Source organism: Daucus carota, chromosome 6 (genome assembly GCF_001625215.2).
Source record: "Daucus carota subsp. sativus chromosome 6, DH1 v3.0, whole genome shotgun sequence".
Classification (NCBI taxonomy): Eukaryota; Viridiplantae; Streptophyta; class Magnoliopsida; order Apiales; family Apiaceae; genus Daucus; species Daucus carota.
Window position 1 is genome coordinate 16026792 of NC_030386.2, and position 62857 is coordinate 16089648.

Below are 62857 nucleotides of genomic sequence, written 5' to 3' on the forward strand. Positions count from 1 at the left end.
GATATCAATTAGACTATAACTAAACACTTAAAGATCATTCTCAGAGGTTTCAGAATTGGTAAAGATCACAATTTTATGGCAAATAACGAGGGAGATATGAATTTGTAAACACGGAACAACTCAGCAGAAAAGTATAAACAGCCCTGAATCTTTGTAAGTCAGTTTAGACAATTAAATCAATTTAAACAACAAATGGGTATGACTGATAACGAAAGATTATATCTCAAGATTTTCAGATTGGTATCATGAGTAAATTTTTGACATACGATCAATTTATAGCGAATTTTCGAACATGGGAAAAAGTTTCGCGACTAAGAACTGAAGGGTAACAAAGAATGTGATTTTTATCATATATACATTGCGAATTTCGACATACTGCCTGAGACAAAAGTTGTAGGTAACGAAGAGAGCTTTTCAGAATGTCCAGAATCAACAAAATCCGATCAATTTTTAATTTACTAGTACGATTTTTACAACCCAACTGATTCACAGAAAATATTATATATGAATTTCAGCATAAACAAATAGGCAAACAAGATATATTCACATCAAATACACATGACAAAAAATAAGAAATCAATATAACAAATCAACATATACTTGCAAAGATCGAAGAGAAAAGAAAACATACCCGTCCACGTAAATTGTTGTACGACTTATTCAGATTCCAGAGAAATTCTTATATAGCATGTAAATTGTTATTTAAGTGTTTGAAAATTTTGTACAGAATATTTGATCATTTAAAGAAATAGATTATTATTAGAAAAATGAATTGAAAAAAATAGTTGTAAAAAAGCACCTAATTTTCTGTCTTCCTACTTCTCATCCGCGAACTTCTTAAAAGTATTTTTGCTTTTTTGTACATATGTCAACAAATAGATATTTCAAGAAATCGGAAGTCCATTTTTTATGAGAAACTTCTTGAAAATATTTTACTTTTTTGTACATGTACGTCGCAGATAGATATGTCAAGAAATCGGATATCCACTTTTAATTGAAAGAAGTTGTGCTTCTGCGCACGCAAACATGCACCATTATTTTGCAGAAACAGGGTTCTTGATCACTATGTTTGATCTTATAATACCGTGAATCGTGATTATACCTATTTGGTGTGATGCAGTAAATGAGTGTTTAGAAATTATTATTTATGCTGTTTGTGTTTTTAACATTTACAGATTTTCATACGTTAATTATGCACCACTTCGTCATGGCATTTTAATGGCCCATTGAGAGGAGCATTACTTTTCTGGGTTCTTTTGACTGAAAATCCATGTAAACTTCTATAAATTTTTGTTTATATTTTACTTTATACACATTAATAATCGTTGCAAATAGTCATACAAGTTTAATTTTTTATAGCCTGTGCATACACAGCTTTATACGTCATTCCCATTAATACTTTTATAGAACTGAGTACTTCACCGGTGCTCAGCAGTTCCACCACCCCTCGTCAAAACAAGAAAATCATAAATTTTCTACAAAACATCTAAATATTGAGAACCAGAAACCCTGAATGACTGAAATTCACATAACATACTAATCTCAAGTCATGATATATGATATATAAAACAAAACTTAAGCAAATTGGTTCCGAACATAAAGTAGTAGGCATCATCTTACTACAGAACTTCCGCAAAAAAACAGATTCAAACTAAGAAACAAGGAATGACAAAGAAGACAGATCACAGACTTCTTATTTATCAGCTTTAGAAGCTGTAGCAGCAGCTTGTCCACGGAGCCGACCAGTCCTCCTTGCTGCAATGAGACCAACTTTTTTACCAGGGGGAGCATCACGACGGACAGTACTGGCATGACCAATATGTTGGTGATTACCACCACCATGAGGATGCTCCACAGGATTCATAGCAACACCACGAACCTTGGGCCAGCAGTTACGCTTCACGCGATACTTGTGATAGGCATTACCAGCCTTTAGCATGGGCTTCTCTGTTCTTCCTCCTCCAGCTACCTGCCCAACCATGGCTCGACAACCACTTGGAACAATTTTCTTGGAACCAGATGGAAGTTTGATCCTACCAGAAGCAAGAACATGAAAACTTGGTCAAATATGCTAAATCAACAGAAAACAATTAAAACACAACAGTGGCATAAATGGGAATCATTAGGCACTAGGTCCAAGTGAAAAAAAAAACCAGAATGTTCCTCTTTACTAGATAAGAACTGATGTAAATTCTTATTTTATAAAATACAAAACAGAACACAAATGAAATAAATCAGATCTTCTCATTTTAAAACAATCATGTGCATAGCATTTAGTTAGAAGATGACAAACATGTTTAAACAATGATCACAGATCCAATATTGCAATTGGGAATGAATGACTAACACGAAATGTTACCGGATACCAACTATTGTCTATCAGAAAGCATATGCATAATCATAACATGAAAATGAATGTTAATTATTTCTCCATATATCAGTTCCAAGGCAATCAATTTACACATGTCTATCATGGAGCTGCACCCCTTCGAACCTTCATGTTTTTTACAATAGCATTCTTTCGAAACACCCAAACATAATAACATAACTAAACTAAACATAAATCCCTAATTACTCCACAAACCAATTAACAAAAATAGCCAATAGATAACATCCGAAAACCATAAACATTTCAACCTATTCACAATATGAAACGACAAAACAATAGCCTCGAGTCTTCAACAAACTGAACTTCAATACATTAAGAAGCACAAAACATATAACAAATAAACAACATAATAAAATAATACTGACACCCATGCTGACAGTTCCATCAGCTTATTCAGATAAAAACTACACTACTCCTACAGTTTACTTGATTGAATACCGTTATCAAGATTTTACTGTAAAAAGGTTTATCGGAATCACCAAAAGCAAACCATTGTTGGGTCATCAGAATACATATGGAAACTCATCACAGCTAGTTATTTCTCCAGTTCATAAAACTGTATTTTAAACTACAACTCCCAAACATAATCCCGCAAGTACACAACACAAATACCTAAATGCTCCAAACCAATCCACAAAAACATAACCTTTATTTATTCGAGTATAATTTTACCAAAATTATTAGTATAAATACAATTAATACTCATCATTTCTTAAATTTACCGAGGTTAAACAAGCACTAATTCCACAAAAATACTATATCAACAATCAATATATCAATATTTGACTATTAAAAGGCAGAGTAATATACCGAGAGGTTCCGTTATCGGGATTATGACTAATGACAATAGCATAATCTCCCGAAGCTCTGGCCAACGTGCCGCGATCACCGACATGGTGTTCGACGTTACAAACCACAGCCCCTTCGGGAATCGACCTGAGAGGCAAGACATTTCCGACCATCAAGTTGGCCTTTTTGCCGCAAAAGATGAACTGGCCGGTGTACATGCCCTCGGCGGCGACGAAGAGTTCCTTCTGGTGCTTGTAGCGGAAGGGGTGGCGGAAGGTGACTCTGGCGAGCGGCGCGCCGCGGCCAGGGTCGTGGATGATGTCGGTGACGACGCCTTTGAGGTAGCCGTTGCGCTCGCCGAAGTCGAGGCTGCGGAAGCGGGCGGGGCCCTTGCGGTGGTGGGTGTGGGACTTGAAGACGCTGCCGGCTCCTTTACGTTGTGCGCGGATGACCCGACCCATTTCTCTGCTGCGCGGTGGATCTGAGGATTAGGGTTTGTGAAGAATGAAAGTGGAGACTGAGATGTTGTGTGGTTTTATATGGTGGGGTTCATGGGCTGTGTGCTGTTTTTGGGCTGGAATTGGATGTTATATGGGTCTTATTATTGGAAGGAGTCAGGCCCATTTGGTGTGTTTTTTGATTTTCGGTTTTGTTGATTTCCAAGCGACTACGATTAAAGTTTCGATAAAAATAAATAAATTCGGAATTGAAGATTTTATTTATTTATCGCGATCGAAAATATTACCGTCATCTTATTAAAATTGTTACCGAAAACCCTTGAGAGTCTTATGCTCGTCCCCGGACCCCGAATCATATGTGCATAACATGAAGCGAGCAGCTTCAGGCTCCTATGGACAGCTTAAAGCGCCCAAATTTTATCATCAAGGTAAGGTTTCTTCCGTGAAACCCATTTCTCTTCACTATTACTATGCTAAATAACATGATGATATTCAAAATTAAATTTTCTTGTACTTGCAGTTTTTTCAGTTCTTTTAGAATGTTTTATGCTGCTTTTTAGTGATCAGTGTTTGTGTAATTGTGTTACTTATGTTGCTATGAATCCTGTATTTAGATAGCAGTATCCGTATCTGACACTTAACACACTTATTTCGGGATAGAATTTTTAATCAATGTATTGACATTTTGATCAATTTCAAGATCTCATGTAAGTTTAATATACAATGCAAATCATAAAAAATGAGCAAAAGGAAAGAAATAGAAATAAAAATGGAAAGAAGAAAAGAAGATTCCTTGATATACAAAATTATAATGAAATTGTGCTTAATTTAAAATATATTAAATAATACTATTTGTTCATATATCTGCCGCTTATTTATAAATGTATTATGTCGTGTCGCAATCCTCTTGTCAAAATCACGACGGTATCCCAGTTATTTATAAATGTATTACTCCGTATATCGTTTCGCCGTACCGTGCCCAAAATCTGGACAATATCCTGGTTTTCAGATTTTACGAGTTTGTCACTCGGACACATGTCCGATATTTCACAGTTCACACCCAAAGTCTAGGTTGTTACTCATTCATTGTCATGAAAAAATTTGGTAAAGTTTTGATCTTTGATAATTTATTATCGGTTTTTCTATGGTGTGCCCATGGGCACACACTAAGCACCAAAATTTATGAAATTGGAGGGTTTCTATTGGCTTACCTTCTTTAATAATGGTGGACTCCTCTGCAGTTACAACAACCACACCAATCAAAACCCTCCATTTTTATTAATGTTAGTGCTTAGCATGTGCCATGGGCACACACTAGCCAAACCGATTTATTATTGCACAGGTGACTTGGAATTTAAAGAAGATGGTGAGAGTACTAAAGAAGAGGCTAGTAGAGTGGCTGACCATTATAGTGCAAGAAGAAATCACACTTTGGAAGAAAGAGAAGCCAGTCCTATCATCCATTTGAAGAAACTCAATAACTGGGCATGTCTAATAAACTTTTACGACAAATCTTTCGAGTGTAATCTTGGATGTCTGATGTTATATTGATTAATCCTGCTTTTTATGATCAAACAGATTAAAAGTGTCCTGATTCAGCTTTATGCGCGTAAAGGGGATGCTGTGCTTGATCTTGCCTGTGGCAAGGTACTTGCTTTAGACAATTGGAACTTAGCATGTAACGTATTAGAAGTGTTCTCTGACAGTAATTTTTTATGCCTTGATCAGGGCGGTGATCTGATTAAATGGGACAAGGCAGAAGTTGGATATTATGTGGGCATTGATATAGCTGAGGGCTCTGTATGTTTCTTCGTGCTATTTCATAATTTCAAGTGTTTTGTAAATGTTTTCTACTCAACTGAGATGGAAACTGATTTCAATCAGTTAAGATAGCTCTATTTGTCATAGTGGTAAATATGCATTTTCTGTGCTTGACCATTGTTTCTCATGCAATATAATTATGTAGCCAATTGAACGTAATAGTAAAGGCTGTTAAGATATCAAGGAAATATTGTAAACCCTGTATAGTATGCAAGGCCTAAACTAAAATGCAATGCCTTCATCCGATGCTTGTAGATGATTCAAATAATTTTGTGGGTTTTTTCAGCCCCCAATTAGACCCACACCCACATACATAAGGAGTAATTTTTGTCTTGTCCCGCTCTTTTAGGTAATGGATTGAAGCCTACTGTTGATATAGTATATGTAGGAGTTTTTCCATGCAGACACATTCCTTGGAGTAGGTATTGATTACCATTCTTCATAACCTGTGTAGGTGTTTTAGGAAATAATATTAAGCCTCTTATATTTCTTTCTGAACTGGAAAAGTTTTTAGATTTTGTTTTAGTCTAATGAACCACAAATTTTGATAAGATGATGATATATGAATAATTGTTCTTACACTCATCGATTTTTCCTGCAAAACCTCTAAAGTAAGCTCAATTCTGGAGAAGTAGTTAACGTTGGCCATAAAACTTAACTGAATAGAGCTAATAATCATTACAAGTACAATAGGTATGCGGGTCAATTTAAGACATCAAAATTATCTTACTTATAATAGAGCCATTAACACTCATTCAAGTCTTGGAAGACTGGAAAGCTTTAAGTCTTTTAGTGTTGAACTTCCTTCTCGCATATAATAAAACTTTAAGAGACTAGCTTTGGCTTCATGAGTTTCAGTTGGAGGTATTTGCTTATAAATATTGAATGATGCGTAGAGGTATTTTTTGCGATATTGGTTGAGTGTTTTGTGTCTTCTTTCAGTATTATAATTGCTGTGTGGATGCTAGTTCAAAATTACATTGTCCCTCTTTATCTTGCCTGATACTGTTCTAAAAGTCTGCTGTTGCATGGATGTTAAACTTTATATCATCATGATATACAGATAGAAGATTGCCGTACACGGTACAATGGTGATGGCCATCTCAGTTGGAAAAAGTTCACTTCTCGCCTTCTTTGTGCAGACTGTTTTGAGGTTCCCGCGAGCATCTTCTTAATTAAATCAAATTGTTCAAGTATCATTTAGTTGGCTGATATGCATTGCGTATTTGCATTAATGGCTTTCAGGTTCAACTAGATAAAGCGTTAGCAGATGATGCACCTTTTGATATATGTAGTTGCCAGGTAATTAGGTAAATATGATCTTCCCTCAATTTCCATTAAGCTAAACACCTACTTTTACCTTTATAAAATGACACCTATTTGCAACTTGCAGTTTGCGTTGCATTATTCATGGTCTACTGAGGCACGGGCGCGACGGGCCCTGGCAAATGTTTCGGCGTTACTTCGGCCAGGAGGCATCTTCATCGGAACAATGCCAGATGCCAATGTTATCATCAAAAAGCTCAGAGAAGGCATGGCCATTTGTTATAATTTTCTAGCAGTGTTGCTTGTGTAGGGAATTGTTCTTGAGTTTAGTATGTTTATAAGGTTTAGTAAGGTCAGATCTCTGTTAATCTTTATTTGGGTCCCCCGGAACGCTGGATGGAACCAGCTGCCACAATGTTTCGTTGCGGGTGCTTAACTATGTAGTATTACGGCAGCTGCAATGAAAAATTGCAGGGAACCAATCCCTATTTTTTTAATTAAAGCAAATTACAGATATCGATGAGTCATCTTTTAAACGTTTGTATTCAACCTTATAGCTAAACTCAGTCTTTTAACCTTGCTATTTCTTTATTTTTTTTTGTCATAAGTCTTTTAACCTTGCTATTAAATAAATATTTTTGATGAGAAGCAGTTATTCTTATATCTTCATTTTGACTATGTAGCTGAAGGGCTGGCCTTCGGCAATAGTGTGTACTGGATACGTTTTGGTGAAGAATACTCAGAAAAGGTGAGTGGATGAATTCTTTTCTCATTTCGAATAGAAAAAAATCCAAAGAATTTGGCAATATTGAATCAATCTCACCTGATGATATTTTATACAGAATTGAAAATCATTTCGGTTAGTTTTGTAGATGTTGTTGTATACTTGTATGTTTATGTAAAGGTTTGTCTGGTGTGTGCCCATGGGCACATGCTAAGCGCGGAAATTTTTGCATTTAGATCATTTTGATTGGTGTGGTTGGTGTATTTGCAGTGAGGTCCACCATTATTAAGAAGTAGGAGCCAATCAATATGATCTAAACACAAAAATTTTCGCGCTTAGCATGTGTCCATGGGCACACCATAGAAAAACCGTTATGTAAATTTGAACTAAATGGTGAAATACTTTGGTTCTTCTTTGCAGAAATTCAAATCAACAAGTCCCTTCGGTATAAAGTACAAATTCCATCTAGAGGTAATTTCACCTTGACTTCAGTGGTAAAGACCGATGTCATATTGGACGTGTGAGTGTTTAATCTAAGTGATATGGGATCGCTTGTGATATTTTGCAGGATGCTGTTGATTGTCCAGAATGGATTGTTCCCTTTCATGTTTTTAAGTCGCTGGCAGAGGAGGTACAGTATACTGGCTTGACCATTGCATTTACAAAACAATGATGCGCACCTGGGATTAATATTTATCTGTTAAAGTGAAGACAGAAAGAAAAACATAAACAAGATATATAACTTCCCTTGTCCCAAGACTTTATTAAGAAATTTCTTAATGTCCTTAGGGCTATTACAGCTCCTACTTAAATAGAACAGGATACCAGACTACTTATGACAAATACGAATCATCTTCCCTGACATATGGGATTTGATTCTATCTTTGTACTTAATTAGTATCTCCACATTTATTTATTAATATCTACGTACTTAATAAAAGATCATATAGCAAGCTCTTATTTATTCTTCCGCAATCTTCACATATCTTTCTTGGGACGTCTCCAATAAACAAGAACTTGCTTTCCTGTAGTTCCACCATTAGTTGTAACATTATCATATCTTTACATCTACATATAAGCATGTACTTTCTGCGTAAGACAGTTCACACTTTTTTTGAATGAGCAGTATGATCTGGAACTGGTTTTTGTAAAAAATAACCATGTCTTCGTTGAGGAGTATCTAAAGGTGCCAGATTACTTAGCACTTATGAGGAAACTTAAAGCCCTGGGTGCTGGGAATGAGGACCAAGGTACACTCTCACCAGACGAATGGGAAGTGGCGTACTTATATCTGGCTTTTGTCCTGAGGAAGGTAAACTTTTTTGCTTTTAATACGTTATATGCTCTATATATGTACTGCATGAGTTCGTTTTATTATTTATGTTACACAAGTACAGTCACCGCACCTAACTTAAAATGTTCCATGTCGTAAATGCAAGTCCATTGTGAACTTGCATCCTACAGCATGCACTCTTAATCTTGTTTCAGTTATTTGTTTGTTATATTGTTGGTGACTCCCTGTCCACCGTTCTGCAGCGAGGCCAACCAGAACAAACGCAAACAAGCAGTAAAAAAGACAGAGGCAAACTGCACATAAAGAAAGAAGACATTACATACTTGAAGGCGAGAGCAAATGGAACAGGACAAGAAGAGGGAATCGATACGACAGAAGCCAATTGCACCTAATGAACAAAGATATTACATTCTTGAATAGATGAACTCTATTCACTTGATTGGTTTTCTGTTTTTGTATCAGCTCCTTTAATCGTAGTGAAAAAGTGCCAGAGGCATAAAAATACAAAGCCGAAGAGATGTGGGAAAAGCCCCACAGATAGCGTACTTCATCTATGAATCACAAGTTAATACTTTGGGAGCGCTGATAATGATAGCAAAACTACCAATGAAATAGGCGAATGTTGTGAACCGAATTTAAATTTTGAAGCCGTGGTCTGGATTTTGGAAAATATTTGATAGATATTATGGTAGCTCATAATAAGTGATCTTTTATTTGAATAGGAGGCTATTTGTGTATGAAAGTAATTTTGACTTATAAACTAGGATTATTTTGGACAATTTACGATAATTCATAACCTACCAAATATAAAATTAATTATGTAATTATACAATATTAGTATATTACTAATTCTCCTTCAAAATGATTATATACAAATTTACAAAATCAAATTAATTTACCGAAAAAATTTAAAATTTTCAATTCAAGTTGTAGACTTGTAGTTATTGGTCTCGAAAGCCGACTTATACACAAATACAAGTATAAAATATTTTTAACTTATAAGTTGATTTTACACATAAAATTGAACTTATAACCCATGAAAGTGAAAGCGAGACTTTAATTATGTGCGGTATCGATCATTTAAAACAGAACAGTTGGAGCAAGTCCACTGCAATGCTATAAGAGGTGTTGTTTCTATAATATAGCATCATTTATAGAACTTAGCAGTCCAGTGCAATGTTACAAGAGATGTTAAAATAGAAAAATGCTATACTTGATTTTAGATATAGTTACAAGTATAGATGTAGCTATAATTGTCATATGGGCAATGCAAGGGAGAAATTGGAGGGAAATGAAAACAATTTTGATTTAATTTTTTATATTTGTGCTCATATTTAACATATCTTTGGTTTTATTTTAAAACTATGCCTCGGAGCATTTTAACATCAAAATGTACTTTTTGATTTCATATTATAGCCATAGATATCTATTTTAGCTTTAGCATTGGACTTGCTCTAGCAGATATTGTAGTCCCATTTCACCACATTTGATAAGCTAGTCCCCCGAAGTAAATGTACCTAGCAACAGTCCATCAAATATTAAGAGGCCGTTTGGCTGAACTTAAAAGAAGTGATTTATTACTTAAAGTAAAGAAGTGGATTATATTAATTATTAGAATTGTTTGGACACCGTGATTTATAGATTAAGTATTTCTATTAGAAAAAGCTGTAATCTAAATTAAGCAGAAGCTAACTTCTATGTAGAAAAAGCCCAGAAGTTAGCTAACCAAACACCCACCAAGTCTAACTAGTCGACGTGCATAAATACAACCAAACAAACACGACCCAGGTGAACTGTCATTTGCCTAATGCAGATAAACGGACTGAACAATTTCTGGTTAAACAGCAAAGATGAGATACTTAAATCTTGCCTTCTTACCATGCAACCTGAGATGGATTCCCAGTCCAGCAGAGACCGGTGATAAACAGGATTAAAAAAGACTAACAAAATCCAATCTCCAGTAGACTAGACAAATTTAAGCACGACTCAAATAAACTGTTAGAATATGCTCAAGGAGCGAAACAATTTCTAGTTAAACATCAAATAAGTAATTATTTAAAACCTAAATGGTTTATCATGCAACCAAGAAAGGTTCATCCGACAATACAGCATTAAAGAGGTTTGAAAATCCAAAGTCCAGTAGCTTCGACAAATTAGTAACAACATTTAAACACGCTTAAGCACAACCACCATAATAACCATGACAGCCAGTCCCATTATTGAAGCACCCATAGTCTTGTCAACTTTAGCACTTCCATCAGAAGCTGCTGGACCAGCAAAAAGATTCTGAAAGAAACTAGATAAGCTGTTCATCATATCCTCTACTTTTTCTTTGATGTCCTTCAAAAAACTATTGAAACCATTCTTCTGCTCTTTCTCATTAAACGTCTCATTGTCAGAGTGCTTGGGAGACTGGTAGCCTGGAGACTCAGTATCAGCAGTTGATCCCTCAAAACTACCATTCACACCTAAGATGGAAACACCAAACAATTGCATTTCATTTTGTAGAAGCTAAAATCAAGTTGCATAAAGCTTCACATCTCTTACCAGTGTTTTGGGACTGAAAGAATTCCAAAAGCGCCTCATTTTTCATAAAAGCAGTCCAGACATTTGGATCACTTGCAATTGAGGCTACGACAGTCTAGAACCAATAAGTTGCAAATATTATTCTCCTAACGAGGAACAGTTATCGTCGATAATATTAACTAAAAAATACATTAATGAAAACTAAAACTCCATTTTCGGCAAATATACATATGCATTTCTAACATACAAAAGGTACGGAGGAATCAAATAAACTTTCATTCACAGTTCAGCCAATTCTTTCTGACAAACAAAAAAAAAACTCTGCCAGTTAACTTTCACTATTTTAGGTTACTGATTAGTACTATTCATTTGTACATGTCAAATAACACTTCTGACAATATGCGCCCACAAAAAAATGTTAAATTCAATCTCAGAACCTGAGCAGCAGCACTTTCTTTGAGCAAGCGAAAAGCCTGAATAGCCTGATTCGGTGCCGAGGCTTTGGTAACACAAGTTTTGGACTCAAAATGGCCCGAGTCTGAAAGAGACGACTTGTCATCTCCTATATGCGATTCACATGAACCTTCACTGGATTCATTAGACAGGTAAGCCCTGAGGACATCATAAGAAGAGGAATTCCAATGCTCAATTAGATTTTTTTACTTACAATTTGTTCATTATTCATTTCACTCCAATACTCCATACAAACAAGTAACCCAGAGAGCGGGAACGAGAAACACTATATGCATATACACTTCTGTAGTATATATCTATACTGTTGTGAAATTTCAATTGACATACAATTAAAAAACGACATTCAGACATTTACAATATTATGGGAAAAACAAATGATATCTCAAGAAAAGTATACTTGACATTATAGCTTGTAAGAGCAAGTCCAATGGTGATGTTAAAATAGATGTAGCTATTTTTATAATTTGAAACCAAAAAGTGATTTTTGGTGCTAAAATAGAACTTATGGTCCAATGGTAAATGTAAAATAGAACCAAACATATCCCAATAAAGCTATATTCTCATCACACAATCTTAAAGTACATAACTATATTTGTCACTATTACTTTAATAATGTATTTTGTCACTTGCATGCTTATGTGGCAATTATAGCACCATCTATACTTGGTTCTATATTTAGAACCAAGTATAGCATTTTGCTATTTTACATTCAAGTTTAGCATCCCATTGGAGTTGAATTTTGTGCTTGGGTGGTATATTATAGCAATAGCACCTATTTTAGCACCTCCATTGGACTTGCTCTAAGTAGACCATCCAACTAAAAAGAACCTACATTTAAATCATCACTGACAAAAACTTTCAATTAAGTTTTTGATGTTTAAAAAGCTAAAAAGGGGTACGTTTTCGACCTATATATGCTTATGTGGCTAACTTCTTTTGTGGTGGCATGCCATGTTGTATACCTGTCTTAATAAAATGCAAACCCAACCTTGCTAAACACCCCTTATTACTATCCATTCAACTCCAACCCAACAACTCTACCACTCCCAATCCACAAAAATTACAACCAAAAACTTCTCAATAACCGATTTCCCTCAACTCCATTTCAGTTTTAAAAAAAAACAGACCCTTCTGCTAATTCCCAACTGAATCTTGACACATTTTACAATATAAGCCCTTTATATCTATTTCCTTCCCTGAAAACCTGATTGTTTAATAAAAACAGGGTTTACATTTGATGAATATGTTAAGAATCATCAAATCCATTATCATCTTTTGTTTTTTAAGATCAATTATGGTTTTTGAAACTTTTTCAACGCTTTTATAGTTTTGATCGAAAGTAAAAAGCTAATGGAAGTCCAGGAAAGATCAAGTTAACAAGGCCAGTTGATTTTTTACCATCAATTCATTGTCACGAGAAATCTAAGATTTTTGGAGAAGATGGAGGAAATGATCCGGGACATAAACAATGAATCTCACTTCACTTCAGTCTCACTCGGAAACATTGTGTGTTTTGTACCCCCTAACATAAACAACCCTCACTCTCACTTCCATTGCATTTTCTACCTGTCGAAACACAATGATTACATATCCCCATTCAATCCGATTAAAATTAATGTTTATCTACAACTCTGAATCAAACACATACTTTTACACATAATCTTGATCACAAACACATAATAGCATCATAAAAAATGGTCGGTTTTTTTTAAGAAAAATCATGTAAAATAACATACTGATCAAGAGCAGTACGAAGTTGCAAGGTAGCATCTTGAGCTTCCTCCATAGTGGGGGCCCCACCAAACACAACCCTCGGCAAGCCCTGGCCCACACCAGCACGACTCCCACTCCCCACCTCTTCCCAGTCTTCAAACTCAATCAAAGGCTTATTCACCGTCGAACACGCACCTTCAAACTGCGCATCAGATACGACACCCGTGATGGGCCGGGCCGTATTGGCCTTAAACGCAGCGGACGTTATGTTTTCAGGGAACGCCGGCAACCCGCCGCGAAAGTTGCCGTTGACGACGCCGGCGATCTTTCCGGCCACTCTCATCGCCACTCCGCCTCCCATTGTTATAATTTTTGGTAATCAAATTTGGTGTAGAGATTGTGAGTAGATGATATTTTTTATTTTGTGGGTTTGGTTGTGTTGCGTGTGTTTATCTATGCTCGCTAAAATTGTGGATGACGAAGTGGAGTTTAGCACGGAGACAGAACGTCGGGTTGACCTTGACCTCTTGATTCCTATACTTAAGCGTTAAGTTACATCCGAAGGGATATAGCAACGAAACGAAAATGAGTATTTGGCTATTTGGATAATATGTTTGAGAATAATGAATCATTTTATCGATACAAATTTATATTTATATACTTCCACTGTTTTTTTTATATGAGACTTTTGACTTGGGCACGTACTTTTAAGTGGGTTGTTAGGAATCAATAATTTTTGATGATAACATAAACATTTTGTAACATGTCTTACTTAGAATCTTTATCAAATTTCAGTTGTAATTGTTACATTTCTTGTCTTTGGGAATTATCAACGGATGGGTAGAATAGGATGGCTAATTGTAAATATCCAATGCCATGTAATTTTATCTAAGTGAAGGATATTCAACTGATGAGGTGTAACTATTCAACTGATGAAGACTGGATGATGTTTCAACTGATGAAAATCAAGCATTCAACTGAAGACAAAGTGTTCAACGGATGATGCTGAGGAATTCAACTGATGAGACTGGAACAGCATTCAACTGATGGAGTTTGTAATTCATTCAACTGATGAGCCGGGCATCCAACTGATAAAGTCAAGAGCAGTTGAAAGCAACCAGAACTTTCAACTGATGAAGCAAAGATCAGTTGAAAGTGACTAGAGCTTAAGTCTGACAAATCACATGGATCGAATTACACTAAAATAGACATGGAAGCCTAATTAGGAAAATAAAGAAGAAGCAGAAACATACTTATCTCATGCAGTGCAATCTGGATCAAATCAAGGTGATGGTCAAAGATGAAGACATCTCAGAAAGCATGCATAAGACAAAGTTGTGCAGCATTGTTTTTAGATTAGAGTGCATTTTGTAATCTAGCTAAAAGCTTTGTAAAACTTGGAGTATATAACCAAGTTAGTAGCATCAGTTGAACTTGTTCAAATTACTTGAGAGAAAAATCTGAAGAGTTAGAACTTGTTTGAGTGATGAACCAGCAGCTGTGCGAATTGTAAACAATCAACAGATTCTTCGATATAAAATCTCACGGGTGGATCATTCAATCCACCCGTATTTTTAATACTTGGTGTTTTTCTGTTTACTGTGTTCTTAGTATATTATTCTTGAATCTTTTAAATTTGTAAAAAATTGTATTCAACCCCCCCTTCTACAATCTTTCTCTTAGTTGGTGTAAAATAACAATTGGTATCAGAGCCAGGTTCCCAACAAACAGGGAAAAAGATCAACACTGCTAGAGAAAGATGGGAAAGAAGGATGCTGGAGTGAAGATTCCTGTTCTTGACAAAGACAACTATTTTCACTGGAAAGTGAGAATGCATCTGCATCTGTTGTCCATTGATGAAAGCTATGTGAACTGCATTGAAAAAGGACCTCATGTCCCCATGAAGGTCTGCACAAGTATGGGAGCTGATGGTGAAGACATGGTAGGTAAGATGATTCCAAAACCTATCCATGAATATTCTCAAGAAGATACTGAAGAAGTGCACAAGGACAAGAAAACCATGAACCTTCTGTTCAATGGTTTGGATCAAGAAATGATAGATAGTGTTATTAGCTGCACAAGTGCCAAAGAAGTTTGGGACACCATCAGGACCATCTGTGAAGGGAATGAGCAAGTGAGAGAGAACTAAATGCAGCTTCTGATTCAACAATATGAGTCATTTCATTTCAAGGCTGGTGAAAGTTTGAGTGATACATTTAACAGATTTCAAAAACTGTTAAATGGTCTAAAGCTCTTTGGAAGAGTATATCAAGTTAAGGATTCAAACTTGAAATTCTTAAGAGCTCTTCCCAAAGAATGGAAACCCATGACAGTCTCTCTCAGAAATACACAAGAATTTAAAGACTACACTCTAGAGAGACTGTATGGAACCTTAAAAACTTATGAGCTTGAAATGGAACAAGATGAAGAGATTGAGAAAAGCCAAAAGAAAGGGCATTCATCTGTGGCTCTAGTTGCATCTCTAGAGGATACTGTCAAGGACAAGGGAAAGTCTCAAGTTGAAGAAACTGAGAAGTTGGTCAAAGAGGAGAGCTCAGAGTCAAGCAAAGGAAGAAGAAAAGAGAAAGAAGTAGCTGATTCTGGTGAAGAAAGTGATGGAATTGATGAGCATCTAGCCTTCCTGTCAAGAAGATTCTCCAAACTGAAATTCAAAAAGAATTTTAATTCTGCAAAATCTTTTAAAGGCAATCCCAAGTCTGATAGAAGCATGGTAGACAGATCAAAATTCAAGTGCTTCAACTGTGGGAATGCAGGTCACTTTGCAAATGAGTGCAGAAAGCCTAAAGTTGAGAAGAAGTCAAGTGAAAACATTGACTACAAAAAGAAATATTATGAACTTCTCAAACAAAAGGAAAGTGCATTCATCACAAAGGATGATTGGGCAGCTGGAGATGATTCTGATGAAGAGGAGGAGTTTGTCAATCTAGCTCTAATGGCCAACTCCACAGATCAAGAAGAAAACACTGGAAGCAGTAGTCAGGTATTCACTACAAATCTAGTTGAGTTAACTAAAGATGAATGCAATGCTACCATTAATGAAATGTCTACAGAATTGTATCATTTGCATGTTTCTTTAAAATCTCTTACTAAGGAAAATAGTAGAATTAAGGAAGCTAACACCTTTCTTAGTGATAGAAACAGTATCTTAGAAGCTCAATTTATTGAGTTTGAGAAGCTGAAAATTGAGTGTCAGACAGCCAAGGATGATCTCTTGGTTGTTCTGAAAAGAGAAGAGATCATAAGAAAGCAGCTTGATAAGGAACAAGAGATTATTGCTAAATGGAAATCTGGTAGGGATGTTTCCACCAATATCATTAACATGCAAGGTAGAGAGACCTTTGTAGAGAATGAATGGAAGAGGAATAAGAAAGTGCTTGAGATATCTGAGAACAGTTCAGGTGATGAGAATACTGATGATGATCATCAGTTGAAAAACAAAGTCTCAACTGATGAGAGTCATCAGTTGAACAAAAACTCATCAGTTGACAAGAGTGTTCTCAAGAAGCTTAACAAGAAATATGGTCCTGTTAAAAAGAATTTTGTTAAAGGTGAGAATAGTTCTTCTGAGACCAGTGATAGTGTTCATAACACTCTTAATTCCAGTAACAAGAACAAGAAGAAGTTGGATACCAGTGAGCATAAATCTGAGGAGACTAAAAAGAAGAAAGGAAATAGAAATGGCAAAATAGGAGTTAACAAGCACACCAATTACACTCCCAATGCTAGTGCTCTTAGGAAAACCTGCAGTAAGTGTGGTAGTGTAAATCATTTATCTGCTAACTGTAAAACTGTGATTGCTCCTAATTTATCTTTGCCTATTCCTATGACATCTGTTCCTCACATGAATTTATCTGCTATGAATATGATGCCTGGTTTATTGCCTCACAATCCTTATTCTCAGCCTAACATGCCATATATGTTCAATCCCTATTTTAATGCCTTTAACATGCCTCAATTTCATTCAAATTTGCATGGAATGAACAATGTATGCATGCCTCAAAGGCCTGTGTTTGAAAACAGAGTTGATATTCCAATTTCTCAACCAAAACCAAAGATTGAATCAATTCAATCCAAGGTAAAGGTTGAGAAAGTGGAAAAGATTGCTAAGACTAACAAATCTGGACCCAAAGCAATTTGGGTACCAAAATCAACTTGATCTGTTTGTAAAATGTGTGCAGGGAAACCACAAGAAGAATTTGTGGTACTTGGATAGTGGATGCTCCAGGCACATGACTGGTGATTCCTCCCTGCTCACAAAGTTTGTGGAGAAAGCTGGCCCTAGCATTACCTTTGGAGATGACAGCAAAGGATATACTATGGGATATGGCTTGATTGCAAAAGAGAATGTCATCATTGATGAAGTTGCATTGGTGTCTGGTCTTAAGCACAACTTGCTTAGCATCAGTCAGCTCTGTGACAAAGGTTACAAAGTTAATTTCACTCCTGCAGCCTGTGTTGTCACCAAAGGAGATGACAACAATGTGGTTCTGATTGGACAAAGGAAAGGAAATGTATATGTAGCTGACTTTAATTCTGTAAAGTCTGAATCTATCACTTGCCTTCTCAGCAAAGCAAGCTCAGATGACAGTTGGCTATGGCATAAGAGATTGTCTCATCTAAATTTCAAAACCTTGAATGAGTTAGTAAAGAAGGACTTGGTAAGAGGTTTGCCCAAGCTGGAATTCTCCAAAGATGGATTATGTGGAGCCTGTCAGCTAGGAAAGCAAAAGAGAAGCTCCTTCAAAAGCAAATCTCTTTCATCAATTGTGAAGCCCCTTCAGCTTTTGCATATGGATTTATTTGGACCAGTCAACATAATGTCCATTTCAAAGAAGAAATATTGCTTAGTGATTGTTGATGATTTTTCAAAATTTACTTGGACTTTCTTCCTGCATTCTAAGGATGAAGCTGGGAAAAACATCATCAATCATATCAAGGCATTAAACAACAGTCCAGATGTCAAAGTTGGAAGGATAAGAAGTGACAATGGAACAGAATTCAAGAACTCTGTGATGAAAGAATTTTGTGAAGAAGAGGGAATTATTCATGAGTTCTCTGCACCAAGAACTCCACAACAAAATGGTGTTGTTGAAAGGAAGAATAGAACTCTTATTGAAGCTGCAAGAACCATGATTAATGAAGCTCAACTTCCAACCTATTTTTGGGCTGAAGCTGTGAACACTGCTTGCTTCACTCAAAACATTTCACTAATTACCAAACCTCATAATCTAACTCCCTTCCAACTCTTCAAAGGAAAGAAGCCAACAATTAGCTTTCTTCATGTATTTGGATGCAAGTGTTATGTTCTAAGAAATCAAGGTGAAAATCTTGGAAAATTTGAGGCCAAGGCAGATGAAGCTATTTTTGTTGGATACTCTGATGGAAAATCATTTAGAGTATATAATTTGAGAACCAACATTGTTATGGAATCAATCCATGTAGTTTTTGATGATAAGAAGATTCAAGGATTCTCAGATGAAGGATTTCATGATAATCTCAGATTTGAAAATGAAGGTGAAGGTGATCTGTATGATAGTGATGATGATGATGATGTTATTCAAAATGTTGGACTTAATCCTGGAATTAATATTCCAACTGATGACTCTCTGGTGCAAGAAACAACTGCAATTGGAAATTCAACTAAAGCATCAGTTGAAACTACATTGGAGGGATCAGTTGAAACACCTCAAGGATCATCAGTTGAAAGAATGTCTCAAAGTTTCAATCAGTCTAGAAATAATGAGATGTCAAATTTAGGGGGAGCTTTCCAACATGGAAACCTGAACTTCAATAATGAAGCCACATCATCAAGACAATCACTTCCACCACAAAGAAAGTGGACAAGGGATCACCCTTTTGAGCTAATTATTGGAGATGCAAATGCATCTGTACAAACAAGAAGAGCAACTCAAGATGAGTGCTTATACAGTGCATTCCTTTCACAGGATGAACCTAAAGTCATAGAAGATGCTCTCAAAGATGCTGATTGGGTTCTTGCTATGCAAGAAAAATTAAATCAATTTGAGAGAAACAATGTATGGAAGCTGGTACCCAAACCTAAAAACAGAACAATTGTAGGAACAAGATGGGTATTCAGAAACAAGGTGGATGAAAATCGAGTTGTCACCAGAAACAAGGCAAGGCTTGTTGCTAAAGGATACTCTCAATCTGAAGGAATTGATTTTGATGAGACCTTTGCACCAGTTGCAAGACTGGAAGCAATAAGAATCTTCCTGGCCTATGCTGCTCATGCAAACTTTAAAGTTTATCAGATGGATGTCAAGAGTGCTTTTCTAAATGGTGAACTGGAAGAGGAGGTATATGTCAGTCAGCCTCCTGGTTTTGAAGATCCAGAATTTCCAGAGTATGTTTACTTTTTATTAAAAGCACTCTATGGACTAAAGCAAGCACCAAGGGCATGGTATGACACTCTGTCTCAATTCTTGTTAGATAATCATTTTTCCAGAGGAACTGTGGATAAAACACTATTTTATAGAAATGTAAATGGTGCCTTTATTCTGGTTCAAATTTATGTAGATGATATAATTTTTGGTTCTACAGATGAGAAACTTTGCAAGAAGTTTGCTAATCTTATGAAAAGTCAGTATGAAATGAGCATGATGGGAGAGCTCACCTACTTTCTTGGTTTACAAGTTAAACAAGTAAAGGAAGGTATATTCATAAATCAAACTAAGTACATTTATGATCTACTTAAAAAGTTTGATTTATTGGATTGCAAAGAAGCTAAGACTCCCATGCCAACAGCCACCAAATTAGAGTTAAGTCCTAATGAGAAATCTGTGGACATCTCTAATTATAGAGGCATGGTTGGTTCTCTTTTATATTTGACAGCTAGTAGACCAGATATTATGTTTTCTACATGCCTCTGTGCTAGATTTCAATCTGATCCTAAAGAATCACATCTTATTGCTATAAAAAGAATATTCAGATATCTTAAGGGAACACCAAATCTTGGTATTTGGTACCCTAAAGACTCTGGATTTGATCTAATTGGATATTCAGATGCTGATTTTGCAGGATGCAAAATTGATAGAAAAAGTACAACAAGCACCTGTCAATTTCTTGGTGACAGATTGATTTCTTGGTTTAGCAAAAAGCAAAATTCTGTATCAACCTCTACAGCTGAGGCTGAGTACATTGCAGCTGGAAGCTGTTGTGCACAATTATTGTGGATGAGAAATCAATTACTTGATTATGGATTAAATCTTTCAAAAATCCCAATATTTTGTGACAACACCAGTGCTATTGCTATAACTGAAAATCCAGTACAACACTCAAGAACCAAGCACATTGACATCAAATACCACTTCATAAGAGAACATGTGATGGCTGGTACTGTTGAAATGCATTTTGTTCCAAGTGAAGAACAGATTGCAGATATTTTCACAAAGCCTCTTGATGAATCCACATTCACAAGGTTGGTAAGTAAATTAGGTATGTTAAATTTCTCCTAATTTAGAGTGAATTTTTCTGTAATTTGGCAGCCAGAATTTGATTAATGTTGATTTATCAAAATTGAATTAGTTATAATTCTGGATAAAGTCTATAATATTTCAACTGATGAACTAGTGAAATTGTTTCAACTGATGTTTGAAACAATATCCTCTTGCTTTGTTTTTCATTCAACTGATGACACCAGTTGAAGACGCTTTCAACTGATCTTCATCAGTTGAATAGGAAGTTTAAAGAGGCGCTTATTTCATCCGTTGAAAGTATTATCAGATCTGAGCCGTTGAAATTTCTTTTGTCTCTCTCCTACTTTATACACACGATCGTGTGTGTAATTTTTGTAGAGTTCAATAAGAGTAATTTCTTCTCAACGGTAATTTCTCAGCCAATCACAGCAATTTCCTGAGAAAGTATTTAAGTGTTTTAATTTATTTTCATTTCTTTTCATCTCACTCTTTCGAATTCTCAAAGCTCTCTTCTCTTTCTGTGCAAAAGCAAGTTCTAATTTCTCTTCAAGCTTTCTCTGTAACTGCAATGGCACCAATGAAGAAGTATACTGCACCAAGTGGGTTCATTTATGAGAAGAACAACTTCGCATCATTTGTGGATACCAAGGCAGTAGAGGAGAAGGAGTATCACAGGATGATGGAGTTCATCAACTCAAGCCAGCTCTCTTATGCTATGCTTGAAGCTCCTACCATCTACCATGAGATAGTGGAGGAGATGTGGACCTCTGCAGAGTTTAATAGTGAGCATGAAACTCTAACCTTCTCTGTCAATAATGAAATTCATTCTGTCAATGCTGATGTTATGAAAGCATGCTTTAAGATTCCTGAAGATACTGTTTTATCTTTGCCTAGTGATAATCAGTTGGTTAATTTACTTTATGCCATGAATTATGTTTTGCCAACTGATGCCTTAGGTAAAATAGAAAGAAGGGGTCTTAGGAGAGAATGGAGTTATTTATGTGATGCTTTCATTTAAGGCATTTTCTGGTAAAATTAGTAATTTCAATGCACTTACTTCCCAGATTTTGCAAATGCTTTACATGTACCTGACTAATGAATATTTCAACTTTGGTGGTTTGATGATCCAAGAAATTGGGGAGAAACTAGGTGATAAAACTGGTAGACCTAGGAATATTTATTATGTCAGATTTCTCATGATGCTAGCTAATCATCTCAACAAAAAGCTAGTTATTACTAACAAGGAAGCCAAGCTTCCCAGTTTTGTGCAGGAAAAGAGAGTCTTTAAAGACCTCTTTAGGATGAATTTATACCCTTCCTTGGAGGTGGTGTACCTGCCAATAATGGAGGCTGGAAAAGAAAAGGAGGTACATGGCTTTCCTACTACTCTCTCTCAACCCTCAACTTCTTTGCTTTCTGCCATCAGGGCTGTTGAAGAGGCCCATCAACAGTCCACACAAGTGGCAAAACCTTCTAAAACCAAGTCTTCTAAACCAACCTCAGATGCCTCCCAAAAGGCATCTGTTGTAAAATCCAAGAAACACAAACCTGAGGGGAGTGTGATTGGAGAATGTGAGGGGGAGGGAAAGGGTGAACATAAAAGAAGCCCTAAGAATAAGGAAGGAAAGGTGTGTGCTGACCAGCCTGGCCACTCTGCAGTCTCCCAAAAGACTGTAGATGTTAATATGGAATTAAACTCATCCCTAGCAGCATCCTCCCAAAAGGATGTTGCTATTGAAAATAGTCCTCAACCAGGGACACAGTTAAAAAGGGGGAGGGACACCACTTCTTCACCAATAAAAGCTTATGGGAGAAAGAAGATGAGAAGTGACAAAGTTAAGCACTCTGCACACACACAGGCATCCATTCTGGATTTTATGCCTTTAACTTCTCAAAGTCAGATTGATGTGACTCCAATAAATGTGGAGTCACAGCCCCCTTCTTCATCTCAACAAATCACCCATATTTATGATCTTACCATCTCTACTACTCAAACACAATCCCCAACTTCTTCTGTGGATGTGGAATTAATTCACACCACACTTGTAAATTCTCCATCTTTGGATTTCATGGAGAAGCCCCCATCTGAGATTGATCATCATCATTTTGATGATTTGTTGGATCTTTCTCTTCCACTTCCTTCTTCTGTGACAGTGTGTTCTGTGGATTTTCCTTTAAAATCAATCACCACAGACTCAACTATCACAGCTTCAAAACCTATTTCTTCATTTTCTTCAACTGATCTCCCTCATCAGTTGAACAGTGTTTGTCCTTCAACTGATCTGCTTAACAGCTCTCATCAGTTGAATGCATCCTCTACTCATGTTTCAACTGATGTCCCTCATCAGTTGACAACTGCTGCTACTTCAATTAATTTACCTTTTTCTACAGCAGTTGATCACATGGTAGCACAAACACTTCTAGGATTGAGTGGAGTGAGCTATGGAGTGGAGAGGCAGCCTAGTGAGCTGGCAAAAGGAGAGGGTGTGGAGAGTCTGGCATTTTCTTCTAGCTAGGAAAAAGGAGAGGATAAGAGTGACCCTTTAGTAAGGGTAAGTGAGGGAGAGGTAAGTGGTGTGGTGAGCCAAGGGGAGCCCTTGATGCAAGAAAAGAGAGAAATTGAGAGAAATGCAGGTGTCAATGAAGGGTTTAGTGAACAAGAGTTTCAAGCTGAATACAGATCCATATTGGATAGTGTTTCACTAGACCCTGAGACTTTTACTCATGGGATGTCCTCCATTCAAGAATTTGCCAGATTGGACAATCAAGCAGCTGAGAGGCACCTCAATCTGATTCACACTACATCTTCTATGCTTAGAGCAAAGGAGGCATTTACAGCTCTGCCTGCCAATGCTGGAGATGATTTCATTATGATGATAGTGATGAAGACCTCAATGATGCTCTTGAGGAATCCCTTGTTGAACAACCTTCAACTTCTCTTCCTTCATGGCTCTCCATGCAGTCTGCCAATGCAACTGTTGTTAGCATGGAGCTGGAAAGGCAAGCCTCCACCATTCTTCAATCACAATCTGGAAGCTCATCCTCCTCTCCAGCCATCTCTGCCACCATTGCCAGTCAAGCTCTGGACAATCTCAAGCTTCACAAATATCAATCTCTCCATTTTCAGCATGAGATAGAGCATCTCAATTCTCTCATTGCCTCTGTTAAGACTGATCTGACCAAACAAATTGATGAAAAGCTTCCAGCTCAGGTCAAATCAGCTCTTTCTGAATCTGAGCAAAAACAACTCCAACTGGAAAAACAAGTGGAAGCTCTGGAAGGAAATGTCTATATCTTAAACTCTAGAATGGATGAGATGTTGCAGCATCAAAGAATTCAGACTGGACTTCTTCAACATCTTCTTCTTGCCTCTGGTGTTTCACTTCCCAGTCCATCCCCTACACTTGCTGCTAACAAAAAGGGGGAGAAAGGATTACCAACTCCTGCAGAATTGATCAGTCAAATTCCTCCTCCCATCCACACTGAAAGGGAAAAGCAAAAGATTGAAAGGATGAAAGAATTGGACTCTATTGCAAAGAGAGTGGCTCAACTGGGCAAGAAATCTTCTACATCTTCTACAGCCACCACAGCTCAAATCTCTTTTCCAACCACAACCACAATTCTCAGGGTGATTACACCTGAGATTGTTATTCTTTCCAAGACAGAAAAGGGTGAGCCATCATTCTTGAATGAGTTCAAGCCCATTCTGTTTCCAAACAATTGTGGTTACTCCAAGCCTGGAAAAGACTCAAGCTCAATCTACTTTCCACTAGCCAGGCCTGACAAAAATGAATACAAGCTTTTGGGCCAAGAAATCAAAAGTTACAAAGACTGTGCAGATGTGGCCTTAAAAGCTCATTTTGCCATCATCTACAGAGAAGGCCAGAAGCTGTTTATTGGAACTGGCCATCCTCACTACTCATTTGAAAAAGCTGAAGAGGTGGCCAGAGAATGTGAAAAAGAGGAGTTTGAATTCCAACTCTCTTTGAACCAAATAGAGGTTGATGAAAGGTATGCTATTGAGCTGGAAGAGGAGTTGGCAGCTGAGCTTTTAAATGAGAAAAGATTGCCTCTTGAATCTTCTCCAAAGAAAAAGAGAGTCAAATCTAAAACTAAGATGCCTGAGGCAGCCAAGAGAAGAGAAGAAGTGCCAGAAAAGCCTATCTCAAAGCCTTCCTATCCAATCAAGGACACCACAGTGGTACATCCAGATGTCAACTTCCATGATGAGCCAATAATGCCAAAGGAGGAGCCAATTGACTTGGAAGATATCCCAATTCCAGCCTTTCTTGTTCAAGAAACTTCCAAGCCTAAGAAGAAAGTCAAGTCTGTGGCTAAGAGGATGGCTAACCCTCCTAAACCTCCAAAAGAACCTGAAAATCCTGATGACTATCTCATTATTGCTAACATTGAAGAAATTTCTGAGTTGGAGCTGGAGCTGGATGATCTTCAAGAAGTAAGAGTAATAGAAGCAACTTCAAAATTACCTGAAAGATTGGTATTCTCTTACAAAAACAAGGGTGATGTCATCTGGCCTCTTCACAGAGTTCTGAATTCTGAGGGATTCAGTTCTCTAACAAAAATATATGGATCTATGAAGAGGACTGGAGGATTTACACCACCTGCAAAGCAAATGGTACTAAAGAGAATCCTTGAGATCAGGAAGGAATGGAACTCAGATGCTAGTCTACAAAGAAGGCTGAAAATTCCCTACACTGGAAAGAAAATTCATCATGAACCTACTCCAGTCATGGAATTTAGGGACAATCAAGGTGTTAGGAGATTTTTCAGACCTAAAGATCAACTCAAGGTTGCTAGCTTGAATACTCTGAAGACTCTCCAATCCAAGCTCAACAGACAAGACAGTGATGAAGAATGGTTCTACAGGATCTTTCAGAAACAGATCAATATTCTTGAAGAAAAACTTAAGTCCAGAAGAAGAAGATCTTCTAGGAACAAGTAACTGCTCAGTCTAGAGGAGCATAATTATCTGTAAACTTTTCTAACTCTTGTATTTAAATTCTGCATTTTATTTTATTAATGTTTTGTTATCATCAAGTGTAGAATTTATGTCTGCATCTTCTCCAGTCATAAATTGGGGGAGATTGTTAGGAATCAATAATTTTTGATGATAACATAAACATTTTGTAACATGTCTTACTTAGAATCTTTATCAAATTTCAGTTGTAATTGTTACATTTCTTGTCTTTGGGAATTATCAACGGATGGGTAGAATAGGATGGCTAATTGTAAATATCCAATGCCATGTAATTTTATCTAAGTGAAGGATATTCAACTGATGAGGTGTAACTATTCAACTGATGAAGACTGGATGATGTTTCAACTGATGAAAATCAAGCATTCAACTGAAGACAAAGTGTTCAACGGATGATGCTGAGGAATTCAACTGATGAGACTGGAACAGCATTCAACTGATGGAGTTTGTAATTCATTCAACTGATGAGCCGGGCATCCAACTGATAAAGTCAAGAGCAGTTGAAAGCAACCAGAACTTTCAACTGATGAAGCAAAGATCAGTTGAAAGTGACTAGAGCTTAAGTCTGACAAATCACATGGATCGAATTACACTAAAATAGACATGGAAGCCTAATTAGGAAAATAAAGAAGAAGTAGAAACATACTTATCTCATGCAGTGCAATCTGGATCAAATCAAGGTGATGGTCAAAGATGAAGACATCTCAGAAAGCATGCATAAGACAAAGTTGTGCAGCATTGTTTTTAGATTAGAGTGCATTTTGTAATCTAGCTAAAAGCTTTGTAAAACTTGGAGTATATAACCAAGTTAGTAGCATCAGTTGAACTTGTTCAAATTACTTGAGAGAAAAATCTGAAGAGTTAGAACTTGTTTGAGTGATGAACCAGCAGCTGTGCGAATTGTAAACAATCCACAGATTCTTCGATATAAAATCTCACGGGTGGATCATTCAATCCACCCGTATTTTTAATACTTGGTGTTTTTCTGTTTACTATGTTCTTAGTTTATTATTCTTGAATCTTTTAAATTTGTAAAAGATTGTATTCAACCCCCCCTTCTACAATCTTTCTCTTAGTTGGTGTAAAATAACATGGGTTGACCACATAGTAATAATTATTATTTTTAATTGATTTTTTTTGTGAATTAAAGTTTTGATTGTATATTTTTATTCAGAAAAAGAAAATTTCAAAAATACAACTTTTAACTACCCGGTCAAAGCACTTAAAAGTGTGTGCCAAAAAGTCAAACGTCATATATTAAAAAATAGAGGGAGTATCTATATCTATACTATACTATTAAAGCCGAAACATTAAAAATTTGGTCGGTCGGTACGCGGGCTTTTATATGGACTTTTATAATTAGCGGGCTTCAAACAAAATCGGTGGGCTTCAAACAAGATATAAACAAATCAAAATATAAAACAATACTAATAAAGCCGAAATATTAAAAGTTTGGTCGGTCGGTACGCGAGCTTTTATATGGACTTTTATAATTAGCGGGCTTCAAACAAAATCGGTGGGCCTCAAACAACATATAAACAAATCAAAACATAAAACAAATATATGATCAATTATTCTTTTTAACTAAAATATGTTCTCTTTTTTTATATTTTCTAACTAAAAAAACTCCATTATTTAAAATAATATCGACAAACAAAGTAATTATCTTTTTAACTAAAACACATCATCTTTTTTTATATATTCTAACCAAAAAAACGGATCTTCTACAATTAACACGGGATACATATATATAAAAATATAATATTATTATATATAATTATTAATAAATAATATGTGATATTTTTCAACCAAAATACATGCATTAACATTATTTTTAAATATTCTAATGGACTCACTTTAAAAAAGTAATATTATAAATCTATAATATATATACTATCATACTGTTAAATCTGATACATGAAAAGTTCAGTTAGTCGGTCGGTCAGTCGAGTTCGGTGAGCCGGTTGGTATTCAACCCACGAACCTCCTTAATTTATAACATGTTATAATATATATTTTATTATCTATTAAAACAAAACATTTTGGTTAGTATGATGGATCGGTATTTGATTTACGCGTCTCTTTTAACTAAATATGTTCCATACTATATTAATAATTATCGATATCCTTAAATTATAACATGAAAAAAAAAACATATTTTAACATTCTCAGTAAAATATATATGTTCGACATAATTTTTAATAAGGCATTTGACGAAATTAACTATTAAGAATTTACCATCTGTTAAATAAAAAATTATTTAATCATATCATTCTATCATAATTTTATTCTCACAAAAATATTAGTTTAAGTTAAAATATATACGATAAAATAGCAAATTTATAACCGCCCGTGCATTACACGGGTTGTAAGCTAGTATAAAGTAAAATCCCAGGCAGCTGACGTGTCACTCCTAGGACTCTTAAACTCAAATCTTTGCTCTCTGCGCTTCGCTCAGCTAAATCAGTTCTCCTTTAATTGATTGATGTATGCGGTGCTGTGAATTGATGATCAAACCTGATGGCCCTTCGCTTGCCTCGCAGTTATTTTCTGGCTGGGCCTTGGACAGGCTCCGCAGATTTCCCCATATCGTAACTGAAGTCTCTATGCCTCCTCGGAGTTTCTTATAAATGGCCTTCTGTGGGCAATCCTTCCACATCGGTTGCCTATTTCGGAACCAGCTATGAAAAGGTGATAACTATGCCTCCTTCTCAGCCTCTCAACCTTTATCTCTGCTTTTCTGAGATTTCGATATTTAGTCATTTTTGAAGTTGAGGCCTTGGTCTCTTCATACCTATTTATTGATTTTAGAAGCTGCAGCCTTGGTCTTTTGATACCTCTGTTCTGTTGGGGAGTCTTATTAGATGTTTGATTCTTATTTGCTTCTTATGTTAGTCTAAACATCTTTAACTTTTTGCTCATATCTATGTCTGTCATGTATACTTTACTCTCATTCTTTATCTCTGCTTTTCTGCGAATTCGGTATTTAGTGATTTTAGAAATTGAAGCCTGCGTCTTTTGATACCTATTTAGCGATTTTAGAAATTGAAGCCTTGGTCTTTTGATGCCTATTCAGTGATTTTAGAAATTAAGCACTTGGTCTTGTGATACCTCTGATCCATTGGGGAGTCTTATTTGATGTTGTTTGACTCTTACTTGCTTCTTATATATTGCTAATCTAAACATCTTTAGGTTTTTGCTCATGTCTATGCCTGTCAAGTATATTTTACTTTTTCGAAGACTGCTTACTGAAAGATTAACAGGGTGGTTGAGGAGTTGTTGTGGCTGGAACTCATTTGGCTGATTGATTGGTGGGCTGCTGTTAAGACCTGTTTCTAATCCCATTTCTCAGGAATTAACTGTTGTCTTATTTTTTCTTACCACTCATGTGTAGTTTCTATCATGAAATTGCTGTTATTGGGAACACACAATTCAGATTGGTTCATGAATCAACTAATTCTTTCTTCTAATACCACTCACTCCTGGTTCACATGATAATTTAGAAATTGTAGGCTTAAAAAGAAAGCTTTCCAGCAAACTTGCTGGTACGTCACCTGGTATACAACCTGAATGGCAGGTACTTCTTTCGACTTAAACCTAGCTGTGAAAATAAGTTTACTAAATAAATAATAGAGGACTAATATTAAAGCATGCTGCAGAGCTTGTGCTTGAGCAGTTTCTTTGCAAGGAAAGTACACCAGTGTGCTATATTTTCAAGCCATTGTTCCAAAATCCTTATGAGGATTCCAAGAGATCATCATTAAGTTCAGTTATGACCTCATCATATCAAGGACTCAGATCGCAGTTGATCACAGTTCACACGCTTTAGTTGGCACGATCAATGAAAACGTAACATTCATTGTGCCAACTAAAACGTGTTTTATACTGAGTATGGTCCATCCGAAGGTGTGTAGAAACTCGAAACAGATTATAGTGTTCCAGAGATCAGTGATAATCAAGTTCTTCTTAAAGTCGAGGCTGCTGCTCTTAATACCGTTGATTAATCGCATGCTCGAATATTTCAAAGGCATTGACTCTGCTTTGCCGGTGAGTGTTACACATTTTTGCTTGTGTACAGTAGAGATATCGTGAGGACTGGAAAAAATTATTGCTTTAAATAGGTTATCACATGAATGGAGTTTATATATTGATATCGATCATTATATGGGACCGAGACTTTTTATCACTTTAGAGTGTTCTACTGTAATTATTATGTTGTGTTTGGTTGGGGAGAATGGAATGGAATGGAATGAAATGAGTAAAATTACTTGAAACTAACAGAGATAGGAGGGAAGTTTTGGAAAAAAAATGAGTGAAGGCAAAATTGTTATGAAGGGATTTGTGAAGAAATTGGGGGTAGGAGAGAATGAAGCATTCCATCTCAAATTGAAGGTTTGATACATAGCACATTATGGAAGGAATGGAATGGAGGAAAAAATGAAGTTTCTTAACAATTGTCCATAACATAGTTCATTTTTCATTCCATTCCTTCCAGAATCATTCACCCCAACCGAACACAACATTATAGTTTTGATATGTATGGTTGCAACATGTTCCAGGATATGATGTTGCTGGAGTTGTAGAGATTTGGTTGCCAAGAAGCTGGACCTTGCACAACACTTAAGGCCTTATTAGCTCCATCCATGTTATAGTGCCAACTTTTTATGACTCTGCATGCCATAAAACAAGGCATATGTGATTAGAACCTGGCTTCTCCTTTGATTTTTACCCTGTGACTGATGTTTTGCAATTGACAATTTCCCTTACCTTCTGCATTTTTATGGCTCTTTCAAAGTTGATTGCATGTTTGGTTGCTTGATTTTTCTTGAAAAAATGAATGGACTAGGCACTCTGCCGTTTGTCAGCATCTCTGCAAATAGTTATGTTGAGTACAGCCCATAGTTACACGGATCGAGGATCGATCCGGTACGCGGTACGAGTTCGGGTACGTGGAACGTGAGTTTGGATGAATCGGGTACGAGGAGCCGTGAATCGGGTTCGCGGGTCGAAATAAGGATCCCGTAATATTTTTTAAAAAAATATTATATATTAAATTTATATTATCAAAAAGTTAGAAATTTTATTTATTTTATATTCTAAAAAAATATTTATACTTATTAAGAATATTACTAGAATATCAATAAATAAATTACCATTTTACAAAGATATGATAATTAATCAAAACTAATATTTTTATAAGTATTATAATTTGAAATTAATTTAAACTGGATAAAGATCAACTCAAACAAAAATAGGTAAATTGATGATAGTGGATCACCGTCATAATAAGTTGACTTTAATAAATTCATTTTAGCAATAATTATGCTCATTAATTTTGTTTACTTTTATACAAATTAGTATAAAGATGACAGTCACTAAATAATAAAAAATGAAAAATGAGTAATTTGTTGGTATAAATTTTGAGCATCTATCATGATCTTTTGAATAAGCCACGTTAGAGACATCGAATAAAATACAATAATAATAAAAGTAAAACGAATAATATATATTACTCTCACTTCAGTACAACTAATGAGTCAATGACCAATAATTCATTATCACATCGGTATCTGCATCAGTATTCAGTGCGTCGTCTTCTCTTCCACTTCATCCTCTTCACACGCTTTCTTCTTTTTTTCCCCCAAACAGTCATATATACATGTGAAACAATCAAACAACCCATCATTCCTTTTCTTCCCTTTTTCTTCAGTTTTACAGCTGCCGGAACAAAACAGATGGGTTCGCCGGAAATGACGAACTGGAACGCGACCCATGGCGATCCGGATCGACTTCGACCCGTGTTCCGGTACGAACGATCCAGTTCACGGATCCATGGGTCGACCCGCGAACCGGGTAACTATGGTACAGCCTACAGATAAATTGATATTAGGGGAATTTTAGGAGATAAGTCAGACTTTGTCCTTTGAGAGATAAAAAGGTGTCCTTTGAGAGAAAAAAGGTGATATTTCTAGATTTAATAAGATTTGTAAATAATAATTATGTAATTTTGATATCCAAGCAAAAAAAATATAGATTAATCAGGCCCATAATGATAATTAATAATAAAAAGAAATATGGTTAGCTCAAAAAAATTTGGGAAATCTACAAAACTACCTACCTTTTCTTTTATTGTTTTCAAAAATACTACCTTCCAGAATTATTTTTAAAAATACTTTTTCATAAAAAATTTTTTTCAAAAATACTGTCTGCAACTTTTGCAACCTCATTTGCAACTACAGGCGGCGCTAGCTGTGTTGCAACCTCTTTTGCAACTTCATATGCAGCTGAATTCCTGATTTCAAGTTCCAGTTTTCAAATGTCATTTTCGACCTCATTTTCGGGAACTTGAAATCAGGATTTGTAATTGCATATATGGTTGCATATGGTTGTATTCAGTTGCATATGGTTGCATTCAGTTGATTCTATTGTAATCTAATGGCCCCGCCAGGGGCACACCATACATCTGTTGTTACTTACAGTTTTCAGTTGTATTTAGTTGCAACTGAGGTTGCAAATGAAGTTGCAAAAGTTGCAACTGCAGTTGCAACCTCATTTGCAACTTTTGCAACCTCATTTACAACTATATATAGTTTTCAGTTGCATTTAGTTGCAACTGAGGTTGCAAATGAAGTTGCAACTGCAGTTGCAACTTCATTTGCAACCTCATTTGCAACTTTTGCAACCTCATTTGCAACTTTTGCAACCTCATTTGCAACTTTTGCAACTTACAGTTTTCAGTTGAACTAGTTGCAATTGCAGTTGCAACAGTTGCAACTTTCCATTTTTATTTGCAACTTTTGCAACCTCATTTGCAACTTTTACGGCTGCGCCGCCCAAGGTTGCAAATGAGGTTGCAAAAGTTGCAAATCGTATTTTTGAAAAATAAAATTTATGAAAATGTATTTTTAAAAACAATGAAAAAGATGGTAGTATTTTTAAAAAAATAATTTTACAGATGGGTATATTTAAAAAGATCCCAAAAAATTATTATTAAGAGAAAACTGCTTTGGCCTAAATGATATAATAACCAAAAAAATAATAAACTTATGCAATGTTACAAAATTCAAAATAATTATATATTGAAAAGATTCTACCTCTCAACAAAAAAAAAATTAGGGATGAAAGAGAAAATAATTTTTACCAACTCTCCACCAAAAAAATAGGGATGGAAGAAAAAATAATTAATGTGTGAGATACTGAGATATTTATATAATATTACACAAGTGGTCAAGAACAAGTTTATTGCATAAATTCTGGAATTAACAATTTTAGAAAAATATACAAGGGTCGAAAATATATTATTTTTAATTATGTTGGTCAAAATGATTTGATAACTAAAAAAAATAATAAGCCTATGCAATGTTACAAATAAATAAAAAGGATATATTGAAAAGATTCTACTTCTCTACCAACAAAAGAAGAAATGATTTGTGAAAAATTTATATAACATAACGCAAGTGATATGATAAAGAATATATGTGTATTTTGATATAGCTTGGTTCTCATGGAGAACAAAATGACCAATCATAGAGTGTGCGACTCTATACCCAGTGACTTCGACATTGGAGGACTTTCTAACTTCAGCTTGTACTAATTTTAATGGATGTTATCATCTTTTAAGTGGTATCATATTTGACGAGTTTTTTAAAGGATTTCACAACATTTTTTTAGATTTTATTTCATAATATTTTCACCAACCGCGCGAAGCGCGGGTTATACACCTAGTTTATGTGTATATAAATCATTAGTAAGTTACCTTTTTCTGTGACGTTATAATATTTTCATAAAAACATACTCAAATAAATTTATATAAATTATTGCATTAGAGCATCTCCAATGGCGTTGGCTATAATCGTTGGCTAAATTGAACCTACAAGAGAAATTTGCTGAACCTGTAAGACATTGTGCTTCAATGGTATTGACTATATTGGTTATCTATAATTTAAAAATAATATGTTATTAATATTTAGATTGTTATAAATTGAATATATCAATTTAATATGTTAATAAATAATTTGTAATCAGCGGGAAAGATCAAAATAAACTGCGGGAGATGACGTGGAATTCACTACAGATCTGTAGTGGTTCGACAAATATAGCCATCCACAGGGGGATGGCTATAATTATAGACAAGGGCTTCATATGGTTGGAGTGCGATTTTTTGTCGACATTTGCTATAATTTTTAATTATGGTAAGTCAACTAGACAAGTTAAGAGTTTCTCGTGGTTGGAGATTCTCTTATATTATATTATATAAATTAGTCAAAATATACACAAAAAGTTTGAACTTGTAAATTATGTGTAATCTTTCTACAGATTTTTTACAAACTTGTAGATGTTCGACAAATATAGTCATACATAAGAGGTTGGCTAAAACTTAAAAAAACGGATGAGGATGGTTGGAATGTGATTTTTTAAGAGGTTAATTATAATTTTTTATTTTTGGTATGCCACCCACTTTTTGGCTAAAGACTTTATATGGTTAGAGATGCTTTAAAATCCATAAATAAAGAGTATCACCTCCAAGAGTTTTTCTTTTTTTTTACAAACAAATGATATTATTAAGACGAAATGCTTAACAAGACAGATATTAAAACCCAGCTGGGACAAAGGGACAAACCTCCGAACTGTCAACTACAATCTGATTGTGAAGCAAAGAACGAACTAAACAAATTGTCGTTTTGTTTTCAGATCACTTAACAAATAGAATATTCATATTATTTATTTTATAAGGTATTACAAGGATATCTCGAGCAATCCTACCTATATTAATTATGAAACTAGTAGCATCGCAATTGACCTTCACATAAGCATCATATGTAGCCCAATGTTCAGAACCATTAGTCAAATCAACTGATACTAGAGCACCAAATATCCCCACAACATGAACAATTTTTTGTTGTGAAAGGTGAGCTCTTGCGATATCCACCATCATCCCAAATCAATGCGAGTCTTGTACTTATCGTATAAATCCTTTTTAAAATGATAATCGAAATACATAACAAGACCCACAAGAATAACAAAACATCACACACTGACATCTCAACAAATGGGCACACACTGACATCCCAAAAAGATGAGCACAACTTCGATAACAAGGTACTCAACCAGATCTAATCCAAAAAATTAGATCAGGGTTTTATTGAAAAAACTAATAAATTAAATAAAAGAGGGGATGAGAGAGCGAAGGGGTTAATTGGTGAGAGAGATGAAGATCCGGAAGGCGGAGAAGTGACGGCTAAAACCCCAATTACGAGAGTCGACTCTCAAAACAGGATATGAGGATATCCTTTTGCATACCTGCAAGAGATTCTTAGTGGTTCTAAAAACACCAGACCTACTACAACTCTACAAGACTATTAACTTTTTTTTTATAACAAAATATCCGGTCTCTCTCATTCGAATTTTAATTCTTGTCATAGTGGATTTGAAAAAATAATAAAATATAATACTCTCTTCATCCCATGATATTCTTTTAATTAAATATAATACTCCATCCGTCCCTTTTTACTACACTTATACTCCCTCCATTTTGAAATATAGGTCATTTGACTTTTTGATACACACTTCTAAGGGGGTGTTTGTTTCCGGCTTAAAAGCCGGGCTTCTGGTTTATAAGTTAGAAGCACTTATTTATACTGTTTGTGTAAAAAGTCAAGAAGCACTTATAAAAAGTTAGGAATGCTAGCTTTTGTTTCAGGGCTTCTGCTTATTTCCCAAATATTTTAACCACTTATAAGTTTTAACTTGATTCTAACTTCTACTCCACTTTTTTATTTTAAGCAATAAGCACTTATTTTAAACTCACCCAAACGGTCCCTAAATCTTTTGACCGCATAGTTAAAATTATTGTTTTTAGAATATTTTTTTTAATAAAAATATATGATTAATATTATAATTCAGAAAAAGAAAGTTTCAAAATAATGATTTTAACTATGCGGTCAAAGGAATTACAAGTGTATGTCAAAAAGTCAAACGGCCTATATTTCAAAACGAAAGAGTATGTAAAACAGTCCAGTAAGTAGGGATAATAATTGAAATATATAATTTAACAAATTTCTTAATATGCTTTATTTTTTCAAAAAAGACTACTAAAATGAAATAAACATAATATTATATATGAATATAAAGAGCATTGTTGGAGTTGACATTCCTAATAACTTATAATTTGTTAGGAATTTCTAATATTTTATATTATACTGTATTTAGGAATTATTCTCTCCCTCCGCTTTTATATGTTCATTTTTAGAATAAATTTTGTCACTATTTACATGTCCATTTACGCCTTCAAAACAAATTTAATGATAAGTTTTCAAATCTATCCCTATAATTTCTATTTTTAAAACTTGACTTATTTAAAACTTGGATGAATTCATGATTTCAAGATATTAATTAGTGGTATTTCATCATTTTTAAAACAATAATTAAAGGTTTTGAAGATTTTTTTTATCAAAATCAATTATTTTTTAATATGTGTGTTTTTTTCAAAATCAATATACTTATATAAAGGAGAAGCGAGGGGCGTGTAGGTGGCGCCTCTCACATCGCTCAGTTCTATTTTTCTATTTTTCTGAAATTTTTGAATGAAAAATATCAAAAATTAGAATTACCTTTTTTAGTTTCGGGTATATTAGAAGCAAGTTTCAGAATCTGATTTTGTTTCAAATTATTTATAGAATATAGTAGTTTGAAAGTCTTAATCTAATTTTGTTTTTGATTATTTAATTATGGAAAAGAGTAGCACACAAGTTTCTCTGCACCTATAAGTACCCCTATGGATTGTAGGGTTTTGGATCATTTAAACACAACCTCCTCTCTCTCAGTACCACAACCCTACCCCTCTCTGGTGATAGTTCTCTTGCTCGATTTCTAACTGGGTGGTATCGTTCTTCTGCAACGATAAGTGAAGGTTGTTTATACAGTATTAAAAAAAAGTTGTTGCAAGCAAGGTAGTTATAGACCGTTATGTTGGAGTCGACAAATCCATGCACAAAGTTGTTGCAAGCAAAGATAGTTATAGACCGTTATGTTGCAGTCGACAAATCCATGCACATGAAAAAAATATAGTCTTGACATGATATTGATGGATGATATTAATAAATTAATTGTTAGTGATATATGTTTGTTGGTTATTATTTTATAATATTTGTTTTGTTCATCGAACATGTTTGTTGTTGTTAATTTTTATATGATTTACTTTGTACACAAGAACAAAATTATTCATGCATTATCTGTTTGCTCCGTTTAAGCAACTTTTAAGTGAAAACTGTTTATACAGTATTAAAATATAAAGATTGTTACAAGTAGGGGACCGCTATCTCACAGATTTATGATTTAAGTTAAATGTTTTTGTTCACAATCAATCAAAAAAAATTAGAGTAAGGTGACAATGTAAGAATATGATTACTTTTAAAAAAAACACAAATAAAATTAAGATTCGTTGTGCTTTAAATTGTTAATTACGTGTATAAATCTATTTTCATTTTTTCACCATGAATTATAGCCCGATTTTGCAATTTTATATATTAGTATTGGTATTATCTCAAGATTTTTATAATATAAAATATATTTTATCTTACAAATATTAATTTGGAAACGTTAATATACTTCTTATAGACAGCCACAAAATTATTTTATTCAACAAATATTAATATTAAATTATTAATATAATTTTTATAGGTCGCCGCAACGCCCGGCTTTTCAACTAGTAAACTTATAAAGGACTGTATAAAGGACTGAGAGAGTAGGAGATAACAAGGAGACCTTTTTTTTTTCCAGGATAACAAGGAGACTATTGAAAATGATCTAATTAGTTTGAACAGAAACTGAGCTAAAAACGGATTAGAAATGTGTTACACCTTACGAGTTACGAGTTCCCCGGCTAATCTAATTAACAAAAACTCAAAACAGTGGCACGCATTACGATATGCATCATTCTGCCCAAAGTCTACTAACGTTGATCTCCAAACCTTCTCTTTCCAAAACCATATTTATTCAAATTTCCTGCAAAACCAAAACACACAACTACTTAGAGGGGTGTATTGGATTGGGATTTTAAAGCATTTTTTTGCATTCATGAAATCCGAGGGTATTCGATTGGGATTGTTTGAAATCCATTAAAATCTTGAGGTATTCAATTGGGATTTTAAATTATGCTACAAAATCTGGTGGTATTCAATTGGGATTTTAAATTATGCTTTAAAATCCGAGGGTATTCGATTGAGATTGTTTGAAATCCATTAAAATCTGATGGTATTCAAATGCTGATGGATTTTTTTTCATTTCATAAAATGATGGATTTTGTGGCATTCTTCAGTTTATTTTAAGTTTTTTGAAATCCCACCAAATTCAATGGGATTTTGAAGCATTGTACCTAAATCTTATCAACTCTGCGACATTTCGTCAAGAATCCGCACAAAATCAAAATCCCATACAATCCATTAAAATCCATAGACTAAAAACAATGCATTAAAATCTCAATCGAATACACCCCCGTTAGTTTCGAATTTTGAATTCTATCACAGCATCAGCATGCACACTTTTCAGATAAAAACCATACACCCATACTCCTATTTTGAATTTTGTAAGTCCGTTTGTCATATTTCTCATTCAAAAGTTCATTTTTCAGGATTTCGAAATTGACTAGTTAAAAGTATAATAACTTAAAATATTTCAACAACAAAAAAAAAAAACTTAAAAGAATAGGCAAGATGAAAAACAGTTACCCTGAGACTGAGGCGCACAATCCGGTGGATCTTCAAAGAGAGAAAGTGAGAGGTTTTTATGAGCAAGTCCAATATCAAACAAGATAATCCCAGACAAAGGATCATCCAAAATGATATCTAGAACAGGCAGCCACAAGAAAAGCTCCTCCTGACTAAACCCTTCAACTCCTGTAAGGCCACCATAAGTCAAGTTACCTCTGACCACAGTCTCATAATAAGCCATGGTATCAAACTTGGCTAGACATGGGCTGTCCAGGTAGACTTCAAGCAGGCCTGTTTCAGAGATTGTGTATGATTTCACATCTTTCGGAAAAAGCCCACCAGGCAGGCCGTTCTGCCTGAGGAAGTCGTGGATGGATGTTGTGGTGCAGTGGGAGAGATGGAATAGAGAGGAGATGGTTAGGAGAAAGGCTATGAGGGGAGATGAAAAGGGTGAGTTAGCCATATGGATGTGAAGAGTGAGAATTTGAAAAAGTTGAGAGGGTCTAGGAAATGGAGAGTTTTGGCCTTGGGGGTTTGGGAAGCAGAAAGGCTGTTTAAGTTCAGTTTTAGTCTTAACCATTGGGTCCTTTAATGTACATAACTATTTTTTCAAAAATATAAATGAATTAAAAGCAGTTTTGCTATTTATTTTTTTAAAAAAAATCATTTTTGGTGGTGTTTGGCTACCACTTATAAGTCCGGCTTTGAGTGATGGGAAAAAGTGACCACAACGACAACAACTAAGTGCGGAATTAATCTTCGTTGGACAATACTTATCCCTACTTGTATGAACCTTCGATGAAACAAACAAGTAAAGCAACAATAAACAATAAACAAGACACCAAGAATTATACGTGGAAAACCCCCTCAATGAAAGGAGTAAAAACCACGGGACCGTAGTCCACCCAAACAATTCACTAAGATAAATTATATGGGTAATACACCAAGTTCTTCTCCAGATAAAACTAGAGGAATACAATTACCTTCACACTCTTGGAATAACTCGTCAAGAAGTATGGAACCAAATAAGCAACAAAAGAACAAAGACCCACGGCTAGGTTCAGCCTCTCCACGGCTCTTTAGCTACTGCCCAGCCCCTCAAATACACCTCCGAATCCGATCTCCACCGTTCAAAATTTAGATATCGGTGTTAGGAAGATGCTGTCCGAAATTCAGGACGATCCGACCGTTGGAACTCCGGGAAACGCAAAAACAAGGCAGCCAGCGCAACCAGAAAATTTCCAGCGAATTTTCACACAATATCTCTTTTTTGCCTATTTTCTCTCTTTTTTTTTTCACAAATATCCTCCTATATTTATATATAGGGTTCCCTTTATTTTTATCTCCTTGTGGGCCAAAACAAGGGTAATCCTATTGGGCTTTTAATCTCATAGATAGAAACTAAAACCCAACAAATCTCCCCCTTTCTAACTATGAGAAAGAGTTCGCCATTCCGGCGATCGAACAACATACCTTTAGCTTCCCTTTAGCTAAAGACTTTGTCAACATATCAGAACCATTATCATCGGTGTGTACCTTTTCCACTTCAAACAACCCTTCTTCAAGAGCGTCTCTAATCCAATGATACCTCATGTCGATATGTTTCGTCCTTGCATGAAATGTTGGATGCTTAGCTATATCAATAGCTGCTTGATTATCACAAAGAACCACATAGCGTTGTTGCGGGAAGCCAAGCTCCTGCATCAACCGCTTTAACCACAACAACTCTTTACAAGCTTCAGTTGTTGCTACATACTCTGCCTCCCCCGTAGAAAGTGAAACACCCTTTTGCAACCTAGATTGCCATGAGACTGCTCCCCCTGCAAAAGTCATCAAATATCCAGAAGTGGATTTCAATGTATCCTTATCACCTGCCAAGTCAGAATCTGTATATCCAATAAGCACTGGTTTATCATTCCCAAATGTAAGACCCAATTTGGAAGTACCTCGAAGATATCGCATAATCCACTTAACTGCTTCCCAATGCTTCTTACCCGGATTTGTAAGATAACGACTGACAACCCCAACTGCAAAGGCTATATCAGGTCTCGTAGATACCATAGCATACATCAAACTTCCTACTGCTGAGGCATATGGAACTCCATCCATCTCTGCAATTTCTTCCTTCGTAGAAGGAGAATCCTTTTCAGTTAACTTAAAGTTGGTAGTAAGAGGAGAACTAATAACTTTAGCTTTATCCATGTTGAACCTGCAAAGCACCTTCTCAATATATTGCTCTTGTGATATATGCAACTTCTTGGCCACTCTATCTCGATGAATACGAATGCCAAGAATCTGTTTCGCTGGCCCCAAGTCCTTCATGGCAAAGGACTTACTCAACTGTTGCTTCAGTTGGGAAATTCTTTCAGTATTTTTGCCAACAATAAGCATGTCATCCACATAAAGCAATAATATGATAAAATCATCATCTGAAAATCTCTGAACAAAAACACAATGGTCAGAAATAGTCTTACGGTAGCCTTGCTTCTTCATAAATGACTCGAACTTTTTATACCATCGCCTTGGTGCTTGCTTCAAACCATATAGACTTTTTAGAAGTCTACAAACATACCCCTCTTTACCTTTAACCTGAAAACCTTCAGGCTGCTCCATATAGATTTCTTTGTCCAAGTCACCATGTAGAAAAGCTGTCTTGACATCCATTTGTTCAACCTCCAAATCAAGACTAGCTGCTAAACCAAGCACCGTACGAATTGATGTCATCTTAACAACGGGAGAAAAAATCTCATCAAAATCAATACCCTTTTTCTGACTGAATCCCTTGACGACCAACCTAGCTTTGTACCGTGGTTGTGAAGTATGCTCATCTTGCTTCACTCTGTAAACCCACCTGTTTTTCAAAGCTCGTTTTCCCTTAGGTAGCTTCACCAACTCAAAAGTATTATTCTCATACAAGGATTTCATCTCATCTTGCATGGCATAAACCCACTCCTTCTTGTGCTCATCTTCTATAGCTTCTGCATAAGATTCAGGTTCACCACTATCAGTCAATAGAACATACTCATCAGCAGAATACCTGTTGGAAGGATGACGATCTCTGTTAGACCGCCTGAGTGGAACGAATGGTGGAACATTTTGTACCGGTGACTCCTCATGGGCATCATCATCCATGTCACTATTTTCGGGAATATCAGTATTAGTGTCATGCTGGTCATTATCATGAGCATCGTCTCCAACCTGCGAGTTCACATGTCTTGGAGGAACTGGATCCAAATCAACCAGATCATTGTTATGTTGAGGAACTGACTCTGCCTTCCCAACATCTTTCAAACTCTGATCTTCAATAAAGATAACATCTCGGCTTCTCACAATCTTCTTTGAAACTGGATCATAGAGCCTATAACCGAACTCATCTTGGCTATAACCAAGGAATATGCACTCTTTAGTCTTCACGTCTAGTTTAGACCTTTCATCTTTGGGAATATGCACAAAAGCCTTGCATCCAAAGACACGCAAATGATCATAAGAAACATCTTTACCACTCCAAACTCTATCTGGAATATCAAACTGTAAAGGAACACAAGGTGAGAGATTTAACACATTTACCGCAGTATTCAGTGCCTCACCCCAGAAAGACATCGGCAACTCAGCATGTGAAAGTAAACATCTGACCCGCTCCACAAGTGTTCTGTTCATCCTCTCTGCCAAACCATTAAGCTGAGGTGTCTTTGGTGGAGTCTTTTGATGCCGAATACCCTGCTGTCTGCAATACACATCAAAGGGACCTGTATACTCCCCTCCATTATCTGTCCGGATACACTTCAGTTTCTTCCCAGTCTGTCTCTCAACTAAAGCCTGAAAATGCTTAAACACGTCTAATACTTGATCTTTAGTCTTCAAGGTATAAACCCACAACTTCCTTGAATGATCATCGATGAATGTAACAAAATATAATGAACCACCATTGGTTCGGGTTTTCATGGGACCACAAACATCGGAATGCACCAAGTCAAGTATATGCTCTCTACGAGAGGGAGGACGACTCTTAAAAGAAACTCTGTTTTGCTTGCCAGCAACACAGTGAGAACACCTTTTCAAATGTATATCAGTCAGACCAGATAGTACCTTTTTCTTCGACAGCATATTCATTCCTTTTTCAGTCATGTGAGCAAGTCTCTTATGCCATAAATCAATCATATCAACATTCTCCACAGCGTTAACAATGCCAGTAGAGACTTTAGGTTGTGTCATATATAATTTCGGACACCTCTTTCCTCTTGCAACAATTAAAGAACCCCGAGTGAGCTTCCATTGACCATTACCAAAGCTGCTAACATACCCTTCATCATCAAGAAGGCCAGTCGAAATTAAATTCATTCGCATATCTGGAACGTGCTTCACATCATGAAGAAATAACTCCATGCCCGTGTCAAACTTCAGACATACCTCACCGACGCCAACAACTTTTGATATGCCACTATTACCCATTTTAACATCTCCATAATCACCAGAAGTATAAGATGTAAAGAAGTCCCTTCGTGACGTTACATGACACGAAGCACCACTATCAATAGCCCAACTCAAATCATCTTGTGCAAGGTTAACAATATCTCCATCACAACAAATCAGGTGCTCATCAGTAGTAGCAATCACCACAGAATTATCATTACTACTGTCAGTTTTCGTCTGATCGTTGTCTGAGCTCTTTTTATTTTCTCGCTTCAACTTTCTGCAGAACTTTTTCGTATGTCCCTTCTTACCACAATGATAGCACTCAACATTAGAATACTTACCTCTAGAACTACTCCGTTGATTACCTCTATTGGCTGGACCTCTGCTTTGAGCTCTCCCCTTCCTTTCGGTGACTAGGATTTCTGACTGTGAAGAGGAACCCTGTGACTTTCTTCTCATCTCTTCATTCAGAATACTGCTCTTAGCTAGTTCCATACTGATAATACCATCCGGAGCTGAGTTCGACAAAGACATCCTGAATGTCTCCCAAGAATCTGGTAAAGTACCCAAAAGACACAATCCCTGTATCTCATCTTCAAACTTGATACCCATTCCAGCAAGCTGATTCATAATTCCTTGGAATGCATTCAAGTGATCAGAAATTGTAGTGCCATCTTGATATCGCAGAGACATCAACTGTTTAATCAAATACAACTTATTATTTCCCGTCTTTCGAGCATAGAGTTGCTCGAGCTTGTTCCACAAAGTACGCGCATGTGTCTCTCCACTAATATGGTTCAAAACATTATCATCCACCCATTGCCGTATATACCCACAAACCTGTCGATGCAAAATAGTCCATTCTTGCTCGGTTTTATTTGCAGGCTTCTCCGTAGTAAACACGGGAAGATAATATTCCTTCACATAAAGAAGATCCTCCATCTTCCCTTTCCAAACATGATAATTAGAACCATTCAAATTAACCATTCTACTCGTATTCGTTTCCATCGTTCAAACAAGTTCAAAAACAATAACCTGGCTCTGATACCAATCTGATGGGAAAAAGTGACCACAACGACAACAACTAAGTGCGGAATTAATCTTCGTTGGACAATACTTATCCCTACTTGTATGAACCTTCGATGAAACAAACAAGTAAAGCAACAATAAACAATAAACAAGACACCAAGAATTATACGTGGAAAACCCCCTCAATGAAAGGAGTAAAAACCACGGGACCGTAGTCCACCCAAACAATTCACTAAGATAAATTATATGGGTAATACACCAAGTTCTTCTCCAGATAAAACTAGAGGAATACAATTACCTTCACACTCTTGGAATAACTCGTCAAGAAGTATGGAACCAAATAAGCAACAAAAGAACAAAGACCCACGGCTAGGTTCAGCCTCTCCACGGCTCTTTAGCTACTGCCCAGCCCCTCAAATACACCTCCGAATCCGATCTCCACCGTTCAAAATTTAGATATCGGTGTTAGGAAGATGCTGTCCGAAATTCAGGACGATCCGACCGTTGGAACTCCGGGAAACGCAAAAACAAGGCAGCCAGCGCAACCAGAAAATTTCCAGCGAATTTTCACACAATATCTCTTTTTTGCCTATTTTCTCTTTTTTTTTTTTTCACAAATATCCTCCTATATTTATATACAGGGTTCCCTTTATTTTTATCTCCTTGTGGGCCAAAACAAGGGTAATCCTATTGGGCTTTTAATCTCATAGATAGAAACTAAAACCCAACATTGAGTTTATAAGTTAAAAGCATTTATTCGTACGGTTAGTGTAAAGTTAAGAATATTAGCTTTTGTTTCATGACTTCTACATTTTTCTCAAACAATTTAATCACTTTTAGTCTTGATTTGCTTTTAACTTCTACTTCATTTTTTTACTTTAAGGAAGAATCATTTATTTTATGCTCACCCAAACGGCTCCTTTGTATGATGGATTGATGTGGACATGTTAAACAACAAATTATATGCATTTAGCTCATTTTAATACAAATTTTACTTATGAATAATGATGGACTCCTCTACATACATAAAAATTATATTAATCAAAATGAGAAAAATATATAAAACCAGTTTATTAAAGTGAATATCGTACTTAACTCGGCTGTTTTATTTTGATCATCCTTTTTAATTATAGACTGATAAGTATGTATAAGATCTCCAAAATTTTATGATGATTTTTATTCACCCTAGCCGCACAAAATTATGTATCCTTGAAAACTTAGGATCCTTAGATTTATAATCAAACTTCTAAATTCGAATAATTATTGCTAGAGTATTTTCAAATATACAGGATTTTTAAATTTGAACACTATTTTTAATTTTTTATTTTTGCCACAAATTTGAACATTATTTCAGCAGCGCTACACCCATAAAGTTATACTCCCTCCGTCCCTTTCATTTCTATACACTTTCCCTTTCGGATGTCCCATTCAATTCTATACATTTCAAAACTTTCTCAAATTAGTAAATTTTTACTGTATAATATAAAAATTCCACCCACCCACTAACCTCATCTACTTTTCCAAATCTGTCACTTAAATATTAATGGATCTCACCACTTTGCCTACTTTTCTTTTTCTTTCTTATTATTTATCATTACTTTATACACTTTTCTTAGTCTCCGTGCCCAATAAAAATGTATATATCTGAAAGGGACGGAGTGAGTAACAATATGAGTCTCTAGCTGGTCAACCGCTTCCAACTTCTTTTCCCATTTGTTTTGTTTCTGTCCTCGGTCGAGTAAATAAAGAGTACTCCCTCCGTTCCTTTTTAAGTGTCGTTTTTTGATCGGGTTTAAATTTCAAATTAAGTGTCACATTTATATTTTTAAGACAATTACTTATGTTCTCAATACAAGTGTATATTCTTTTTACCTCAATACCCTTACCTTTGAAACCCTCATTAAAATTTATTCATGATAGTTTGATGGACAAAATTGGAAAATAAACCTTACATTAATGATAGTGTAACCTAATAATTACACATCTAAATAGTTGTGCCAAGTCAAAAAATGACACTTAAAATGAAATGGAGGGAGTATTAATAATATAAAAAATTACAATTATTGAAAAAATTAGCATGGGAGAGTGTGACATGACACCAACCAGGAAATTAGCCAAACCTAAACATTCCAAAGCAAACGGTAAAGTAGAAATTCGGTGAGGCTATAATGCTCAATTATGAAAGTTAATCAGTGGGTCTCGAGAAAGAAACGTCCAGCTCAGAGACAAAAACATCACTGAGTAGGACTGCTAGAGTGTTGAAAAAAGTTAAAGCTCTGTTCGGAAAGCTCACATAGAAAAGATGCCACAAAAAGCTGTTGGAACAGTGAACCGAATGTTAAAATGCCCCCGTGATCAATACAGTATAACTTGTCGCATGAAAGTAAGAGAGGATTTATTTTAAGGAAAAAATGTCAGCAAAAATATCACCGATTTTCCACTTTAAGATGAATCGTTATCAATCTAATACTCCCTCCTTCCCATTTTAATTGTCCACTTTGCTCAAATCACACATATTAAGAAAAATTAAATATGATATGTTGTTATCATTGTTATGCATTAATTATACAAAAACACTACTAAATTTTCATTCATTTTGTTAAAAGTCAACATAGTTTGCATTGTAAATCATGAAAATTGTACTTGCTAATAAATGTTAACATTGAAACTTGTATAAAATTGTATTGGACAAAGAAGTAGGACAAATAATATGGGAAATTTTTTCTTTGCAAAGTGAACTATTAAAATGGGAAGGAGGGAGTACAGTAATCGTAGTAGCTCTCCCTCAATTATGCGAATTTGGGACGCCAGTGGAAAGAGCTAGGGGAGAGCATGGGCCGGTTCGGCTCGGTTTCGGGATAAAACCGGAACCGGAACCATATATCCCCGGTTTTTAAAATCGAAAACCGTAACCGCCGGTTCGGTTTCGGTTTCGGTTTTAAAAAGCCGGTTCGGTTATAATCGGCTCGGTTTCGGTTACAAAACCGACAACTACAAAATTGGAGAAATAATATAAAATAACACAAATTGTTGCAAGCAATCCAAAGATAATAATAATCCAACAATGAAATTTAAGTTTCAACATAGATAATAAGTCATAAGAGAGTGCATTCTCTGTGCTAAACTAATAACAGACTACAGAGTGCTCAAACTTAAGTCAGTAATCTTGTAAATTACAAGATCACTTAAGTCATGCGAATCAAACTTAAGCACACAATTTAGCACTATAACAGAGTGAACTATAATAGAATTAAAATAACTTAGTCCAAAATGCCTAAAATGCTATCAGCTCAACTAATACAAACCTACTGGACAGCTTTTAATTTCTTCTGATGCACCAGTTTTATGTTTGATATAATCATATAAAATATACAATAACAGGGCAGCAACCAAACTAAGCAAGAGCCAAGACAAGTACTAATTTATAATAAAATTCACATATCAGCAAGATTAAAAACACAATTCGATTTACATACACAAAGATGAACAAATAATACAAAATTACAAGTACAAATAAATTATGTTTTATTGTAGCTAAACCTGTTCTGCACCTTATTATTAATTTGAATATATATATATATATATATATATATATATATATATATATATTTTTTAAACTACAAATGTTTATACTTTATTATATAGATTATAAAAAATTATATTTAATTATTTATATTAATAATCGGTTCGGTTCGGTTTTTTTCGGTTCGGTTTTGGGATATAACCGGAACCGAACCAATCAAAACGGTTCGGTTTAATTTTTTCGGTTTCGGTTCCGGTTTCGGTTTTTGACGGTTCGGTTTTAACCGGTTTTTCACGGTTTCGGTTTCGGTTCGATTTCAGATCGGTTTTTTGCTCACCCCTAGAAAGAGCAGTGTATCTTGAGATCACTGTTTTATTTTCTGCCCGAGGTTACCCTCAGAAGTCATTTGGTTAAATTAAAAAAAAAATATTTATTATTTAAAGTAGAGAAGTAGATTATAAGTCATAAGTAAACATGACTAATAAGTTTTTAAAGTTTTTGGATAGTGTGAACATTAAATCAATGACGATTTTGGTTATTTAAATTTATACGTATATATATGTTAACAATTTATTTAATAAATGATATTGATAAAAGTATATAATTCATCACATATCACAAATGTAAAAGAAATATATTATATAAGTTAATCAAATTAATTAGAAGTTAGAAGGACAAGAAGTTACTAACTTTGCAATTTTTTTTTTTTTCGCGTTTCTTTGTTAAAATGTCCTATAGAAGTCGGGGAACTTTTTTCACTAAACACTCAGTTATCCCAACTTCTATCAAAAAAAAATAGCCATAAATTTGTGAAGAGGTCGCAGCCCATCTTTCAGGTCCACAATACAAATTTTTTGATGATAGTTCGACGTTTATTCAAAATCACTTTGTGATTTCTCCAAATCGTCCGATGAATCATAAATTTGTGAAAAGCGAGTTCTTCATTTGCGCAATACAATTATACAAATATCTTTACAATATTTAACACAAATATCATATAATTTGTAGATTTTTATTCATACTCGTTCAAATTTTAAAACATACATCTATACTATACTATAATAAGACAACACGGGTATAATTTGTGGTTTAAAGTTTTAGTTATATTTTTTGATTTGGTACTCTACTTTTGGTACTACAAGTTTACAAAAGTGGAGTCTATTAGTCTTACATTATTAAACAGTTTCAAATACTAAAAACACTCATAACAATACATTATCATATAATATTTCATTAAAAAAATTATAATGATGTTATAAATATACAATTTTGAATATCTTTTTTAACAAGAACCTTGATATAACTTTTTTAACTTTAACGTGTTCTATTTCAATATAAACACGAACCATTACATAACTCTTTTTAACTCTAATCTTAAAAGTTACTATTGTAAAAAAAAACAAGATTACAAAATTACGTTAAAATTCGATTGATTAGATTACTGAATCTTTCAAAAGTATTACATGATCGGCTATGTTTGGAAAAGATTTGAATTTTTCGATTTTTTTGTTTTTAAATCTACGTGTACTAAATTCGGATTAAATGTACTAAAATCCTAATGCATATATATATTTAGGGTGAGGTTCAAATCAGAACCTATACTAGAATTAGAACTTAGGACCGTAGACATCCGTCAGATTTATTTAAAATCTATGGCTGTGATCTAAAGGGCATTTATATTAAATCATTTAATATCTTCCCTCATTAAAGCACACATTATATTTTACATTATATTAGGTAATAAATTATATATCATATCTCACTATTTCAGGAAATATATTACACATAATATAATTATAGTATACCATTGCAGCATATCTAAGTAATAGATAAAAAAAATCATATCAATTCATAAATATATTATGGTATATCATTGTCGTATATTTAAGTTACAGATAAAATAATGAATTCACTAATTATTTCATTTTGGCTTATATCGTGTTTCTGAATTGAATCTATTATTTTATCTTACTTATATATACTGCAATGGTATATACTATAATTATGTTATTTTTGTATTAGTTAGTTAGACAATAGAGTAAGAGTATAATTTATGATATACTGCAATAGTATTTTTTGTTTTAATGAATATATGACATAAAAATAGAGTATACTGCAGCAATATATATATTAATTATATATTGCTGCAGTATAATCTATTTACAAAATAGAGTATACTGCAGCAATATATAATAATTATAATTAAAACTAAAACTAATTATGGTAAGTAATTCATTTTATTTAAAGTGAATAGTTAATGGTCATAAATATGTACATATTTAATGCATATAATACTTCGTAATTAAATGTAATTTCAATCTCAACCATATAATATATTTAGATCTAATGGTCCTTAGCGAGTTTTAAGTTCTAACAATAACTTGGTTCTATCTCGAACCTGACCCTATATATTTATTCGGGTTTGTCCATTTTCAAGTAAACGGGAGATAATATAGTCAGTTGAATAATATAATTTAATTAAAATTCAATTCATTAATACTAAAATACTAATAAAATGATGTTAAAATATGAGTTATAAATAATAAATCACGAACTATATATACTTTGCACGGGTTAAAGGCCAATATGTTTTATTTTCGAACATTAGTTAATAAATAATTGACATGCCCCATACACGTCTAGCGTTAGAGTTTCCCTGAACACCAGCCATCAATGATAAAATTTTGGGATCACAAGACATATGTCTATATTTTTTTTATGCTGCACACACAACAAGCCTCCTGAAAGAAATTATTACAAGGCAAAAAGGTGCTACAAGTCTGCATATTTTCGATTTTCAGTGCTCTGCAAAACTAAGGGTCTGGTATTGTATCATGATTTTCAATGACTTTTATTGAATTTTAAAATCTAGGTGTATTCAATCAAGATTTTTAAATACTCTTTAAAAGTAAAGAGGTATTGTATCAGGATTTCTAAAAAGTCTTTCAAAGTTTGAGGTATTGAATTACAACTTTTAAAGAGTTATCAAAAGTCAGTTGTTATTCAATATATCAATGACTTTGGTGGAAATATATAATTGATAGACTTTTAATGACCTTCTATGGAAAATTGCATATATTTTTTCAGAAAATTGTCAGGCCATTCTTGAAAAGATTTGACATGACCTTTATCTTCCCTCAATTAACCGGTCGCTCCAACCCAAGGTTTATCCTCTGTGAAAAGTCTCTCCAATTCATCCTATGTGAAAAAGGTTCTTTTTCTTCTCTATTATGATTTTCTATTATCATTATGTGTTTTTACATACATATAGATCTACTTGCTTCTACTCATGATTTTTAATTTATACAAATTGTCGAAGATCTCAATCTTGTTATAAGCATACAACGAAAATTCAGCTACATTCAGAGCCTACCAGGCATATATGCCATGCAAAGGCCATACCTACCAATTAAACATCCGTACACCTTCAAGCCTAACAATCCACATATAGTGACTGAATGTGAAGCAGAATTCTGTATCGACGAGCAGCACTACTTAAGTAGATCAAAATTGTTGCAGTATTAAAGGCAACATGATCAGTCTTCCAACAACTCTACGTACTTGAGCTATATCAGTCCGTTTATGGTATCAAAACACATCATTATTAAATATGAAGAGTGAAAAACACATAATTCTCGAACTCTAAAATCCGTAAATCTATAGTATCAAAAGTGAATATGAAAATCTTGCCGGAACCACCAGAAAGGCAGAGACGCACATATTTTCTCCTCTTTGGACCCGCTCGGGTGGCCTCATTTTGATTTGTCAAGATTTTGACCATAGATCCATCTGCTGACCTTGTAAGTGGATTTATATGTTTGATCATGATCAAGGTACAATCTTTTCATGGTTTTCCTGTTGATTTTAATGAGTTTATTATGGGTTTTTGTTATGTGTTTTTTGTATTCAAAATTTCTTTTTTTGTGCATCTTTTATGTATATTATGTGTGTTATGTGTGTATTCTATCCATCTATGTGTGTTATATATTGATGATTATAGTCTAGTCTTGTTGGTTTTTTGTCATTGATGTGAATTGGTTGTGCAATCGTTGAGTGGATGTGGATGTTGTTTAGTAGGTTAAGTTTAAGACTTTTACATATTCTCAGGCTTGGTTTCTGAATTTTAATTTGACTTTACTACCCTCGGAGAAAGGTATCATTCTTATAAGATCTCTGTTGAAGTGTTGATGCTTGTTACTCTGGGATATCGATCTATGTGATTTTTACATTTTTGTCGGTAGCAGTGCAGGTGGTCTAGTGTTTGTTATAATGAATGTAATGAAGGTCGAATCCGTTACGTTTTTCAATCCATAATTATTATGATCGGTTGATTTTTTAGGCAATAATGTATTTGTAAATTGGATTGGCCTTAGTTACGGGTTTCTCTTTTATTGACTATTCATTATTTGTTTCTTTAAATAGAACAGTTACTTTTAAATTGTGATTGTAATCGGAGGGATATTCTTTATGAATATTTATTACAATTTATGAGAGTCATTAATTATGACTTTATTATGCCTTTAATGGTTTTGTTCAAGTTTGGATGCCATTTTTATGGCTTGTTTACCATTTTGACTCACTTGATTGTTGCTAATCTTGAATTTTATTTTTTCTCGAGTAATTGCTTTTAAATATATGCTCTAAATGCTTTAATTCTCATTGATTAGAGTTTAATGCAATTTGTTAACCGGTGTATATTTATTTGCAGTCTTGATTCATGGTTTTGTTCGTACCGTATATGGGTGGCCATAATTGATGGCGTATATTCTTGACCTAATAATCGGCAATTTGGTGCCATTTTGTTGGCTTGTTTATTAATTTTAATTTAATTTTTTATTTAAAATTTTAGATATTTTTTGAAAATTATAGTTTTATTTTAATACATTTTATTAATTATTCTTAGTAATTATTTATTTTGTTATATATCTAGCCAAAGGGTCTCCCTTTGGTTAGATATATTTTTTATTCTGTTTTCTTTCTTATTTTATCTTCTTTTTGTCAAAATATTATATATATATCATTTCTTCTACTTGTACCATTTTTTGATAATCTATACTGATTTTAATTATTAAATTTATTATTTTAATTTTCTTGTTATTAATGGATCGTATTTGTTTCAGGTGGCGTGGTCTTACAAATTGGGACGATTTCTTTTCGGACATTAAGGTCTTATTGTCTAAGCTTCCGGAGACATTTTCATGTCTTTCGGTTAGATGATAAGCTTTTTTGAATGAAAGAAACTCCTCGGAGTATTGGCGTTTATCGATACGAGCAAGTGTATTTCTGTCAAAAAAAAAAAAAAAAAAAAAAGTGAATATGAAAATCTGATACAAGGTCACACTTAACATTATGTTTATAAATATGATTCAGTAAACAGTATTATAGTATATACACCTAATTTGGGTATAGCAGAAGATCGAGAGGGTATAGCAAAAGGTCTAGAGGGTTTCAAAGAGGCTATTTATGATTTTAATAAAAGTCTATTAAAGTATTTCAAAGTTATGAATTTGTAAAAAAAAAGTCCGTTAAAGTTTTTAAAAGTCATTGTCTCGGGAGTCATGAATTGTTTTTGAAATCTTAAGAAGTCAACGAGAGTCATTAAAAATCTATAAAATCCATTAAAGTCATCCTCCCAAAATTTGTCATTAAAAATCATGATACAATACCAGCCCCTAAATATTAAAATCATGTGTTTGAATGCCATACCTGGATATATTGTTTAGCCATTTTCATGTGAACGGCCCAAGGAGGATACTGGGCCATACGGTTTTTAGGGACAACTTATTTCTATGACATGAATCAAAACACTATTGGGCCGAAGACTAACCAACGGGAAGGGCCCAAGGAGGATATTGAATTTGATCGATTTTTTCTTGGTTGCACTTCAACAATATAATATCAATAAATAACAGAACTAATCAAGGAAAAAGAAAACAGTAAGAGAACAAAACTTATTGTAATATTGTTAAAAATTTGATCTCCAGATCTCTCGTGCATAAACCTAAAAATCTAATAATTATTTCAATATATACTGGAATGAGCAGGAATCAAAAGTGGAACCCTGCAAATATCACCACCGATGTTTATTGCCCTCAAAATCTAACAATTTTTAATTGTAAATAGGAAGCGTTCATAAAGTTTATTTAAATATGACTTCAGGGTTACCCAACCATAAGCAAATAATTCGAAGAACCTTCACGACGTCAGATATAAAAAAAAACTGCGTACATTGAATCCATTGGTACTCAAAAAAATAAAATAAAAAAGATCATCAGTGATTTGTGTGTTTGTGTTTATGTATGCCAGGAATCACTTGTACACTTGCCCAACACAATTGTTTCACTATTCCATGGTTCCCAATCCGGATTCAGTAAACGAGCTGAATATGCCTTATTATTTGTTTCACGTATTATATACAGTATCTTTTTCTGTTTTCAATATTTTAAATGGTAATCGAGATTATGGGGTTGTCAAATAAATTCATTTTTTTTATCATATATTGATCCAAAATTATACTTGTCTAAAAGTTGATGATAAAAAAAATTCAAATTTTATAGAATTCGATCGAAATTGTTAGATGGGTGTCAGTTCGAAAAGATAAAAAAGATTTGTATTAACCAGTCAAACTTTTGTAAAAAAAATTATAACCAGTCAAACAACTTCATTAGTATGAGATCTTTTGAGAGGAGTTTGAAAACAGAATTGATCACAGTCTAAAACGACGAACAATATCATACTAATGCGGTGGAGTTAACATAAAAATTAACCATTTAATTCCAGCCTGACATCACTGGCATCTCCACAAGAATGTGGTCAATGGTTGATGATATTGAAGAAGCTTAGATAATGCACCATACTAGTGAGACTCTCGTGCAATTAATTTAATAAATTTTGTCCCCCATTTAAGGTGTTCCCTAAATATTTTTAATATATCACTCCCTATCACTTCGTTTCTATTTTAATTATTTCAGCACCATGCACTAAAAATATTTAGGGAGCTATAGATAGACTGAATAAAAAAAAAAAATTAGTCTTCTATGGAAGTCAAAAATGTACATGATAGGTGTTGCCAAGACATGAAACATCACTCACATTTGGATAGGTTGATTGCGGCATTGATAACTAAGTATGAGTAGTAGATAAGCAAACTGGGCCAAGGCCCGGCCAGAAAACAGGGTATATATGTATGCCTCACGTGTGGGTGGGCCTCTCAACTCCGAACTGCCCGCTCAGGTCTTCATTGACTGCCTCAAATTATTGCATGGATCTTTCATTTACATATGATAATGACTTGGTATATCTACTCGATAATTTTTTGTATGTATGGCAGCTAGGGGTGTAAACGAGCCGAGCCGAGTCGAACACTGCCAGGCTCGGCTCGAGTTCGACTGAAAAGTTCGGGGCTCGAGCTCGAGTTCGAGTTCGACCGAGCCTTTAATTTCAAGTTCGAAACTCGGCTCGTAAATAGTTCGATAGGCTCGAGTTCGGCTCGAAAGCTCGAATCAAGTTACCAAATATTGACAAAAACTCGAAATATGATCGGTTCGACTCGAGTTCGATTCGATTAAATATATAAATTATAAATAAAATATTGAATATATTTGTAAAAATATATTTATAATAAAAAAATTAAAAAATAATAGAGGCTGATCGATAAGGCTCGCGAACCTTACGAGCCGAGTAATTTGAAGCTCGAGCTCGGCTCGGTAAAACATTCGAATAGCTCGAGCTCGAGCTCGGCTCGATTATTACCGAATCGAATTCGAATATTTTCCAAGCCGAACTCGAGTAGCTCACGAATAGTTTGGTTTGTTTACAACCCTAATGGCAGCATTGGCAGGGGGTCCTAAGCAAAACTGATTAATACTGTACTTTGTGGAGTGTTGATTAGGAGCTAATGACTAGTTAATGTAAATTGACCAGTCTCCACGATCTTTGAGATAGTCTGAGTCTCCAACGTAGGCATAACCCATGCATGGTATAGTGGCCCTCCCGACAATTAATCGGCCGAGTCGTGTGTTTGTCTAACCCTCGGTCCTGAAACTGTGTTCGTAGTTTGTAAGCTGCTCGTTATCCGTATCACCGTGCCAGCTTCAATTCCATTTCTGGCATTACGATCACGCTTTCTTGCTCCTATAATTCAACAATACTTATCTTCGGATTTTGTGGTGTGTACCTGAGAAAATTTTCATCTTACTCAAACCGGTAAATAAGCAGAAATTTCTGGACAACAAAGGACAAACCTAACACTCGGGCTATCTAATCATGCTCATGCGACTCCAATTTATTAGCAAAAATATTATATGTTCTCTTTTCACTCTCTCTACTCCGTATTTGTTTTTGGAATATTCGGTATTCCCTCCATCTTTCTCATTTTTTCATATTATTTGATATGTGATTTAAAATGTATATGAAATTAATTTCATAACTTACTTTTAACTTTTTCCATATAAAAAAATAAACAATAATCTTTAATTAAAAATAAATTTAATATAATTTGTGAAATTAAATTTTATATAGAAATAATAGAACGCTTGTTAAGTCCGGTCCCCTAAGATAAAATTACGGGAAGAGACAGGGAATAATTTTACCTCCAGGCTGCAGTAAAATATAGATACAGCTGTTTGAGGTGTTCTGCTGATTTTCTGCAGCATTTCTGTTATCCGGTCTCTATTTATATAATTGGAGCCTAGTAAAGCGTTGCAGTTGCTGTCTCATATCTCTTTTTCTGAGCTATCTATAACCATAAATCATCAGAATTCACCACACCCTGCAACCCTGCAAAATTTGTTTTCCCTGTCATCGAAAATCATGTAGTTACTGCTACTCAGCATGCCAATGCCACAACTGTACTCGTATTATTCCAACTCAAAAGGGAACAATTTCTGCTCCCACATACTTTGCACTAGGGCTGTACATTCAATCCGCTCAACCGCATCAACCACCCCGCAACTGATCCGTGTATTATGGATAACCGCACAATGTGGGCGGTCGCGGATGGATATTTTAATAACCATTAATTTGCGGTTTGGTTGCGGATTCATTTTTTTTAAACCGCAACCGCCAACCGCACATTATATAAATTTAAATATTTTTATTATATATGTTTATATATTTACATATAGATATTCACATAAATAAATAAAAGTTACTAAATTAATGAAATTTGGACTCTTTGAGCAAGGCCCAATATAAATTAGTCAATGTGTCCATGACTGTAATTTATTTCATGCTCCAAGTGGAAACTTATATCAGAGTGTATGATAGAATTTCTTTGTCTAACTATTTTAGTGGTTGAACCGCAACTCAAACTGCAACCAACCGCAATTACATGGGTGGATTTGGTTGGGGTTTTTTAACCAACGGTTTGGTCACGGTTTGAGATTTTAGAAAACCGCAAGTTGCGGTTTGGTTCGGTTATAACCTTCCAACCGAACCAATCCGAACCGCGTACAGGCCTACTTTGCACCATCAATTATCCTCTTCTCTTCTTACATAAAATAACTTTTTTTCTAAATGACCCAATTCAGGTTCGTGAGACTGGGGGGCGGATCTAAGATTTAATCTTTAGGATCCATTCACGGCTTGCTCAATTTTCGAACACTGATGTGAGAGTTGTATGCACAGGATATGTGACACAAATAACTGAAAAACTTTTAAAAAGGCTTTCGGGAACTACTAATTAATTAGACGAATTATCATTACATTAATCGATTTATCCTGTGATCACTTATTGGAACCAATAATTGAAGCATTCAATTTGACTGTCGCCGACAATATCTGTACCAAAATATATTGAAGTGGCGACCAACTGAAGAGCTGCAGAGCCATGAGCACCAGTAAAGTAGATTTACAGGATAATGTCTGAAACTTAAACAAAAGAGTACGGGAGACCTTTTTCTTTTCTTTTTGTGGCTTTTTGGTACTCACCAACCATGCCATAGGACATGTGTAATGTGTTTGTCCAATTTTCTTCGTAAAATAGAATAAAGTAATTCGAAATCACACAAGCTTAACAGTCAGGTAACATGCACGATGAGCATCAACTATTCATCTCACAGAAGAGAACCTCAATTATTATAATATTTACAGAAAATATGTTTCATACGATCAAATAATTGGACTCTTGGTATCGTGATAACGATAAGTTGTGGAGTCGAACCTCGAACCTAAACTCAATAATTATAATATTTACGAAAATATGTTTTATAAATTTAGCCATACGATCGAATAATTGGCCTCTTGTTACTGTGATAACGATAACTTTGGAGTCGAACCATCTAATTGTTTGCGTTGCATTTTCTTTTGTCGATTATAGTCTGTAATGTATATGCACAATCACAAAACTAGTCATGTTTATAAATGCAGTGGTTTCATTGCAAACTAGTGAAACTTGTTTGGCAAAATCTGAAGGATTTTTGTTCATATAAATTTGCACTGACAAGGATAAACAATGAAGCAATGAGGATAAAGTTGCTTTGATCTTTTTCTTATAATAGAAGGAAAAGATATGGAGGGCCTCTCTGCAGTTTTAGAACACAAGAACTAAGGAGAGTTGGACATATATCCCAAATTATACTTAGAACAATGCAAATAACAACCAGATAAATTTATAACTGAGAAGAAATGGTCTTTTATAAATGGCTAATTTAGAAGTTCATCAACAAAAGCTAAAGATAAACCAGAAGCTGATGAAACAGAACATAGAACTCGAAAGGCAAATTTCTAAAGACCGCTTCTTTATACCTAAAATGATCGCAAAACGCTAACTTTTCTGATGTCCGATTGAACTAAGGATAGACACAGAGCTGCAAATCATGATGATTTCAACTAGAGTTGATGTCCATCCACTGCTTATGCCCCGGAACCCACTTGGGGCATTTGGGACTGAAGTAGGTTGACACAACCCTTGAGTTGAGCAGCTCAACAATGGGTGCAAATTTGACACAGCGCGGAGTCTTGTACTGGTTAATTGAAGCACCAAGGCTAATGGCATAATCCATAAGCTTGTCAAATGTTCCTGACTCCACAATCTTGATTTCCAGCGGTCCAATGGACTTATCCGACACACGACCCTGACGGTACACACTGTTGAGCGCCTCTTCCATAGCAAAGCAACAATCCTCAAACACTGATGGAGGGACTGGAGTGGTTCCATTCACATTGAGCTCCCAGAATAGAACATAGTGCCCCGGGATTGTTGTCGTGTCTGCATAGCTCGTGTACTCGATCAGAGTTGCATCAAACGGTAGCAAATGAGTCACAGCATTTTTCACAGCATTTTGTAGCTCAACTTCATCAGTTTTGTCGGATTCAATGCTTAGAACAACATTTTTCCGGCAAATGAAGTTGAATTGAGGGGCCTTGTTCTTGAATCCAGCAACTTTCAGCACATCTCCAACTCTGTACCTATAAAGCCCTGCCAAACATCAAGCATTAACATGTAAGACTACTGGAACGAATTTGAAACTCGTAAAACAAACAATAACTTAAAATTGGCTGTTAAAGACTTGAAGTTTACCTGCATAGGTGGTGAGAACAAGCTCATATTCTTGGCCCAGTTTGACATCAGCCAAATCAACCAATTCTTGCTGTTCTTTCTCATTGAGTGAATCAGGCACACTAATGGAGCTTGTGACCACATTGTTTCGATGAACAGGCAAGAATTCAAAGTAAGCCATGGTTGGAATCAGTGTATAGCTGACTTCACTTGGCTTACAAAGAGGATTAAGATTGACCCCAAAATAGGACTCAGAAGAAGCATACATGGTGCAAACAAGAGGGAGACCATTACTATAGTAATCAAGAGTCGGTATATACTGTGACATGGTCCCTGTCACAATAACATCAACATACTTTGTATTAGGCCACAACCTAGTCAAGATGCCTTGCCAAGATTTTTTGCTGCACTCAGTTTCGATGAAATTGGCTAGTTCAGGGTCTGGCTTGAGAATTTTCAGCACCGCTTCTCTCACAGAAGGGTCAGTGATTTCAGGGTTAAGAGTCCCGGTCCTGATATCGTTACAGAGAACAGACCAGTGTTTTTCAAGAAACCGGATGGCCCTGATGAAACCTGAAGCGAAAACAGCTCCGACACGAAGGACTTCATCATGCAGACACAAGCCACAGAGCATTTGGGAATACATGCTCTGGTAAGAATCAGAGCAGAGAATGGTTTCATTGGGGCTAGTGTAGTTGGTGTAGGGATCATCAGGCCTGTTTTTGAAATGGGAACTCTTGTAGTAACTTGTTAGAACAGGACGTGCGAAAAGGCCACCAGGAGTTTTGGCTTCTGATTTGACAAACAGGAAATACATTCCTTTTCCCTTGTCTAAACCAGGCACAAACTGGTTCATCACAGGCATCAACAGACTGTACAGCAACGATCTCCTCTCCAAGTCCTCTTCGATTGTCGGCATCAGCTTTCTTTCACCGCCTGATGTCCCCGAACTGCACAAAACATACAAGTTATTTTGTTACTAAACGTCGAGGGTTCAAATCTTGTCAAAGACAGGCTATGCTTAATTATTAAAAAAAATAATTATAAAACATAAAAGGAAAATATATAATTTTGTTTTTATATTTTTTTCATGTGTTTCGGTACTGAAACATACCTTGTTAAGAATTCGGAGATCGGGTGAGAGGAAAGGATGGGGGACTTATCACCATTGGCAATACGGTTGATATCAGGTTGCAAATCTTCGTATTTGATGACAGGGATGATTTTCTTGAAAGTGAGCCTGTCTGTCTTACCATCTAGGCCGTGGCGCTCAAGGTATTCGACATGGGCATTGCGGGAGAGGATCTCAGAGAGGACTTGTTTCTGAATTTGATCAGGTTCAGAGGTGACATCTTCAATGAACTGAAGAGCCTTTGTGTTTCTCTCAGAGAGGTTGAAGTCTGAGGGTGCTATGTTTGGTGATTTTTTCGGAGCTTCAGGCATGGTGTTTGTTTTGTTTGAAATTAAGCAGAGAGATAAATGGGAATTGTGTGAGAATGAGAGAGCTGTTATCAAGGAAGCAGAAAGATGGTGGTTGTGTTGTGGGGAGAATAGAGGGGTTTATATAGCGCAACTCAAGGTGTCCTGTGGTCCAGTCCTTGCATTTTGAGTTTAGGAGTGGGCACTTGGCGAAGATTTTATTTGGATCTTACGGGATTTGGGATTTTCATGATTTTAAAATTTGATGAAATCTCGCTATCAATACTCCCATTTTAACCGTTGAGATTTTCAATTGATTGTAAAAATTTAATGAGATCTCGGTATTAATGTATGATTTGTTTACACTTAAATGCATAATAAAAACTGTGTTAACATACTACTCCCTCCGTCCCTTTTTATCTGTCCATTTTGGAAAAAAAAACACATACCAAGAAATAATTGATTGTATAAATTTTTCATTAAATACCTCTAATTAATATCTTGAAAATGGTGGAATACCCCTACTTTATGTCTTGAAAACATTAAATTCAACCAAGTTTTAAATAACTCAAGCCTTGAAAATTGAAATTATGGAGATATATTTAAAAAACTATCATTAAATTAGTTTTGAAAGTATAAATGGACAAATAAATAGGGACAAATTTTTACTTCCAAAGTGGACAGATAAATAGGGACCGAGGGAGTAAAAACAAAAATATAGCTGATCGCCTTTAAAAAATCCACTCCAACCACATTCATCATTTGTCTATAATTAACACCAACCTCTTATGGATGTTTATATTTATCGAATCTCTACATGTTTATAAGAAATCTGTTTTTTTTAACAGCAAGCAAACTACAATCAAATAACACAGAATCCTCTATAGGAAGACTACAAATCATTTATTATCATATTAAACCAATATAATCTATTTATGACGATCTAAATATTAATAATATACTATTTTTAAATTATAACCAACTAATTATAACCAATACCATCGAAGCATAATGTATTCAACTGAAATTAAAATTAATTATATATAATTTATGGATTTTAGTGAATTGTTTGTGATTTTGATTTTGGGAATTGATAAATAAGCTCCAAAGTTTACTATTTAAGCTCCAATTCAATTTTTTTATTTATCCAAATCTCATTATCACCATTAATATGGATGAAATATGTGGAGAAGGCATGGGTAAATATGGTATAAATTTTGGATTTGGAGCTTAAATAATAAATTGTGGAGCTTATTTATCAATTTCCTTGATTTTATACGGATTATGTGTCTGTTTGTTTACCATCAGAAGAAGCAGCTCTGGCTTTTAGTTTCCGCTTTTCTTGACCCATTTGTGTAATTAAGTAAAAACACTTTTAAGAAGTTGTGAATGATAGTTGAGGGGTGTATTGGATTGGGATTTTAAAGCATTTTTTTGCATTCATGAAATCCGAGGGTATTCGATTGGGATTGTTTGAAATCCATTAAAATCTTGAGGTATTCAATTGGGATTTTAAATTATGCTACAAAATCTGGTGGTATTCAATTGGGATTTTAAATTATGCTTTAAAATCCGAGGGTATTCGATTGGGATTGTTTGAAATCCATTAAAATCTGATGGTATTCAAATGCTGATGGATTTTTTTTCATTTCATAAAATGATGGATTTTGTGGCATTCTTCCGTGTATTTTAAGTTTTTTAAAATCCCACCAAATTCAATGGGATTTTGAAGCATTGTACCTAAATCCTATCAACTCTGCGACATTTCGTCAAGAATCCGCACAAAATCAAAATCCCATACAATCCATTAAAATCTATAGACTAAAAACAATGCATTAAAATCCCAATCGAATACACCCCCGTAAGTTTCTACTTCTTTTCCAAACACTTTTTAAATTTGCCCAAACGATCCCTTTATATGATTTCGATGTTATGCGGATTTCAGATAAAATGTCTCTTAGTTGATAAAGAGTCTTTATGATTAAAACACGGTACTTCAAAATCTCATAGATTTTGGTGAGATCTCAAAAAAAATTACAAATATGCTGAACAATCTCATAAAATCTATCATTTTATTAAGTTTAAACAAATCAATCAGCATCTGAATATTATCAAATTTTAAATAATTCCAACTAAATATTATCAGTCTTTTAATCATAATTTAAGTCTTGATTGAATATCCCTAGATGTCGTAGCACAATGTAAAATCATAAATGAATATCCTAATATTCTGATTCTTTTTAAAAGTCCGAGTTAAATATACCCTAATTTCAAAAATGAAAAAAAATCTTTTAATTAAGATCCCAATTATATACACCATATCAATTAAATATACCATATCAATTAATCTAAACAAAAT

At 34.8% G+C, this 62857-nt stretch overlaps 5 protein-coding genes across 5 annotated transcripts; 1 reads left to right on the top strand and 4 right to left on the bottom strand.

The window, feature by feature from the left end:
* Positions 1-1505: 1505 nt before the first annotated feature.
* LOC108228145 (large ribosomal subunit protein uL2x) lies at positions 1506-3691 on the bottom strand. The gene is made up of 2 exons (XM_017403639.2): positions 3200-3691; positions 1506-2033 (listed from the first exon to the last, which is right to left on the bottom strand). The coding sequence occupies exons 1-2, from the start codon at positions 3637-3639 to the stop codon at positions 1694-1696; spliced, it is 780 nt and encodes a 259-aa protein (XP_017259128.1). The 5' UTR covers positions 3640-3691; the 3' UTR covers positions 1506-1693.
* Positions 3692-4893: 1202 nt separating this feature from the next.
* Positions 4894-9461, top strand: LOC108225946 (mRNA cap guanine-N7 methyltransferase 1). The gene is made up of 11 exons (XM_017400896.2): positions 4894-5121; positions 5215-5283; positions 5365-5436; positions 6521-6610; positions 6703-6759; positions 6851-6989; positions 7407-7471; positions 7868-7918; positions 8016-8078; positions 8574-8759; positions 8984-9461. The coding sequence occupies exons 1-11, from the start codon at positions 4918-4920 to the stop codon at positions 9131-9133; spliced, it is 1146 nt and encodes a 381-aa protein (XP_017256385.2). The 5' UTR covers positions 4894-4917; the 3' UTR covers positions 9134-9461.
* A 1246-nt stretch (positions 9462-10707) lies between these two features.
* On the bottom strand, positions 10708-14079 carry LOC108192899 (uncharacterized). The gene is made up of 4 exons (XM_017359429.2): positions 13478-14079; positions 11705-11879; positions 11289-11382; positions 10708-11209 (listed from the first exon to the last, which is right to left on the bottom strand). The coding sequence occupies exons 1-4, from the start codon at positions 13813-13815 to the stop codon at positions 10908-10910; spliced, it is 909 nt and encodes a 302-aa protein (XP_017214918.1). The 5' UTR covers positions 13816-14079; the 3' UTR covers positions 10708-10907.
* A 23620-nt stretch (positions 14080-37699) lies between these two features.
* LOC108226762 (uncharacterized) lies at positions 37700-39165 on the bottom strand. Its single transcript, XM_017401757.2, has 2 exons — positions 38633-39165; positions 37700-37910 (listed from the first exon to the last, which is right to left on the bottom strand). Exons 1-2 carry the CDS (start codon positions 39075-39077, stop codon positions 37858-37860), a joined length of 498 nt encoding a protein of 165 aa, XP_017257246.1. The 5' UTR covers positions 39078-39165; the 3' UTR covers positions 37700-37857.
* A 19023-nt stretch (positions 39166-58188) lies between these two features.
* On the bottom strand, positions 58189-60638 carry LOC108224263 (indole-3-acetic acid-amido synthetase GH3.6). Its single transcript, XM_017398782.2, has 3 exons — positions 60194-60638; positions 59101-60029; positions 58189-58998 (listed from the first exon to the last, which is right to left on the bottom strand). The coding sequence occupies exons 1-3, from the start codon at positions 60520-60522 to the stop codon at positions 58406-58408; spliced, it is 1851 nt and encodes a 616-aa protein (XP_017254271.1). The 5' UTR covers positions 60523-60638; the 3' UTR covers positions 58189-58405.
* Positions 60639-62857: the final 2219 nt, after the last annotated feature.

Bases quoted from the DNA above. Each gene is read 5' to 3' on its own strand.
- LOC108228145 (XM_017403639.2), bottom strand. From the start codon at position 3,639: ATGGGTCGGGTCATCCGCGCACAACGTAAAGGAGCCGGCAGCGTCTTC. The intron at 2,034-3,199 runs GTATATTACTCT...TGCTTCTGGTAG, and splicing joins CCCGATAACGGAACCTCTCG to GATCAAACTTCCATCTGGTT.
- LOC108226762 (XM_017401757.2), bottom strand. From the start codon at position 39,077: ATGGCTAACTCACCCTTTTCATCTCCCCTCATAGCCTTTCTCCTAACC. The intron at 37,911-38,632 runs GTAACTGTTTTT...TTGGTTTTGCAG, and splicing joins TTGTGCGCCTCAGTCTCAGG to GAAATTTGAATAAATATGGT.
- LOC108192899 (XM_017359429.2), bottom strand. From the start codon at position 13,815: ATGGGAGGCGGAGTGGCGATGAGAGTGGCCGGAAAGATCGCCGGCGTC. The intron at 11,880-13,477 runs GTATGTTATTTT...TGATGTCCTCAG, and splicing joins CTTCGTACTGCTCTTGATCA to GGCTTACCTGTCTAATGAAT. The intron at 11,210-11,288 runs GTAAGAGATGTG...TTTCCATCTTAG, and splicing joins CTTTCAGTCCCAAAACACTG to GTGTGAATGGTAGTTTTGAG.
- LOC108225946 (XM_017400896.2), top strand. From the start codon at position 4,918: ATGTTAGTGCTTAGCATGTGCCATGGGCACACACTAGCCAAACCGATT. The intron at 7,919-8,015 runs GTAATTTCACCT...GATATTTTGCAG, and splicing joins AGTACAAATTCCATCTAGAG to GATGCTGTTGATTGTCCAGA. The intron at 8,760-8,983 runs GTAAACTTTTTT...ACCGTTCTGCAG, and splicing joins TGGCTTTTGTCCTGAGGAAG to CGAGGCCAACCAGAACAAAC.
- LOC108224263 (XM_017398782.2), bottom strand. From the start codon at position 60,522: ATGCCTGAAGCTCCGAAAAAATCACCAAACATAGCACCCTCAGACTTC. The intron at 60,030-60,193 runs GTATGTTTCAGT...TGTTTTGTGCAG, and splicing joins ATCTCCGAATTCTTAACAAG to TTCGGGGACATCAGGCGGTG. The intron at 58,999-59,100 runs GTAAACTTCAAG...GATGTTTGGCAG, and splicing joins TGTTCTCACCACCTATGCAG to GGCTTTATAGGTACAGAGTT.